Below are 71778 nucleotides of genomic sequence, written 5' to 3' on the forward strand. Positions count from 1 at the left end.
GCGCAGTATCTGTCACACGAGTTTGTGGACACCTGAACCGCGCAGTAAGGGAAGGGAGGAAGGTGGGAGTTAAAGTGTAAAGAGAGAAAGAGGAGCCGTAGTGGAGGGCTACGGAGTAATTTCGACCACTTGGGGATCTTTAACGTGCGCTGACATCGCACAGCACACGGACGCCTCTTCGTTTCGCCTCCATCGAAACGCAGCCGCCGAGGTCGGGTTCGAACCCGGGTATACAATAGCCGGGCGTCTTACCACTGTACCACCCCGGCGGGGCATGACCGCGTAGAAAAACTGATTTATTTTTTATAGGAAGGGAAAGGCGCGGTAACTGTCTCACTTGTTTTCTGTGGACACCGCAACCAAACCGTAAGGGAAGGAAGGAAGGCGAGAGTGAAAGTGGAAAGAGAGAAAGAGGAGTCGTAGTGGAGGGCTACGGAGTAATTTCGACCACCTGGGGATCTTTAACGTGCGCTGACATCGCACAGCACACGGACGCCTCTTCTATCCCGTTCCTCTCGCTCGTAACGCGTCCCACGGCTGTGACAACCTCGCGAGGCACTTGTATAGATCTCGTCTTTGAGAATCAAGCATTGGTGTACCAAGTCGAACATATATCAGTCTATTTCTCCGACCACAAAGCTTCCTTCATGACTGTCAAGAACTGTCAGTGGAGTCTTTGTTAAAGGAAGACGTGTGAAAAATAAAAAAAAATAAAAAACTCTGTGATAGCGCATACATGTGTTGCTCGATTTCTTTGCCTCAATCTATCGAAAAGGAGAAACAGCTTATTTGCTGTGTTCAAATTTCGCATTAGGAAGTAACGTAATCGTCGGTAATTTTTTTCACTCACAGACACGTCCCCTCGAAAGTTTAGACTTGGTGGGGAAGGAGGAATCCGCTGTGGCGGTGTAGAGGGCAGCACACGAGGAGCTCGCTGCCGGCGTCGCATAGTCTGAGACACACCTGTGTCGCACGAACCACCGCGCGCCGCCGGCAAGACGAAGCGGAGAAGCGTGCGCCTCATGGTCTGGGCACAAACGTCTCTGTCGCAAGGGCCACCGCGCGCTGTCGGCCAGACGAAGGGGATGACCGCGTGGTTAGTTCGAAACCCACCGCCGGACACCCATCGGTAAAAATGGGTACAAGCGTCCCCCGGCATGGCGCTCGGCTTTTCTAGGGGTGTGCGTTTGGGAGAAGCTCCGTAAACCCCGCTGCGCGCCCCTCCTCCGCAGTGGGCCCAAACCCAGTTTCGAACCTCGCAGCCTGCAAAGGTGGTTTAGTTTGTCTTGCAAAGGTACTTCCTTTGAGCCTCACCTGAAGTGCTCCCTTAAAGCCTCAGCTGCAGCAGTCCATGCGGCGTCTTCCGCCCGTGCGCTATCACCCTCATTACGATATCAAGAGTCAGAACAGATGCTGGGAGAGTTTTGCCAATGTACGTGAAAGCTGCATTGGGTGCATTTCCTTGCTTGGTTTCTGCACTTGAAAATAATCGCTATGCAGTTTCTGCTTAATTTTCGCGGATATAAAGGCTGGTTCGCACTGGCAACTCGCAGTGGTCGGGCGGTACGATTCGTCACGGAGGGAGAGACCCGTATGAGGGAGTCGCTTGCTCGCTAACTTTTGTTTTGATGAGGCGGCGTCTGTCCTGCCCCCTTTCCCACTTTCCGACCGCTAACTCTAAAATCAGAATTTTATGAACGCTCAAATTTTAGGACGTTAAAAATGTAGACTGTGCTGTAAATGAACTAGCAGAGACTGCCGCCAGTTGAAAGCTTTTAGAGCGCAGCTCTTTGGTGCCCGTTCCTGGGTTTCGCGTCGGTGTCGTAGCTAGGTGGTGGTGGTGAAAACGTTTATTGACTCTTGAACCTTACTCTGCCTCCTTTCAGTACCTCAGCTCAGCATCCCTCTTCCTGAGTGGCGCCGACCGTGCGTGTTATCTGATTGCTGCGCGCGCTCCCCAGTTCACCGTTTCCTCCCCCCCCCCCCCCCCACTTAGTTTCTTCACTTTAAATAAAAAGAGGTATAAATGCTATATATTTAGTTAAACTGAACAAGCACATATATCCACGCACCGGTCTGTTAGGATCTTACGTCTTGCGAAATCAACGCCTGTTTTAAGAACGGCAACGGTAATACTGTGCTTCCGAGGAGCGAATCTAAGGCGAATCTAACGCTGCCGTCGTTCCGTCTCCCGATGCCGCATTGGAAAGTCGTAGAATTTTGTTCCATCAGGCTAATTCATGTAAGTATTGCTGCAGCCTACAGCACTGTGGGCGCCGTCGTCTGCTATATCCTTCTTGATAGGGACGCGCTTGCCGCCACGAGTGGTGCGCATGTCGCTCCGGAGCTAGATGTGCAGGTTTCATGCCTCTCCAGTATTTATCATCCTCCCGCCATTCCACTCCGTACCACCCATGTTAAAGTGAGCTAGAATTGGGTAGTGGGCTCACTCCTCAGCCGGCGCCATACATTGCGATGACGCCGCCTATGTCAGCAGATTCTAGTTCTGCGCGCCTCCGCAGGGGGCCGCCACCGCCGCCTTCAATGTAGCAGCGCGCAGCAGCGCGCGGCACCGCGCCGTTTGCCTTTGTCTGCCTTCCCCTTCGCTGCTGTATTCTTGCCATTGCGGAGGTTTTGTTTTGCGGTGGGCGATGTGACTTCTGATACGAAGAAGCCACCCCGATGACAAAACCATTGTGCTAGGCTGCCGGACATGTTTACGGGAAAGGCGCCACGAATCGAAAGATGTGTGGCCCTTGGAAAATAATGGGGGCGAATATAAATACTCCCTAAAGGATATAAATACACGATGACCTGATCACATCAATGACACGTACACCAGCCTAGTTTTTCAGTTGTATTTCATTCTATGGCCTTGTGAAAACAATAAGCCAGGGGAAGGGCAAGCAGGGCCAGCTAGCCGGATTGTCGACATGCTGCATCAAGGAAGCACAAAGCTAGACACGAATGTGAACAAAAAGGAGGACCAGTAGTTAGGAAACAACTTTATTCAACGCATTACTAAGCGTCAAGAATACGCTGGAATATCTGTTGACCACAGCCAGCATATTATAGCCGAAGCGCGTGATTATAGGCTAATATTTCACACTACTGGGTATATGTTGCTAAATAGAGTCTAATGAAATTGAATTGCGAAGCTTGTACAAGCCTGCTAACCGCTTACTCGGCGCAAACTTCCGCGACAATGGCAGCTATTGTAAGTTCAGCTTTTGCTTCTTGAGCAAGCTCGAAAAATGACGGCCTGTGGGGCGATCATTCATGACTTGAAAACCACTGTACACGGCGCAAAGACGACAACACAAGAAATAAAAGAACGCCATGTGAGCATGTGCTGTCCTTTTCTTTCTTGTGTTGTCTTCTTAAATTTGCGCCGTAGTGGTTTTCGAAAATATATGTTCACGGAGTTTTTTTTTTTTTTTTCGTGCCATAAACTTTATTCGGGCAGCAAATTAATTGATGCACTCGGAGTAGTAAAAGACACGCTCCCGCTAGAAATCGGATGCTTACAACATATACGCGCCTCGCCTCTCTCATCAGTTATGATTAACCCGGGTGTACTTTTTGTCAAGGAAGCTTGCAGTGGAGCCGCCGTTAATCAGCCCGAGATGCCTACTAAATGCTTGTTTTCCCACTCCTAGAGCTCCTGTCAGGTCCTTCCCTATCGATCAGAACACTGTCTACACGAATATGGCTAATTCGCAATTCGCAATTGTGCAGTTATCTGAAAATTTTCAGATTAAACTGCTGATAATGGACGGGGGATGCTCAACTGCAAGCTTTTAAGATGCGTTCAATAATGACTTGTGGCAATTTTTATGCACCTTTCTTTCATAAACAGCGTCGACAGTAAATTAAAATTCACGATCCAGAAGGCAGGCGCGACAAAATGGTGCTGACAGCTGCGGCCTATTAAGTACGGATACAGCTTTACACGTTACACACGTAAACCTACGTGCCTCTGTACTCTATCATCGCGGCCGTGAATCACAAACCTCAGAAAATTGAGCAATCGAGCGCCGCAGTCATTTTCATACAAGCGCCTTAATTCACTTTTCGCCAAGGACTCCGGAGAGAAATCGGACACGCGTTTGCAGTTAGAAACCTCTTAGTTCATCTTATAGCACCAGTAGTAGCACAACTTGCTAATATATCCAACCTCTGCATAGCTGCCACATGCAAATCTAGAAAGTGTGGACGAAGACGGTGCGTTTTTCTAAAGCGAGAAGGCCGCGGTCGCACGAACGCAACCCCTCAACCAGCACAGCGCTACATTGAAGTCTGCGGTGGCGCCACCTAGTGCATGTGACACAGACTGCGTCAGGGAAGGAGCCCCAGTGAGCCCACTACCCCATTCTAGCTCACTTTACCCATGTGGCACCCCACCACTAAATACATGGAGGAACTCCATGGCCGCGGGTTAGTTCCAGTTCGCTGTGGAGTTCTGCGACTTGCTGAGTCGCAAGAAATCGGTCAGCCAGCAACATACTCCCTCATTTGAATCTCTCCCTCCGTGACAAATCGTACCGCACGACTGCCGCGAGCTCGTGTGAACCAGCCTTCAGATCCGCGAAAATTAAGTATAAACACTAAACAAGCAAATGCACCAGTTGTAGCTTTCACGCACATTGGCGAACCTCTGCCAGCATCTGTTCTGATTTTTGATATCGTAATGAGGGGGATAGCGCGAACGCAGTCCCCCACTACCAAAAATTGCATGCCCCATCTGCCCCAGTTTGGGGTAGTGGCAGGGGTCAGCACAAGCGCAGTGCAATGCTCGCGCCTCTCCCTGGGGGCACCGCCTAGCTGATCACGGTGACCCCGGCACCAGGTAAGTATGCCGAGGAAACGTTCAGACGCCCGTACCCACCTCGAGCGGGCATCAAAGCGACGCCGGTTACAGGTGGGAAGAACCTTCACTTTTGACGGCGAGAGATAAAGCTAACGTGAACATTACTCGCACTTGAGCCATTATCGCCATCTTCGCCAAGAAACTGTATTCTGAAGCAATGTTGATGCCTGTACAGGGCAAGATAAAACAAAAAAAGACTGCACGTTATGGTGCACTGCGCGCCGCCAAGGGCCATGGCAGACTGTTTACTCTCACAGCCGACTGGTGGCGCCAGTGTCGATAATGACCCCACGTGCGCATCGCTTCCAAATGAATGCTCTTGCTGTGACCCCGACAGAAAAAAAAACAAAAAACGTCTGGTTCAAACACTTGCAAAGCAAAATCGAAAACTATTGCAACACATAGTCATTAGCCATTAGCAGCCATTATTAGCCTCCTTCTGAACCGGCCATCATCATCACGTTTTTTTGTTGCCTTTTTTATGCCTTTTTTTTTCCCCCCTCAATTTTGGCGCAAGTGGTAGATTTGGAAGCAGCAAGGCTACCTTGGCCGTTTGGAAATTAGGTTAGTAATTTTAAAAGGCACTCTGCGATTTGTTTAAATGCGCTCTGATTGCTCGGGGTTTTCTTTCTCGCAGAACAAACCTAAGCTGCTGCCACAGCAGTTTATCTGGTTTAGCCGCTTAAGTGCCAGGTTCTTTTGGGCGTAATAATTTGTTCCGTTACAAATTCAGAAGGACGATAACGCCTCAGTGCGAAACCCAACCTAGTTGCATGTTTGTGAATTCACTGCTTTATAATAAGACAATCATCTATTGGTTTTGCATTAAGGGCAAGGGATTGAGCGCGGAGATTCAATATTGCAATTATGCGTTCCGTCCTGTCCCGAGTTCAAGTACTAACCATCAATTAGCTCGCCTTTCCCTGTTATTTTTTTGTCTATCGTGACTCGCGATCTAATGCTTGTTCCTAGTGGTGATGCTGCTGATGTCTAAGCATGGTTTAATTGTCTGGCCTTTCTCATTTTGGCCCCGTGTTTTGCTGCTCCTGCTCTGATAGTTTTGCAAATGGCATCGCCTAGAATACCGCCGACATGGCCTGTCGGCTGGGCTGCGTCCTTCAATACACCAAGGAAACTTGGTGTCCTCTGATGCTTCACAGCAATGGTTCTTTTGTTGTTCCAGTGATTGGATGTGCTGAGCAATCGGCGTGATCGTTTGCCATCGCGGTGCGCAATAGTTGCGAGGAGAATAGAAGTTTGAATTTACATCTGTAATGCATCTAACAAGGAAGGAGTGATTAGACCAGCGAATAAGGGAGTGGAGAAATCTGGTTGGTCTTCAGCCCTTGCTGACCCTCTGAAAGTGATGAACCGCCATCATGATGACTGCACTTGGGCACCTTGGAGTTTTTGAGATGTTGGTGCTTGGTGCCACCACAGACTCCTCCCTAGCTCTCATACCAAAGCTGTCGTCCATACCATGGCAATAAGTTTAAAGGCTTGTCTATCTTTACTGTTCAGCATGTCGAGTAAAGCTGACTTTCCTTCACTTCAGCTGAGCCGCTGATTGGTTTCCAGTTTGGGACCAGCAGTCTCGAAGCAGAAAAATCAGCAGGACTCGAACGGCCAATGCAACCTTTTGTGACAGTCTTTCCAACAAAAGGGCACATATTCTGAAGTGGTGACACAGGGACCACTAGCGTCTTACTGACATTACAGGTCTATTCAGAAAAATGGTACCCACAGCTCTGTGCCTTTAAGAAACAAACCTTGGCCCACAGCTTACAAACATCTTTAAAAATATAACTTTCCGAAAAGAACGAGTCCAGGCTAGCAGGCTTTCAGGGGGATGGGGGGGGGGGGTTGCAGTGATAACACAAAAGCGATGCCCCTGCCAGAGTAATACCCCTGAAAACGAACCTTCAGGCAGCAGCTGTAAACATCATAGGCCATAAAACAATAACAATATGCTCTATGTACATGCCACCACATTTTGCAGTTACCATCCATGGTTTAGAAGACCTTGTTGAACAGTTACAAGAGTCATATGTGATAGTTGGGGATCCTAATGCTCACTCTTCCTTTTGGGGAAGCAAGCATACATGCTCAAGAGGTCAAACTGTGGGAGGTTTTATACTGTCAAATGACTTATTTTTAATGAACACAGCAAAAACTAAATATTGCTGTCCTAGCTCAGGAAAAATGAGCTGCCTTGACTTAGCTTTTAGATCACCATCTATTTTTAATGATTTTAATTGGAATGTGTTAGAGGACCCCAGGGGGAGTGATCATTTGCCTACAGTTTTAATAATATCATCCTTCCCATGAGGCCCCGGCACTGGAAAATTCACCTCGCCGATTGGCCAGTTTTTAGCACGAATGCTATTTTGGAAGAATATTCTGAAGACCTCAGCATAGAAGAATTATACGAAAAATTCACAGCATGTATAATAACAGCCATCCCGCAAACAGAACACTCGAGAAAAAAACACAAAGGTTGGTGGACAAACAATTGTCAATTGGCCAAAAAGCGCCAAAACAAAGTTTGGGGAACCTTTCGCAGGTACTCCAACGCAGAAAACTTAGTTATTTTTAAAAGAGCTAGAGCCAGAGCACAGCACATCAGGTGCACTATTGAAAAAACTTTGTGGCAGCAGTATGTGTCCTCCATAAACTGTTCCACAGGGGATTTAACTCCTTTCACATTTCCAGTGCTCACAGGACCCGGCATATAAACAACATTAGAAGAACAGGCCGACATTTTGGGCGAGCATTTTTTCAAAGTGTCAAGCTCGTCCAAAAACACACACTTATTCCTAAAGCGCAAAGCTACAGCAGAAAAACAAAAACTTCCTTTCAGATAAGGCATGCATGAAGATTACAATCAACTTATAACTTTACAGGAGCTAATTAGACTATTATCTTCTGAAAAAAAAAAAAAAAAAAAATGCAGCACCGGGCTTAGACAATGCACACTATGCTATGCTTGCCCACCTTTCTGAAGTCGCCATAGAAGCACTGCTGAAATTCATTAACAAAATATGGATAACCTGAAAGATACCTGAGGCATGGAAAAAAAAATGCAGTTGTAGTACTCTTCCTCAAACCTGGCAAACCATCAAATAGCCTAACAGTTACAGGTCAATAGCACTTACTAGTTGCGTAGCAAAATTATTCGAAAGTGATAACTTAAGACTTAACTTGATACTTGAATCCCGGCGACATCTAGACATACATCAGTATGGATATAAAAAAAGCCTGTTAAACTACAGATCACCTTGTACCAACACTGTAAAGGAGTCTCTTTCGACATGGAGAGGGCTTATGATACTATATGAAGGTTTGGTGTTTTCCATTACCTAGCAGAACATTAGGTACCTGCGGCGGAATGCTGAGCTTTTTGTGCGACTTTCTGGATAACCGCATATTTCGAGTCCACCTAGGTGCAACCTTCTCCAACACTTTTATTCAAGATAACAGTTTACCCTAGGGGTGCATTGTCAGCACAACCTTCATTATCAAAATGGACTCTGCAGCAAGAGTAATCCCAAAATCCATAATGTACTCGGTTTACTTAGATGACCTGCAAATAGCATGCACCTCTTCCAGCTTATCTACTTGTGAGGGACAGAGGCAAATGACAATAAACTGACGACCTGGGCACATAAAAACGGATTCAGGCTTTCTCCCGAGAAAACAGTAGTGGTTTCGTTCTCTTTAAAATGAGGACAACAGGCCGATCCCACACTATATCTTAACCAAACCAAACTACCACTTAAACAAGAACAAATCCTTAGGCGTCACTTTTGATAAAAAAAAAAAAAAAACTACTAGATACTATAAACAACCTAAAGAAAAAAGCTTCTCAGACCCTCACTGTCCTGAAACGCTGTTACAAAAACGTTGGGGATCTGACAAGGCATGCCTGCTACATATCAATTATTATTCCCTTGTTCGCTTCAAGTTAAACTATGGTTGCATGGTATACAGCTCAGCAAGACTGTTCTGCATAAAATGACTGGATCCTGACCATAATCTTTGTCTACGGTTTTCATCCAGTGCTTACAGTGTCCTGTAAGCAATGTAAGCACTTCCCTAAAAGTGAAGCCTTCATGTGAATGCTAATGAGCTTACCTTAGATGATCGAAGAAAGCACTAACATGCATATATGTCCTTAAAATCCGTTCTCAGCCAAAACTCCTTTGTTATTCCATAGCCATAAAGTGCGCATCCAGAAAAACCTTCCAGAACAAGTCCCGTGCCATAAAGTAGCTACTCTTGTGTTTTGAAGAAGTATGCCAGGATTTGCATATAATGAATGAAATGCCCAGTATTACTGCAGGACATGAACCACTCCCTCCGTGGTACACTCGCCCTGCAGTTTTTTACCTCACCCTAACACGATCTCGAAAAATCTCACTCCACATGAGCACATTATACAAGAATACCTAGCACTGAAAGAAAAGATTAGAATTTTATTGTGTTTTACACAGGTGGCTCAAAAACTAACGGCTATAGAAGTGGGATAGTATAAGACAAAACGAAAGAAACATTACGACTGCCTCAGTGTGCATCAGTTTTTACTGCAGAATGTTGTGTGTGTGCTGCTGTGGAGGAAATAAGGTATGAAAACAAATAAATAGCAACATCTACACAGATTCTTTAAGCGTTCTCACCGTGTTAAACTCTAAAAATGCAGTTGACAATGGGGCGCAGCACAACCAGCCGAGAGTATAAGAAGGCAGACCGCAGCACGCCCGCGGCAGTGCGCTCTGAGGAGATGCAGCCTTCCGGGCCACTCTCGCGGCCGCTCGCTCTGGGAAAGCATCTTATTTTTCACCGAGCCCGCGATTAACTCATCGTTTCTCCCCTTGTACGGCTGCCGCTACCGATCAACTCTGTGACTTTGAAGCCTCATCTTACAAGAAAGCCGTGAGAATTCATTTTGCCACAGGCAGTTTATTGAATATTGTTTTCGTCTTTGTTTAAACCTTGATCTGTCTTAATCTGTCTTAGTATTTTTACGCTGTGTTTTCTGTGTAACTCTTGTCTGTACTTACTATATCTGGAATTGTACTTGCTTTGTTATTGTATAGTCTTCTTTTATCACAGTGTTTGTTCATTGTTGGCTTTCCCTTTTGTCATTTACCGAGGCTATCACTGTCGTGTCGTGGCATGTTTTTGTTCAAACATTATGCAGTGTAATTTGGACTACTAGCTGTAAATATCCAATTGTTTGTAAAAAAAGAAGTGACTTCCTTGAACTTATTCCTCAATCACACACCGACGCACATGTTTCACGGGTTGACCGACCTAACTTTTAACTGTGTCCTCAAACCTCATAGAGGAACGGCCGATAACCGTAGAGGGGATCCCACGCCTTTGTTGACTGTAAAGGTGGGGGTTTGTGACAAACTGCTGATAGGAAGTGTAATATGTAAAATACTATAGTAATAGTTATGACACAAAAACATTCTATAAAATTCTGCTGGGTCTGTAGTCGTGTTTGGATTAGGGGCAATGAGAGAGCAGACACATGCACTGCAGAAGCCAGATCCATGAAAACAGACATGTGAACATACCACACAGGGATTACATAAAGTTGGTGCGCAACAGACTAATAGCTAGGTGGCAGGCTGCTTGCGAAAATGAAGCAAACAGCAAACTGCACTCAGTAAAGTCCATTTTTAGAGAATGGAAATCATGCTGACATAAGATTGTGTTTTTGAAGTTGTTTTATGTTGTCTACACATAGGACATAAACACACACCACCCAGCTAGCTGCTGAAAAAGAAAAAGACAAACCTGTGTGTGAAATGTGTGACAAAGCTCACAGTTATCGCATATCAGTTTCTTGCTCGCAACTCGAGGAACTTAGGAAAAAATATTTTACTATATTTTACAATGGACACATTCCATTTCATCCTGCATTGCTTTTAGGCAAATAAGCATTCTTCGATTTTTCTTATTCTTGCGTTTCTGAAGAAAGCCAATGCTTTAGGTATCTTATTATCTAGGCACTTAACATATTGGAACATGTAACCTTGTGTTTGGCACATGATAGACATTATTGCTTATGCACCATATAACCCCATATAACTAACTGCACTTCCTGTGCATTATTGATTTGTCTTTCATTGCAACATCTGGAGCACAATTTTTTGCCTACAATATAAAGCTTTTTATTTTTACTGCTTTGTCGAATTACTATGTTTAAAAAGGTATTCACTCAAGAATTTTTAAGCTAGGTTCAATGACACTCAAGATATTGGCGATTGAAAATGACACTCCTCTGCTATAAATAAAGAAAACAAGTTGCGACAGTGCCTCATCCTGCACTTGTCACTTGGGAGCATCCAGTGAGTAGGTGCACCCAGGAAGCCCCATTGATAGCATAGGGGAGGGAATGCAGGGAGACGTTGCCCTAATCGGTTGTGAGCAACCTTCAGGAGCACTTAAAAATTATTTGTAAATTATAGGCTTCACGCAGGGCTTTTATATTTTATTCAAATACTCACAAACACTACCTGTATGGATTTCTTGCATTAGAATATTACCGCTGTTAACTTTGCGGGGCCGCTTTAAGCAGCCCAAGGTTGCATTTCGTGCATAACTATTTATCTTCATGTAAGTTGTATCAGCTATTCATGTAAGTTGTATCAGCTATGCATAGGTTTCAACAGTTCTTACAAGGTTTTTTATTTAAAAAGGTTCTTAAACAGCTTGAATAGCAGTCATTGATTGGCTCGTTTTGATTTTTGTGTGAGTAAAGAAGGATTTTTTTTTTTCTTTCTCAAGTATGGCGGTGCCATCTGCTGCTCTGCAGCCAAAACTTCCTCCCAGCTTTGCTACAGCTCTCGTGTTGCATTCACAGAGAGAGCATAACACTTTTACATTGTGAGATGGAAAATTAATTTTACTTTGACATGACTGCTGTGACATGTAGTTTGAATTTATTCCAGCCATAGCAGATACCCCCTTGATATATATGTATAAATGAAACTGCCAAACTTCACCTTTTTGTGAAAATTCAGCCTGGATATATTCCAGTGGTTTAGCAGGACAAAGTGTTTATATACGCAGCATGAGCACCCAAGCAGTACACTGCGTTCCATTCTTAGCATCCATGTGAAAAAATCTGGCCACAAGGAAGATTTGGATCTGTAGTAGCTTTTGCATGGTCACTGAGAAAATTTTGAAAAGTAGTGAGATGTTTAATGTCGACGATAACACTTTCAGTGTTATTAAAGAGGTAATTGCTAAGCTAGCAGCCACATTTGTGACACCAACATAACTGCTGTTGTTGCACAGTAACTGTATAAAAAATGAAAAAGGAAGAATGGGAAGCGATGTTTTATGTATTTTAAGTTTTATGCTTTTACCCTTTTACAGATATGGGATCGTTCACATGCACTGTCACCATAGCATTATCCAATTCTTGGATGCCAGAGTGTTTGCTAGAGGTGCTTGCTTCCTGGGTGTCATCAGAAGTGCACTGGAACATTCATGTTTTACCAGTGCTCGAACTACAGAAGAGGTAGGTATTGTAGCTTTGTTCTTCAGCATGTGTGGCCTTATGTCGTTCATTCTAATAGTATACATTACTTGGGCTTTTAAGACCATAAAAATACACATATCAGTTTTGGATGGGCTTGGTTGTTTCTGTTTAACTCAAACAACTACATACTTGTTCGGACTACAGGAAAACCTGCATTTTTACGCACTACACTGAGCTTCCTGAAAATCTCAGGAAGTACACGTGTTTATCCTTTGAGGCACGGACAGAGTTACTACTCACATTATCAGTGTGAGATCAGTTCTGCCTAAGCTTCACCCCACTACTGCCTCCGCCATTCTCCTTCTGTGTGAGCAAATTCTTCAAGCAGTACAGGCATCTTGTGTTGTCTTCTCTATAGAGGGTATTCACGTGACGTCAGAGCTGACGTCAGCGCGCAGCCGACACAATCTCTTCATCCTGTTCTGACTGGTGCAGTCGGCGGCTCAGCTGCTCTTATGTGTCAGTTTTCTCTGTCACTCTACCTCATGCAAGCACTGACATAATGAAAACTAAATCGGAATCATGAGAGTTCAAACTATCTGGAAAGTGCACGATGCAGACAGAGACCGATGCATCAGAAAATGGAACTGTATGGCACTGACCTGCGTTTGCCGTTGATGTGTGCAATTGCACGGTAAGTGTCGACTTGTGGCTGCCCGTACATAAATATGTTTGACATTCTTGAGTTTCTTGTGCTCCGGGCTGGCTTGATCGCAAGGAACGAACTGAGAGCTGGCAGATCACTCGAAGGACACAACTCATTACAAGTGGCTGGTTTAATGATCTGTGGCTGAAGCAGACAAACCTGCGTGTTATGCGATTACACAAGTGTCGTAAAATGCTTTCCCAGCTATACTTCTGAATCCTTGCAGCTCAAATTTTACATAGAAATGGCATTTTTATTTTTTTATACCAAACATGCTTGGGGTGCTTGCCTGATTCGATCAAAAGAAGTCGGATGTTTGCATCGTCTGTAGCAGCAACAAAGCAAAAGAAGCTGGGATGGCACTGGTGTCGCCACCTCATTGCGTTGCGGGCTCAAAATTATTTTTTGCGATGCATAAACAAAACTCTCCAAATTTACTGCAGTTTTGACCAAACTAAGTTTTGTTTGTTATTATTAATAAAGAAGTTTATAAAGGTATAAAACTTTCTGCAAAACAGCTCTACCCATCTACATTCCTTCACCTAATCTGTATGTTCTTGTTCCTTTAAACAGCATAAGATGGTGCCACAGGTGCCATCGCTAAGACAGCGGCCTGCTTTGTTTCGCAGCCGACACAGACAATGCAAACACCCGACGTCTTCTGATCGAATGAGGCAAGTACCCCAAACAAATTTGGTATAAAAAAGTTTTCACTACCAGATGCCATTTATGCGCAAAGTTTCAGCTACAAGGATTCCGCAGTTTAATTGAGAGAAGCACAACATATGTTATTTGTGGATTAGTTAAACCCACTGCTAATTAACTTTAGTGCACACACAAGTCAATCACCCTCGGTGTTGGTTGAGCCCACCTTTCAAGGCTTCGATTGCCTCAAAACATGACGGGAATGTGTTGGTGGTGCGCTGCATGTGCATGGCTGATAATGGGGAATCATTGCCACTCCGTTCTTTGACCTGATATATGGCACGCAAATGCATGAAGAGCAGTCATGCATAGATCATGGCAACACTGGCCGCCCAGGCACATCCAGAAGATTTCAGCCGAGCCCATTTCTGACATAGATTTCCCATCTTCCATGATACCCTCGTGGTTGAGCCATCCCACCCATGTGTGGCGTCACATCTAGGAGAACTGTTTTGTTTGGCCGGAGTCGTTCATGTATATTTTCGGAACCTTAAAAAAGCCGAGGTTCTTCGCGCAGTTCTTCAGCTACTGTTGGTCTGTGTACGGCTATTACAGTCTACGACAGCGCAATAACCCATGGCTGCGGATGCCACTGCTTGCGGAACTGCACGTTAAGTCAGCGCTTGTCTCTCTTGTGTCTCGTTGTTGTTGCGCTGTTTTTTCACTAATGGATAACCAACACGCTCAAGCAGTCGTTGTTGCACGACAGCACTTGATACAGTCGAACCTCGTTATAACGAACACGGATACAGCGAATTATCAGATATAACGAAGTAAAAGCAAAGTTTGGTTGGCTGTGCTTTATTTCCATGGGAGTTCTATCTGTATAACGAAATGAAAAACTGAAAATTTGACACTAAATCGATTATGACGAAGCATATTTCGTATTCACACGACTCAAAATCCGCAAAGAAGCAAAAAAAAAAAATTTTTTTTCAAAACGCTAAATTTCGGTTTTATCAATCGCCTCCACCTAAAATGTGTTTGAATCACCCGCGCTTTCGCACGCCACGCCATCTAGGGACCGCAAATGAATCTAGCATCAACGGCTGCCTGGCATGTGACCGGCACGTGATCGAACCACCGCCCGCGTCGCCTCCACCTAAAATGTGTTTGAATCACCCCCCGCTTTCGCACGCCACGCCATCTAGGGACCGCGAGTGAATCTAGCATCAACGGCTGCCTGGCATGTGACCTGCACGTGATCGAACCACCGCCCGCGTGCCCCTGCCCCTACTTTTTGCCGACCCGCGCGTGTGCTCACTTTCCTCGAGGTCGTGCCGTCGTCTTGCAGCATGGCGGCGCCGAAACGCAAAGTAGTTTCTCTTGAAACGAAGATAAAAATATTCAGGGCGGTCGACAGCGGGCGCAAGAAGAAAGAGATTGCCGCAGACTTCGGCGTTGGGCCTAGCACTCTGTCAACCCTACTGAGTGCAAGGCAGAAGATAGAAAACGTGCACTCTGCAGACGCCGTGAAGAATGACTGGAAGCGCGTCAGGTATTGTCACCACCAGAATGTTGAAGATGCCTTGTTCGCGTGGTTCAAGGACGTTAGAGCGCGCAACCTGGCTGTGTCTGGTGCCGTGCTTCAAATGAAGGCAAGAAGTCTCGCTTGCGTCTTAGGCCACGATGACTTCTATGCAAGCAGTGGCTGGCTGCAGCGATTTAAAGACCTCCACCAGATTGTTTGCCACACCTTGTCGGGCGAAGAAGCAGCCGTCGATGTAGAAAACTGCGAGAAGTTGGCAGAAAGTTTCCGCATGCAACTGGATGGCTACGAGATGCGCGATGTCTACAACGTGGACGAGACTGCGCTTCTTTTTAAGCTGCTCCCAGAAAGGTCACTCGTTGCAACGAACTGTGCCGAGGAGGCAAGAAAAGCAAAGACCGCGTCACCGTTGTTGTTTGTGTCAACATGGATGGGTCAGATAAAAGGCGGCTAACTGTTATTGGTAAATCTGCTCGCCCCAGGTGCCTGCGCAACGCCCGGAATGTCCAAGCGGACTATCGCTCGAACAAAAAGGCGTGGATGACGTCGTCACTCTTTGAAGCATGGCTGAAGGCCTTCGACAAAGACATGGCAGAGCAGTGCAGGAAAGTGCTCCTTATATTGGACAACTGCTCTGCCCATAAGGTGTCTGTACCACTTGAAGCGGTCCGCTTAGTTTTTTTGCCGCCAAACTCAACCTCAGTGCTGCAGCCATTAGACAGGGGCATCATTCGCTCACTAAAATGCTACTACCAAAAGCAATTGGTTACGCAGCTCGTATTTGACATAGACAGGGGCATATCAACGGCCATAAACCTCAAAACTACGCTGGACATGCTGTACGGTGCATGGAACGAAGTGGCACAGTCGACAATAAGAAATTGCTTTGTTGATGCTGGCCTAGCCCCATCCACCAGCGAGACTGAGCCCAACGACGCCCACGATTCTGAAGGTGAAGCGGACAATTTCGACGAGACGACACGGCGTCAACTGGCGGTTCCGAATGTTACGTTCGAGGACTTTATTGCTGCCGATGACAACTTGGCTGTGGCACCCAAATTGACCGACCAAGAAATTGTCGATCAGCTGCTTCCTACAGATGATGCTACGAGCAGCGATGAGAGTGAAGAAGGCGAAGAGCGAGCTCTCAGCAGCACCGAGGCCGCCGATATGGCGAGGAAATTGAGAAGGTACCTTGAGAACCTACCTGTGGCCAAATCAGCTGACATTGGGAAAGCGCTGCACAGTGTCGATTTCATTGAGCAATTTATTCTATCGAATAGTGTGAAGTGCCGCCAAATGAAGATTACGTCGTGTTTTAAATAAATCAGTTCTGCGTGGCCTAAATCCCGATTTGTGTGCTCATTTTTGCTTGGCAGTGCAAAATGAAAGGTAAGGTTTCGCGTGCTTATACCACGCTTTAAAGTTTTTTTTTTCAGCTCTGTGCTTTCCATTTTAGGGTAGCCTTTACTTGGGTTTATGAACAGAATTTTTTTTTGTAGGAATTTGTGTGTACTTTTACAACGAATATCGGATATAACGAACGAATTTCCACACAAAATGAGACTTCGTTATAACGAGGTTTGACTGTACCTAAATTCACCCTGTTCTTTCGGGTGGCACAAAAATGGCCAACTATGCCACAATTACCCACAATGCACCGCGCACGGCACGTTAGTGAATACCCCCTGTTGACTCCGTTTATGGATTTAAGTATACCAAAAAAGCAGAGACAAACATTGATAGTGATCTCATTGATGAGACACTGCTCACATAAGAATTCACGATACAGCCTTGTTTGAGTACATAAATTGTTCTGCACTGTGTAGTGTCTTTTTTTGTTGACTGTTTTTTATTGTGCATCATGAACCAACTGGATCAAAAACAACTCCTTCGTACAAGGAGATGTTTCTTTCTAAACTGAAGCAGATACATTTCTTTTCTGCCACTTTCTGAATCAAACTTGGGTTTTTATTCCTCCATGTCTGAGGAGGTACCTTGAAGGTTCATTTTTGGCGCTTCAAGTAAATATGTACCGAACAACCTCCGTTTGACAAACATTGCTTTGTTTTTCTTTTGCTGGTATATAAATAATTTTCGGCCAGACTTCTAATTTTCTTTGCTGCACCTCCATGAACAGTTTTTTTGCTGCAACGCTATATGAATTATATAAGAATTATAGGAGCACTAGGATGTGCTCAGCCTGTCTTTGGCAAGAAAAGAATATTTCTTCCATTTTTGTCACTAGCTAGTGTTGATGAATTTTGCCTTCCCTGTATTTTTTTTTTCTTTTTTTTTTTTTTTTTTGGCTTCCTAAGAAAAGTTGTGTGTCTCCTGTACTCCCTGGATTTTCGGCATCATGGCTTACCCTCTAGTTTTTCATTATCTGCAGCGAAAGCAAAGTAGGGCACACAGACACTTAACACGAAAGCAGACAGTTTATCTAAATCGAGATAACAGAACTGATCTTGTCAGCATGGGTCGTGTGCAGACATGATTGAGACATGATTGAGACTAGCAGTGAGATTTGATTCAGTATATAGTACTAATAAATGCCTCTGTTTCTATTTTAGTCACAACAGCCACATTTGGTCTCCCTAAAGACTTACTTTGCTCTTCTTTGCATATAACAGGGCTGGCGGTGACGACAGGGATAATAGTGACTTTCTAACGAGACGTTCTTTCATTCACTTTGAATGAGCTGTAGGTGTCGGTTTAAATTTTTATTGTTTAATTACGGCTATAAATTTTGCACGTGGCATGGTGTCTATCGTACTTCCAGGTCTGGCCACTCATTTAAATATTAGTGCAGACCTTCAACACTCATCATGCTTAAATTTATAAGCCTTTTGAGTGGCTTCACTTGCAGTATATAATGGATAGAAACTATTGTTTCAACTGCATGTCTTCATGCAGTTTTTAGACATCCGTGTGTATCAGCTTCGTCTAAGTAGTTGTGGCTAAACCATTACTTTTTGTTGCTTTTTGCACAGGTCATTGATCTCCAGGGCTTTGACTCATAAACATGCCTGGACATCAGCCACAGCTTCCTGTTCCTGCGGGTAACTGATCAAGTGGAGGTGCGTACAAGAATGACTTATGTTACCAGAGTAGTATAAAGGACAAGTATAAAGTAAAACACATTCAAATTCTCCCACAATGAATGTAGCTTCTGCAAACTTTTGCAATGTGGAATTTTTATTTCCATGCCATGCACATCAGCAGCAGTGACCACTTTTCAATAAAGGCGAAAACCATCACACCCATGCATTGCACGATGTTAGTCAGTGCATGTGTTCGAAGTTTCCAGAGCCCTCATCTACAGCATCCCTCATAGCCTGAGTCACTTTGGAGCATTAAACCCTGTATACCAGAACACGAAGGGTGAATTGCATGACGCAATTTTGAGAGCACTGTATTGACATTATGCTCAAGAAGCGACTGCTCTTTACTGCCAAATGAGGCGGCCATGAATATGTGTAGCGCCTGTACTTTTACGTTTCTTTGGAGTTTTCGTGACTGGCAGCTCGTATAATTGTCGAAAATGAATTTCAGTGTCATGGCCATGGTGTTCTGCACATCTCGTGATGGCAACGGCAAGCGCAGCATGTACACATGGGGCGAATGGTTCGGATAAGTGCATGGCACCTTTGTATGCAGAATACTGTGGCTGTGACTGCGGCTGTTAACGAAACGGCACTTCATCATAGCTTCAGCTCAGTTTACTTAATGATAATTCCTTCTTTTGCCCTGCTAAAACAAAAATGGAGACATCAGGAAATCAGCACAAATACAATGTGTTTACTCACGTTTGCTGCATGCCTCCTGTTTGTGAGACATTCTGTGAAGGTAAAATATATTGTGTACTTCAAGGGTTTTGCTACTACATGGTATAATATTGGGCGTACAAATCAAATGAGAAAAATCACATCCGCAGTATTTTTGCTTGCAAAGGTACCATCCACTTACGTGAACAATCCTCTCTATTTGTGGATGCTGTGTTTCCTCCTGCCATCGCGAGATGTGCTGAACTGTCTTTCTGTGAGGCTGAAATTCATCATCCAGGATTTTGTGAGCAGCCATTTGAGAAAACTTCAAAGAAACTTAAAGTGCGAGCACTACGTATACCCGTGGCTGTATTTAATAATTAAAGTTCTAGTCTCTCACTCACTTGGCAGTCCAGAGCGGTTGTTTCGCATTAGCACCGATGGATAGCACTGCAGCACTCTAAAAATGGCGGCGCTCAATTTACCCTCCATGTTCTGGTCTATAAACCAAACCAAGCATCTTCCGTTTACATTTTGTTATGCCGCTATCTTGATATGGGCTATTCATTGGGGGGAAAATTGGGGGGACACTTAAGCTCTGTCTTCAAGGTTTTGACACAGTAGCGTTAATGGTGCCTGCCTGCAGCTCCCTTTGCAGATACCTGTTAGTGTATATGTAGTTTACTGCTCATTTAATCACGAATTTCTTAATTTGTTATCTCACATACAATCACTAATCCCTCTGTTATTATGCACATATTAATTATGATACAGTTGCAAGCTGTTCTGTTGTGTCAAAGTTCATGCAACATATATTTATAGCTGCTGAGATTACTGATTTTTTCGCTCACAATGCTGGCAGTGCTAGAGTTTCTGCAGATTGGGATGTTTTGCTCTATCATGTTAATTTGCAGCAGAACGAAGATGTCACCGGCACACGGGAACACGCTGCTTCTGTTGCTATTTTAAGCAATAGCATTATGTTTACGTGGGAAGAAAAACCCTATGGTGTCAGGAAATTCCTTGATTGGTTGGGAAAGTGGTGGCATTGTCGCAAGGTCATGGGGATATATGGCTGAGCACTGATTGATTGGAGGCATATGTGACGTCACGAGGCCACATGACGTGGATGAGTCGACTGGGCAGGTGTCATGGCCAAGCACTGATTGGCCACTGGGTTGTGTGATGTCACAAGGTCATGTGATGTGGCAGAGTTTACAACTGAGCTGTAGCTTGCAGTTGGGAGATTCACTGTTCACGTGATATGGTCTAGAGTGATAGCAGGCTTGGCAGCAGTTACCAGCTGCGCTCGGTTGTGTGTAGACGTGTCTATGTAGCTTCGCATATTAGGTTTTAGTCGAGCCAGGATTGACACTGCCTGTGTCTCCTTTAATGTATAAACAACCCAAAGTTGCTGGGTTGTGTAGGCAACCTGCTATAAGGACTAAAAAATTACGATGACGAAAAATGCAACATTGACCATTTTGGGCTGCAATGAGAGAAGCAGCGTTGCTTCCAATGCTGTTGCAATTCACTCTTAAGGTATTAAGGTAACTTATGTGTTCCCATAACAGTTTAGAGTTTAGCGCCTCTGCGGAGGCAGAGGCGCTGTAGTGTACTGCCTTGCACATGTTGTTTTCTCTCTACTGCAAGAACTCGTGCGGTAGAATATAAGAAGATAATTTTAGTTCCTTAAGGTTTGTGTGGCTGAAGAAACTGCAAGGGATTTATGCAAGAAATTGTGCTAGGCGTGGCTGAATGCACACAAAAGGACAATATGCAGGTAAAGCTTGTACGAAGGGGAACAAAGTCTGTATACAAAAATTCCGTCATGTGTTTTTGGTCTTGTGACTAGTTTGGCATGATTCCCTCCATAGTGAACAACCAACTAGTCCCCATTTTTGCTTTGTTCCAAGGTGATAAAAAAATCCTCGAATATCAAGGGCACAGGCAAGCCTTGCCTACGCATTATTACGTTGCACCGTTATTGTGGCAGTTTATAGTGTTTGATTGAAATACCTTGCTCAAAGTGTGCTATGGAGTTTTGTGACAGCTGTGCACATTTTTTATTCTCCTCCTTGGTACCATGCGACTGGGGCTATCAGGTCAGAGCTACAGCCTGCACTCATAGTACCACCTGCTGCAGTGCCCCAAACCATTGTCCCCAAGCATTTCACACATTAAAGGAAGCTTACCATCTGAAAATGGTAATTTCATCAAGAGCTTATGCCTTGGGAGTCACATACAGAAAAAAATAAAGCTCGCAAATGGGATTTTGACGAGGAAGGGGTTGAATACAACCAGGCCTTGCATGAGGCCATTAATTTTTTTAATGCCTTTAATTTTTAAAAAGTAAAATATAAAAATGATTTAGAGAATGCTTAAATTTTAATGCATTTCTGAAATTTATTGAAAAATTCAGATTAATCTGGCTGATCTCTAAAAGCCTAGGCGACATGTTGACCAAGAGTGCCGCTCAGAGGGAACAGTGAAAGATAATGAGCTGATAGACAATAGCAGCCGCATCCGGCCAGACCAGGATCGCTAATCGCCTACTTTTTCACTCTCTTTCTAACAGGCCATAACTTCAAGAAATGATTCCTGCTCTTCTTCCCATTTTCGTATTTTTCCTGCGCGTACACCTTTCTTCTTCAGTTGTTGAGTAGAGCCCTGTATAATTTGGTTCTATGTGAGCTGTCGTGCAGTTTCATCCAACAACTGTGCAACGTTACCAGCTGTTTTTAGGCTTCGTAGACCTTTGAGAAGCAAGTTTACAGCCCGTTTGTGACAGTGCTCACAACGCTGCTGGAGCTGTCAGCTACTCCTACATTCCTGGCGATGACGTGCGCTTTTGTTAGTGGTATGGACATTGCACCAAAGTTAGAGGCATAGGTTGTCTTTTAACGCTGATATATTTATCTTGGCAGCAACTAAGTAGCTTTTCAGTTTCAGACTACTGCCTGATACCAGTGGAGACTGCTGTGCCACAGGTCATCCCTGCTGATGATGTTCCCATCAATGAAGAAGGTAAGAGCACTGGATTGGGATCTGCTTCATATTACTGCTTTGGGTGCTGCCAAAGCTGTCATGCTACCCCTAGATTCCTGACAATGGCATGTTTGCTGCTAACAGCGTGCCTGTCACACCAAAGTTAGATTATTTGTTTTCCTTGGGAGTAACTAAGTAGGTAGGGGCACTGGGTTGAGGTCTGTTTTATATTACCGCTTTAGGTAGAAGGCAACTTGTGGCTACAATTGAAATACAGTGGACACCTTTAAACAGAACTCAGTGAAACAAAAATTATGTGAGAATGAAATTAAGTAGGGTTAGTATATAGTTGGTTCGCTATGTCTGCAGTAGTAAAATTCTTCGGTTTATTGAAATACTGCTTATTTGTTGCCCTTTGCTAAATGGCATGAAAGCTGAACGTTTGGATTTCACCTGTGCATATTTGTGCTCGCACATGCCAAAGACAGTCTCACAGTCGTGAACAAATTTCCGCCCAAATATAGTAGTCGTCCATAGGCCTGTCGATCGTTTTCGCTGCCGCTGTTGCTCTGCATTAGATCTACCTGCGATTGGTGTTTCGGCATGATGGGGAGCATCCAGAAATGGCGGCGTAACACCCTCTTGCTTAAAAGAAAAAGTGCAGGTTTTGTTGGAGCTTGAGCAGTGTGGCCTGTCTAAAACAATTTGCGAAGAAGTTCTACATCCCGAAGCTAACACTGTCGGGAATCTTGGAAAACAAAGCCGCCATTCAAGGGGATGTCAAGAATGGAGCCTTCACTTCAAATCGAATGCAAATGAGAACACATGTGGTATGAAGAACAGGAAAATATTCTTTTTCTGTGGTTTAAGCTTGCATACCATGCCAATTTTCCAATAAGTGGTCTCATTTTAGAGCAGAAGAAGCTTAAGGAAGCAGTGCAGATGTAAGTAAACAATTTTAGCATCAGTGATGGATGGCTGAGCCAATTTAAGAAACACCATGGCCTAATCTTCAAGACCGTCTCTGGTGAAAGTGCTGCAGTGAACAGACACAGTGCCAGCTGGCAACAGGGGTTGCTGCAGGAGATTTTGAGAAGCTAAGAGCCATGAGACATTGTCAGTGTTGACGAGCTATGCCTTTGCTTATAAGGTGCTTTTATCGAACACTCACCTACAAAGGCAAATCCTATAGAGGTGGGAAGCGCAGGAAGAAGCAAATTACAGTATTGGTGGACTCAAACATGGCAGAAGAAGAAAAGTTGAAGCTACTGATGGTAGGGAAGCCGATGCACCCTTGTCGCTTCAAGGGCATTCCGGACCTTCCTTTGACCTACCATACTAATGGAAGAGCATGGATGATGGCAGGTTTTGATAATTGGCTGTGGGAGGAAGACGCAAGGCTTACTGGGCAGTGGGCAGGAAGGAAAGTTGTCTTCATCGTGGAAAACCACGACCAGCTGGAAGGACTGAAGTTAATCCGTCTCAAATTCCTGCATGCCAATGCCATAGCTGTCATCCAGTGCATCAAGAAGTAGCTCAGTATGTCAAGGTCCTCTACTGACTGTGAACGCTTCTAAGCATGCAAACCTATACCGCATGAAGAGGTTTGTCCAGCATTCTCTTTTGCCAATGGGAAGTTTCTGAGGATTTTACTTTTTGTTTAAAGGTGATTTTTTTATCGTATTCTTCCCCATGACATTTGTGTTTATTTACAAGCCATCTATATATAGTTCTTTGCCTCCATGTCATGTCAATACTGCACCACTACAGGTACCTTAAAATCTTTGCAGCCCAGCTCTTCTCATTCATTTGCCTCAACTGTTCTTCTTAGTGCACCTTACTGTTTGCCTCCCGTTCTTTGAACGTCAGCCGTCCCATATCATCTTGAACTGCCTCATTAGGAGTGGCTCCATGTGCCCCAAAGCAAGTCTGCCGAGTGCCGACTGTCCCCTGCTTTATTTCAAGCGCCCAAACACAACACAGCGTTTGTAAACGTCAAGCCTGGTACCATTGTGCCTTTCCAGATTTCTCGAATAGCTTCATATTTGTTATATTCCCAGAGCCCGCGACTTTTCATAACAGCAGCGTTTCTTTTTGCTTTCTTTACAATTTCCTCTGTGATCCCGCAAGTAGTATGTGCCATCGTTTATCCAAATACTAATGTACTTGTATGCTTTAACTCTAGGCAGCTGTAAGTTTTGTAACGTGATTGTGCTGGGCTCATCACTAAAAACCATGCCTGATTTTTCTGCGCTAAATTTTAATCTCAGAATATCTGCCTCTGTCTGCGAAGTCTACAGACCTTTCTGGCTATCTGCTAGAAAAACAATATCACCTGCATATATCAATCCCGGTAAGCAGCTAGTTTCCAATTCACCCCCCTTCTGCCATGACATCATAAAACCAAGTCCAAAATTTCCTTCGCGGCGCCCTGACAACTATTTGCCGTCGAGATGAATTATCGATGTTACATCCAGTGTTTTGCATTCCAAATCATTGAAAACTATACCCAAAATACGATAGCCGCAGCGACCACAGCAGCATGATGTGACGCCACTCGCTACGACTAAAGAGCGCACAAATCTGAAGCAAAAGAATTTGAGGGAAGAGACTGCAAGCTGAAAGGTTGGCACAAGCGCATGCAGAATTCTCTGCACAGTACAGGTTTCCCACTACAAAGCACTGACCCACCCATTTCAGTTGTAGCCGCGGTCCATTTTATTTTATCCGCGATTGTATACCCTGGTTTTCACTGCCAGGCTATGTGACAAGGAATGTTTAAACGGATAGAAACTCGATTTAGCCCGATTATGGTAAATATTTTTTAAAGCCAGACGAGATTGTGAAATTCAGCATCCTCTTTTTGTGCAGTGGAAAACTCCACCTATATTTGGTATCAACTTGTATGGGGTTGTTTAGAGCACATGGCGCAACTATACTGTTTCATTAATGATTTTGTGGACTCTGCAGGCTCACACTTCAGAGGCACCTGAGGTTCCAAGAATGAGCGAGGATCAGCCCTACACAGTTGATATGAGGTATGCTGCAAGATTGGGCGCAGATAGCAAAATTGCATTTGATAGGTTAACACGGGAACACCGTTTTCTTTACTGTCTAGTACGAGTGGGGTGTGTGATAGTTGTGCAATTGGTCAGGAGAGGCATTTACTTTTTGAAGCGAAACACTGGAAATATTTATGTACATGGGTGGAAAGATTGCGATCAGCATTGAGAATTAGTGATATTAGAAATAAATCTGGTAGTCCTAACTGGTCGTTCGGTTTGACATCTCAAAGCGACTGCGATACTGGGGGACAGCATATAGGTTTTGGTAATTTATTCAGCTGAGAGATAAGGACAAAAATAAGAGGAGAACGTAATGGGGTTGCCTATATTTATTGGTGGATTCAGATAAGGGCGGTAATCGAGGTCCCAAGACCATTTTTTGTTTTACAATAAAGTTTTTATGTATGGTGGGCTAAAGTCTCGACGCAAAGGAATGAACCTTAGTTTTGAATGATATGCTGTAGTTTTCTGGGGAAAAAAGCGCATATCACTACAGGTGGGAAACGCTATTTTTGCCTTTTCAAAAAGTGACAAGTTTGGAGCCCTGCTGCTTGCACACTAAAATGTTCTGCGTTATTGTTTACTCAATAAATATATGCAACTTTTACTTTAAGGAAAGTTATTAAAAGAAGTTTTTCTTGCCGAACTTCTTTTAGTAAAAAAATTGCAAAGGGTTTCTCCAGGAGCAAAGCGCTGTGAAAAAGTCGAATTTTAGTCCTACATTGTGACACGAAGAACTGAGCTGTTGTCACTAAAATTTCTTGACTGGATTATGGACATCGTATTTTTAATTTTAGGCAAAATTTGAGGCTCTAGACTAATTCAAATTCAAAAAAAAAAAATGTTCTTATAACATTCCTTAAAGTAAATGTGTATATTTATTCAGTAAAAAATAATGCACGGTAAAATTTTTGTGTTAAGCAGCAGGGCTCCAAAATTGCAATTTCTTGAAATGGCAAAAATGCTGCTTTCCACATCTAGTGATAACTGATTCTTTTTTTTAGAAAACAACTGCATATCTTTGCAAAACAGGTTCATTCCTTTGTGTCGAGACATTTGCCCACCACATATAAATATTTCATTGAAAACAAAACATGGTCATTCGACCGCGATTACCTTTCTTATCTGAGCCCATTCATATATATATATATATATATATATATATATATATATATATAGACATGGTTTGCTTGTGGCTAATGAGCCAGAGTTACATTCATATACATATATATATAGTTTATTTACTGTTTAAACTCCCTAGCTGAGAACTCATTAGTAAATTTAACACGCAAACATTTTGGTTACTATTTTTGAAGGGCTCAAAACTGGCCTCTTGTTCCTGAAGTAGGCGCTGCTTGGATATTGTTGCCCATTTATTTTGCTCTTACTGGCTGGTTTTCTTATGTTCTCTTAGTGGAGATGATGATGATGGGACTATGCTCAACCTTCCGGACCTTGGATTTTTGAATGCGGCATTGACGGGAAACCAGACAAAAGGAACTTGCGTCACTACAAGGATAGTTGACTTGGTATTTCAAGAAATGCCTGCGCATACATTGTAAGTAAACTTTCATTCTATCATTGTCATATTTCAGTTTTTTCGTCAGCGATGAATTCAATAAGAATATATTAAAACAAATTTTTTGCAGCTACCCCTCAGGAAAGCTCTACCAAAATGTGGGATGCACTGTTGTGGCGCGTTACCCGCAGCTAGCGGACACCTGTGGAAGTGGGTATCTGAGCATCTTGAAAACCTGAATTTTTGTTGTACTAAATAAGGACATAGTAACTGAGTGCATTTTTCTTGGCAGTCGTATACACTCCTTGGAGAAAATGGAGAATGCTTTTGACAGAAGTCTCCCTAAATGTAATTTTCCTGTTTTTATGGTATCGAGGATTTGCACTTGTCAGACAATTGTACTACGTTGAGAGTTGCAAGGACCATGGTCACCTATTGACAATTTTCACGAAACTGTTGCCATCATAAAAAAAGTGGTTTTATTGAAAATAAATAATGAAGGCAACGAACGATTTGTGACAACCGCCATATCTGCCATCGCTCTCGGATGCACTGAGCTTCGATGGGGGGTAACAAAAAACAGTGAGTAGAGAGTAAGAAATTAAAAATGGGAGCTATACGGAGCCAGGACAGGATAGGGGTATGCTAAAAAATAGTCAGCGCAAGAGCACGACGCGCGCCCACCATTGTCTCGTCACTATGGGTTGGCGTCCACTGGTCGCATGGTGCACACAACTTCGGCTATGCGGGCAAAAAGACGTCGCATCCCCCTCTTTTGTCATTGTGAAGACGGCGCTTACTCTTACAATGCCTTATAATTATGTGCTTGCATATATGCGTCCCGTAATAGCCTGCTTACTTAGTTAATCTCATGCTTCAATATTTCAGGACTTTGGGTCATGTTCCTATGACAAAAATTTAAAAATGAACGCAGGAAACTTGAAACTGAAAGGGTTACTCTCAATCGGCTTAAGTTCGGGAATGCTGCAAAAAGATCTCGAGTCGATGCTACCAGTGACTCTGACCAACTTCCCGTACTTCTGACCAAATGTGACCCACTCAGCGAGGCTGAGTGGGTCACATTTTGGTAAGTGCTTCATATTTTAGTTTTGAGTTATTATTTTGAAGCCTTACCAAAATGCTTTCAATCTTTTCTTTTACACAGGCGCTCAGCTTGCCATCATGTGCTGAAGACAGCACTAGCCTTGCCCAATATGAGGCTTGGTTATGCCAAGAATCAAGGAGACCAAATGCACAGATCGACCAGCTACGCTGCCGACCGGAAGTGACGCACCAACCTAAAGTGCAGGACTTGTGCCAAATGCCTGTGGCCACAGCACTTATCAAATATCCCTACATGGCAATATCTGAGTTGGTAAGTGCATAACCTTGTTGTTTCGTGCTATGTCAGTTTATTATTTTGCGATTTTAAACAGACAGTCCATTTTCTTGTGCAAGTCATGCATGGTAGTACTAAATTATACAAATCTGCCGATATCAGCAAACCCCGCCTCCCTCCCCCCCCTCCCCCCCCCCCCCTCAGCAAGACCATATGATAAACTTACGCTATTAGATAAACAAATATATCAAGCCAATAATATTAGTAAACTTATACTAGGCCTTCCAAATCAAAAACTTCGACTACAGATCTCAGTAGTGGGTACTGGGTATACTGCAGCACATTGCCATTGATAGCTTATATATCATCAAGCTTTCTCACTGGCTAGTTGCATAAAAGAATCTTTAAATAACCAAAGCATGCCCGGTGATGGATGCGGAAATGGGACTGGTTTACGTCAAATTATCCTTCATCTTATTGCTGCTTAACAAGAACTTCACCAATCAAGAATGCAGAGGCAAACTAAAAAGCTTGAAATCTTGAAGTTTGAAGTAAAAGAGCATGACAGACTGTGGAAAAAAATGGAAGCCATGGAACTACCAATAATGGAACTGCCAATAATAATTGGTAGTTATTTGTGCAGCTATCAGCATTTATGTTATAATGGCCAAACATACTTTTGTACTTTGCATCCCGACGCAGTGGCTTAGTTGCTGCGTGTTCAAGGAGGCGGGTTCAATTCTGGTCACTGCGACCGCTTTTCGATCAAAGTGAAAAACAAGATGTGCGATTAGTGTGCGATTCATGCAGGTTGAAGAACTCCCCATGACCAAAATTTCCTGAATGCAAAACTCCAGTGTCCCTCACAGCGCAAGCCGCTTCGAGCGTTAAACCCTATAAATTAGTACTTAAGCTGCACTTAGCATCTGTCATTGTTGCACATAGTGATTAGCCCCAGAAATTTTTTGCTGTTGTACATCATGTATTTGCATGAACTATTTCGATGTTAGTTTCTCGAGGACTTCAATATATTGATAAAAAGAAATGGACTGCAAGCCATCGAGAAAGGCATTCAGGCTGTGATGAGCCTGGTTCTGAACGACAACCTGCCAGGAGGCAAAAAAAAGACATGCTGCTAATCATTGAAGCCAGTGACGCTGCTGCCAGCATAGGCGTCAGAAACGTTAGTCTTTAATTATGGGTCAAGCCTATATATGGTTGTATAGTGTTTTGGCCTGCCAAAAAACGCAAAGGAAATTTGCAGCATGAGCAAGTGGTTGTGCCAATGACTTGTTCATTTCACTCTTTTGTAATTTCTACTTAAAAACCTGAGCCGAAACTGGGGTACTGCTGTGGCCTTTCCACCAAACGAGTTGGATTCGTACGCTGTTGTGTACGAGACGTTGAGCAGCAGAAATAAAAAGTCACTAGCAGCTGTGGGATTCGAACCCACGCCTCCTGAGAGACTGGTGCCTAAAACCAGCGCCTTAGACCTCTCGGCCACGCTTGGCAGCACAAACACAAAATGGATTTACATCACCGCATTATCCCAACTGATGCCTTATTTTTGGACTTTGAGAAAGCATTTGATAAAGTACCCCATTCCCGCCTCTTACTCAAACTGTCAGTTTTAAATCTTCACCCGCTTGTCTTCAACTGGATCCGAAGCTTTTTAACAGACCGCATGCAATTCGTTTTCGCTAACGGCTTCTCATCTACTTACTCGCATGTTCTTTCAGGAGTACCTCAAGGCACAGTCCTGGGCCCATTATTTTCTTAATATACATTAACGACTTGCCTTCCACAGTAATGTCTACCATACGCCTTTTCGCGGACGATTGTGTAATATACCGCCCTATAACTAACACCGACGACACTGCTGTCCTTCAAAATGACCTTACTAGCATACACCAATGGTGCTCAACGTGGCTAATGTCTCTAAACACTGCAAAGACAGTACTACTTTCTTTCCATCGCCGCCGAAATTATACTCCGCATGCTTTAAAATTAATGATTCTGCCGTTACTTCCACTAACTCTTTTAAATACCTTGGTATTAACCTCACTAGCGATTTATCATGGACGTACCACGTCAACTACATAATAAATTCATCTAACCGAACAATTGGCTACCTTCGTCATAATCTACACATGGCTCCTTCTTCCTTAAAACTGTTAACTTACAAAACACTTGTGCGACCTAAACTTGAATACACTAGTGCTATCTTTGATCCTCATCAAACTAACCTTATCACAGCTCTTGAATCTGTACAGAACTGTGCTACTCGCTTTATCCTATCAAACTACTCAAGATATTCTAGCATATCTGCATTAAAGCTTCAACTTCCTTCTCTCGCTTCCCGTCGCCAAATTTCACGCCTCTGCCTTTATCACAAGTTCTTTCATAGTTCACCTCATGGCGGCCAGCTCATCCAACCTGTACGTCGAACATCCCGCACAGGCCATTCTAACAGCGTCATCCCGCATTGTGCCCACACTACTACATTCCAGAAGTCTTTTTTTCGTGTACACAGCTCGCGACTGGAATGACCTTCCCAGCAGCCTTGCCCTAATCTCCGACCCTGCTCATTTCAAGACTGCCATCGAAGAAGCCTCATCATCTTTGTAATCACTTCACAAAAACCATTGTTAACCGCCGTTCAAGTGCCCACCCCTCATGTAATGTCCCATCTGGGGGCCCTTGAGGTTCTAATAAATAAATAAAAAAAAATAAAAATAAAAAAGCAACAATCACTACCGTGCCCTTTTTTCTTTCTTTATTTCCTGTCAACAATGAAACATACAATGTGGCAAAAGTGTCAGAGTATATAATACCACGAAGAGCGATAGCGAAAAGTAAGGCTTCACAAAGTTTCAAAAACGCTTTATGTTAGCCAGCTCGGTCAAACTGGCATCCATTCAGGTTTTCACTTTGGGCATTATAAATGGCGTTCAGGTTACATATTTCGTTATTTCCTTGCTTTTATCACCTGCGCTTAGCTGATTTAAATTTTTGTCACATGTTCATTTAAGACATATGTTTCCTTCAAATTGTCCCCCCCCCCCCCCTCCCCTGCAATAATGCCCTTAAGTGCTGCAGGTACTTGTATAAATAAATAAATAAAATTTAAACTTTCGTTCAATCCCTCTGATGTTAACCATGAATAGAAGGGGTGATAAACGGCCTCTGTCTATGTCCCCTTTTAACCGCAACTCTTTTTGCACCACCCAATGCCTGCCACTTCACTGCTACGGTATTCTCCTTGCAAATCTCTTTCATTACCCTCTTTTTTCAGAATTTGCCACATCAGAGCGTGTTTACATTATCGTAAGCCTCTTTGATATCTAAAAACGCCATCCATAGTGGTTGTTCTTGTTACGCAATTTCAATACAATGTGTGACTGCGAACAAATTATCGTCTATATTACGACCATGCCTGAAGCCGTTCTGCAGTTCTCCTAGTACTTCCGCCTCCTTAGTCCACCCTTGTAATTTATCTTTAATCAATTACAAGGGTGCCTGCCTTGTTATTCTGCAATACCGATGTCACTGCTGACGGCATATAAGACTTGTGATCGTTTTCACCTTGGCTGTCTCTACTCTCTCCCAGCTTGCTGGGATATCTTTATTCTTCAGTGCGTTATTTCGAGCAGCATACAAGGTCATGTTTGTTACTTTACGTAGCACTGCAATTAGTTTCATTGGCATTTCGTCCAAACCTGTTACTGTATGCAAAGGCGCCTTCTCCGCTCTTTCCCAATCCAATTTGTCAATTGTGATGTTAAAGACTTCCTCTTTGTAATGACCAGCATTAAATTTAATAACACTGTCGTTGTCATACTCTTTAAAAGCCTCTTCTAACTGTTCGCAAATTAATTGCATGGCCTCTTCATCTTGCAGTGCATTATCGTCCTTGTTCTTTGCATGGCGGCCCGTCTCTTCTGATTTCTCACTAAGTGCCTTCAGATGGTTCCAGAACTTTCTAGGTGCCTGCTTATTTGTCACAAACCCCCGCCTTTACGGTCAACAGAGGCGCGGGATCCCCTTTACGATTACCTGTCGTCCCTCTATGAGGTTTGTGAACACATTTAAAAGTTAGGCCGGTCAACCCAAGGGAAAGAGCAGCCACCAGCTTTTTATTGCTGACAGCGTTCTTCAGAGTAAATATGTCGCTGAGTCCGGCAGGGAGTACACTCAAGTTGTGCCCCAAAAGTACAGATCAGCTATTCTCAAGTTGGCACATGATGGGTTGATGGGAGGCGACCAAGGCGCGAAGAAAACCCTACTGAAGCTTCAGACGGAATTCTTCTGGCCCGCAATGCAGGCTGACGCTAAGCAGTTCGTTGCCTCTTGCGATCTACGCCAACGCACAACTCCGAAGTGTCACACCACACGGAGCACCTTTGGTCCGAGTGCTCGTCATTGAGACCCTTTTTCAGAGGGTGGCGATTGATATTGTTGGCCCACTCAACGTCCGCTCAAGGCATTCGGTACATCCTGACCATGGTGAACTATGCCACTCGGTACACTGATGCAGTCGCACTTCCTAGCATTGAGACCAAAAGGGTAGCCAAAGCTTTTGTCGAAATGCTTTCCCGTGTAGGAGTGCCCAGAGAGGTCCTCAGTGACAAGGGCACTGTAATTTTACGTCCGAAGTAATGAAAGAGGTTAGCCGTTTGTTGTCGTGGACCTCTGGCTGTAGTTAGAGAGCTTTGGACTAATGTAACCATCCCTGACGAGTTGTGAACTACGTACGAGTACGTCCTTGCTCTACGGGACAGGCTGGAGAATACCTGTAAACTTTCCCACGAAGAGCTGGAGTGCGCAGGAGAGTGTTACAGTCGCTACAATGACATCAAGAGCCGCAAACACTCATTCAAACTGGGAAAGAAGGTTCTTATTATCCTTCCCACAGAGCACAATAAGCTGCTCATGCAATGGAAGGGGCCTTTCTCGGTCATCAGCCACAGGGGCGGTGTCGACTATGAATTGGATTTGGGCCATGCCACAAAAATATTTCATATCAACATGCTAAAGAAACACCAGCAAAGGAAAGACGACACCATCGTGGCAGCTGTCGGTGCAGTAATGTCGGCAGAAGAAGACACATAGACGCTGGAGAGGTAGAGCTTCCTAAGCCATCCCAGACGCAGTCTATCGAGGATGTACACATTTCCGAGAGACTGACCAATGTAGAGCAGAACGAAGCCAAGAAACTTCTGCAACAGTACAAAGGTATGTTTTCGGACCTTCTGGGAAAGACCATGCTGATCGAGTGCCAACTGAAGTTACAGAGCGACAGGCCGATAAATGTAAAACAATATCTGCTACCGTATGCTTTGAGACAGGCAATTGCATCAGAAGTGGACGACTTGCTTCGATTAGACATCATTGAGCCATCAGAGTTGCCCTACAACTCCTCTGTGATCGCTGTACGCAAGCCTGATGGGACGCATCGGCTATGCATTGACTTCCGGAAACTAAATGAAGTCATCGCCGACGACGCTGAGCCCTTACCTCGTTTGGACGACCTTATCCCCTCGTTAGGGCGTGAGAAATTCTTTTCTATGCTGGACTTACCTAAGGAATATCGGCAAGCGCCGTTGTCACCCGATTCAAAGGCGATGACTGCTTTCACGGTTGGCACGGGGCGCTTTCAATTCCGATATATGCCCTTTGGTATATATTAAGATGGCGCCAGCCATTTTTACGAAGCTGATGCGGAACATCTTGATCGATATTCTCGACGTGGCGTACGACGATGTACTCATTGCAAGTGCGACATGGGAACAGCATCGCCAAACATTGTACAAGGTCTTTGCCCGAATCGAAGCGGCTGGTCTCACCAATAAACTGCTCAAATGCGAGATCGGAATAGAAACTGTTGTGTTCCTCGGCCACCAAATTGCGTCCGAAGAATTGTCGCCCCTCACCAAGACCCTACAAAAAATAAAAGAAGTTGTCCGATAACAAAGAAACAAGTCCGATCCTTCTTGGGACTCGCGGGTTACTACCGAGATTTCATTCCGAACTATGCTGACCTGACCTGTCCTCTGTCAGATCTAACACGGAAGGGTCAGCCTTCAGTTGTGAGCTGGGGCCCCGAGCAAGAACGGGCTTTCAAGCTTGCGGAAAAAACTGGCAGAGGCACCGATTCTGAAACTTCCAGATTTTGACAGGGAATTCGTCCTGCGAACGGATGCTTCTGATAGAGATGTTGGGGTTGTTCTGCTTCAATCGCAGGACGAAATCCTGCACCCAGTTGCTTATGCGAGCCACAAGTTGCTCCCTCGAAAGGTAGCCTATTCAACCATTGAGAAAGAGGCTTTAATACTGGTTTGGGAATCGAGAAATTTCAAGTCTTCCTTTACGGGAGAAGGTTTCTCGTTCAGACGGACCACCGGCCTTTGAAGTTCATAAAAGAAACAAAATCTGCAAACAGCCGCATTCTTTGCTGGAGTATTAAGCTTCAGGAATACAACTTCCGTGTTGAGTATATTAAAGGCAGCGAGAACGTGGGAGCAGATTTCATGAGCCGGCTGGAATTGTTGTTCAGCTTGCACTACTGCCTAGCTGCATTGTGTTGATTGTGTAATGAAAATCGCACATGATGTGCCTGTATATTTGTGCTTGCTTGATTGTCATCAATGATCAGTGACTTGTGACATGTGCTCAGGACATGACTGACGAACTAGATAAAGTGTTGTGTGCTGTGTGGATTCTGATCAGTGCATATATGGTGCGCGTCATGAACCGTACTGAGTGACGAGTGATCTTCACTGCATTGAACGGACCCAATCTACTGCACCCCTATGCGGGGCGTAATAATGTCGTTCTTGAAGTTTGTGGATGTCTAGAATATTCCGAGACAATATTCTTCAGTGGGGGGCAGTGTCACAAGCTACCTCACCTATACATATTATATTATGGTGAAACTACCAAAAAAAAAATATAATATAATATGCCTCTGCCCGTACCTCACCTGTACAGCAGAAGTTGCGGAATCTTCTGTCTCAGATATACAGCGAAACTCATGGGACCTTGCCGCTCCTCTGAGCAGGCTTCGACATGACGGTGGGGCAGCGACCGCGCGTCCTTGACGCCGGCACTGCGTAGCCAGCCGAGAATATAAAAACGCATACAGCAGCACGCCCGCGGCAGTGCGCTCTGGGAAGATTCAGTTTTCCGGGCCTTTCTCACGACCGCTCTGGGAAAAGCGTCTTGTGTTTCACCGGGCCCGCGATTGACGCATTGTTCTCCTCATCTGTACGGCCGCCGCTACCGATCAACTCGGCCTTCGACGCCTCAACTAACAAGAAAGCCATGAGAATTCCTTTTTGCCACAGACTGTTGTTTAATCGAACATTGTTTTCGCCTTGGTTTAACCTTACTCTGACTTAGTATTTTATGCTGTTTTCTATGTGACTTTTGCCCATACTTATTATATCTGGAATACTTGCTTTGTTATCTTTATAGTCTTCTTTTTTTATCCCAATTCTTGTTCATTTTCGGGTTTTCCTCTTGTCATTTAACTAGTCGTCTTTTATCAATATCTTTTCGTGGCGTTTTATTTTTTATTGTACTCTATTATTATGCAGTGTAATTCGGGCTACTATCTAAAAATATTCAATTGTTTATAAAAGAAAGTGACTTTCTTAAATTTATTCCTCAATCACACGACACACATACTTCACGGGTTGACCGGCCTAACTTTTCAATGTGTTCTCAAACCTCATAGAAGGACGACGTAAAGGGAATCCCGCGCCTCTGTTGACCGTAAAGGCGGGCATGTCAGCCCATGCAAGCTGACATCTTGCATGGGCTATGATTGCTTCTGCGGTCCTGCCTGGAAGTGCTGTGACCTTGACGTGCACTTACATCGTCTTTCAGTTGTCCCTTTATAACTGCTTCACATCTGCGCATATTGGAATCGCCTATGACAATGATCATGACCAACAATGGTCATTTGCGGTCTTCTGACCTAGTTCCTGTGAGTCATCCTCCTTTAGGTGCTTTCCTTTCTTTCCTTTATTTCGTGGGTTATCACCCTCATTCTGGCTTGTCCTCTTGACTACTGCGTAGCTTTTCAGCTCGCTCTCCTTATCGCCTTGCCCTGTTTGTTCAGGCTTGTCGAGGGCAGGAAATTTGCTGTCCTGCTTCGAATTTCCTCCATTTTGGAACCGAACAGCATATCCGGCTAGCCCGGGCTCCACTTTCTTTAACCTCAGTTCAACTGTAGCTCTATGGTACCTAGCTCTCATTTTTCTCAGTTTGCAGTTGTTTTCCCAGCTACCAGACGTGTTCCGACATCTTGTACTGGCTCAGTATTAAGTCCAGTTTCCTCTCCATTTCACACTGCTTACAGACATATTTGCCCTCTCCTCTCGGTCGTCAGCCTGGCTCTTGATCTTAAAATCTCCACCACACTCTTCACACTTCACCTTAGTCATTTCCCTGCCATTGTCAGCTCACGCATAAGTTCAATTGTTCAGAATTAACCACGCAGTGCAAAAGTAAAAAAACAAAAAACGAAACTTATTACTTGTGGTTGAACACGTCACACGCTACACCACGTAGACAAAATCAACCAACCCCAAAGAAAAAAAGCGCTAACGAAACAGCAAAACTGTAAAATGAGGCTAAAGAATACCTTTTGCGATAGAAAATTAGGCTGACAGAAGCGGGACCTTGACAAATAGCATAGTAAATAGGAAAAAAAAAAAAAAAAACGTCACCACCTGTTATACGTGGTTGAACAAGCCCATTCTCTGCTGGTGCAACCCTGTAATCTAGAGTGATTCGAAAATTTCAAGAGTACCGCATTCTTTCTCCGCGCGCCACCGGTCTGCCTGCTGGCTAATGTGGGTCACGTGGCCTCTCGTCGACAAATCAGCCAAGCGCACGCGTCGAATTGTCAAAGGGAAGGGGTGATGGCTGCTGCTGGGTCCCACACTAGGGGCCCTTGTGGGGGTTCACCCGCCACCGGTTGGTGTACCTGTTGTAAGCCGTCATTGCACCCCCACCGTTTCGGTGGCAGACGACGGCTGTTGCAACGCGCGTCTCTCTCTTTCCCTATTCTTTTCCTTTCTTTCTTTCTAAAATTACCTTGTCCGTTATTCTCTCTCTGTTTGTCCCAAGTAGCCGCGCTGTTTTTTGATCTTGCAGCAGCGCTTGTCCGTTATTCTCCTCTCTGTTTGTCCCAAGTAGCCGCGCTGTTTTTTGATCTTGCAATGCACCAACTAGCTCAGATTTCCGTTCTTCTCAAATTACCTTTCTCTACACGAGGCAGCAGATGTGGCTCAGCTATAGAGCCAGTAACAGGTCTGTGCGCTTTCTTTTCCTTTTTTCTGCCGTCACAGCAGCGAAACAATTCTTTTCTTGTGACTATAGTGTAATCGACATACGGGATCCTCACCTGCGGCCACTCCCTGAAAACATCTCATTATTCTAGAGTACTATACTAACAGTAGGTCACTGCGGGATCAGACGCAGATGAGTGTAATCCGTATTGGTCTGCAAACAATTTCGCTGCACACACGCGCACACATGTTCCCGTGAGCATAGCAGACTGCGCATGTGACGCGCATGCGAGTGCGCAGCTTGCCGCCGCGGCGCTGGCAGTCGATGAAGGATAGGACACTTCAATGTAGCGTGCCGCCGTATAGGTTACGCGCTACATCGAGGCACCCTAGTGAAATTAGAAGCGCTGACGGGGCAGTGGGTGCGTCTGTACCAATTAAGGTGGTTACTTGGTCTGTACAGAACCGTGGTCTGTATAGCTGCCATCTCGAGGTGTGGCAATTCCCATTGGCTTGTTCATGCAGTGCACGACCTAACAGAGAATCCTATCATATGGATTCTGTGACACCATTTCGACTCTGAGGACTCTATAGTATATACCGTGTATGTATCCATCTCGGATCCTTGGCATTTTGCATTTCAAAGATGTTTCTCGCGACATAGTTTTTTTGTGCAGTGGTACTCGTCATGATCGAAAGTAAAAAAACTGAGTGGTCTGATATCATTTTACAGCTTTGGAAGCTCAAATAATGCTAACACGGATACATACACAGATGCTCCTATTGATGTTCATGTTGGTAGTTCATTTTTTTGGGTGCAGCGGTCGCCTGACATGACCAAGGCGAGCTTGGCACCAGCTATCAGCCACGCTTGATTTTCCTGTGCATACCTTTCTAGACGGCTCCGCGTACCAGGTGGAATTGAACCAAAGTCAATCTGAAGGCGAAGCATGTGTGGCAAGCAGCAGTATGTGTGTGTGGCAAGTATGTGTGGCAAGCAGCAGTGACGAAGGAAAAGTAGGCCGAGCAATCTTCAGACTTTTATACTTTTGCATTCTCTATGTGTGATGTAATAAGGCAGGTTTTGAATACGGCTGCAGCAAGTAAAGATTGCACTAATCACTTCTTGCTACACCCTTTGCTCTTACAGCATTGGCGTTCTGCATATGTGCACTAACGCCCCGCTATATTGATTCACCTTCTCTAGATCTGGCTATTACCCTAAATATTCCTTAGCCCTTTATATGGCTTACCCATTCTCCACAATAAATACCGAACTCGTGCGGGTGTAGAGAGTCCAGCTACATAATACGATGGCACGCAATTAAGCCCTTTTTCCTTTATATCACTGATGGCTGTAACAAAACAGTGGCTATAAGTGTGCATGAGGACTCTCGTTTTGGTTTGGTTTATGGGGTCAACGTCCCAAAGCAACTCGGGTTATGAGAGACACTTTAGTGGAGCGCTCCGAAAATTTCGACCACATGGGGTCTTCTGATTTTGTTGCATGTTGTAAAGCCAAGTCTGCATTGTGAGACGAGAGGTGTAGAATGACGGCTGTTCAGTTTAAACTAAGAAATGGGGTTCAATCGTGCAATCGAGGAATGCACCAAGACTCATCATTAGACAGTCTTTCTTATGGTTGGCATCGTGGGTTGTCTGCGGCACCACCTCTATTCTGCAAAAATCACCAATATGTGGCCCCTGTTATGCCCCCAAGAGTAGTCAGGGAAAAGGTAGACAAAACGAGAACAAAGGGTAGGTCATTTGGGCAGATGCATCGCAGATGTTTACTGGCTGTGGGCAGGTCACAAATGATGGCAAGTTCACTTTTTTCCCTTCATGTAGGTAACCTGGTTACTATCAGTTTAGTCACATATATGACTCACCATGCTTACTGGAGGCCTCTCTGCTGTACTGCTCCGATTGGCACTTGCCGTCATTATGCCATCACTTGCCGAGTGATATGCCTTTTTTTTCGTTGTCGTCCTTCGCAAGACTGAATGTAGTTTGTATTCTCGTGTATTGTATTCTTCTGTACCCCCCACTCCTGCCTAAAGCCTGACATTCAGGCTGGCAGTATGCAATAAATAAATAAAGTTCTGTGATGCATTCCACTTTAGAGGCGGATTTTGCTAGAAACAGTTAGCCAGCAAATTATCAAGACGTGTGCTATGTCAGCCATTACATGTGCACAGACAGCCAACCACACTCGAAATTTGTATGAAGCACCAAGCAGTGTAGTAGGAAGAAATGAGACATGTGGACTGCACAGCAATGTGGCTTTTTATTGAAATCACAGACCTGCCATTGTCGTCTGGCTTTTCTGTCGTATGTACACATGTTAAGAATCCAAGGATGCGCAGCTGACTGTGTACACGCACACGCACAGCTTCGAGCAACTGCCATATTACAGGCAAAGAAAAAAAGTGAAGACAAAGAAAATGTGAACAAGTAGTAAGCACGCAGGTCACAACTGCCGTAACCTGTCATGCACACACACGTACACACATGTGCACTGCGCCAGTCTTCACAATCTCACATGAGCAAAGGCGCAAGCGCCCTCTCAAAGCATGTTGCAAATGTCACAAACAGGTGCCTCTTTTCTCTTTGTACAAAACATGGGGTCTCAAACCAACACGGGCACGGCGGCAGGCAAGAAAGGAGAAGAAGAAAAAGTGAAGCACTCTGTGTCCCGGAAAGTTTGTGTCCCATTGCTCTCCAGGATAAAAGGGGTCCTACAAAAATACTGTTAAGTTGGACAGCCGTGGGATAATCACGCATTATTGTATTACACAATCTACAGCAGTGTGGGCCAGTCACGCCTACATCTTCCTCTCTCTCATTCTGTAACCACGCCAGGAAAGAAAGCAAAGAAGACAAGGAGAGGGGCGGTGAGGAGAAAGTGGCACACGCAAGGCATGAAACACCCCGACACATCCCAACATGCGTGCCAGCACGTCGCCCCAAAATGAACACTACTATTCACAGTTTCTCTTTGCCTGAAACGACACTCGATGAAAATATTGCGACCAACTTAGTAAAACAGAGTGCTACAGGACTCTGCAGAGTGCCCCTTTCCTTATCACACTAGAACATACATGCCAAAGGAGGACTTGCCCTCCTCCCCTCCTTTCATATAGTGACCTATGCGTTGTAGACAGAGTGAGAAAGAATAAATTAAAGTGGAAAGAAAATAAGAGGGGAGGGGGGCCACGGGTAATAAAAAAAATGGATATGCAGCATAACACCATGGTATCTACGTAAATATACACGTGACAACAAACAAAAGAAAGAATGCACAGGTGTGGAAGAACTGCGGAATGCAAACTTTTCTTCCCCCCCTTTGAACAGCAGCATGGGAACACACATGTTCTGCACGGTAACGGTTTCACTTTCTTGTCAACTTCAAACGAACGCGAAGCTTCCAACTTGATCATTGGCAGCACAGGCCACAGAAGTGTACTTTCAATGAAAAACAGCGTGACAACAGCAACAGCAGATGCCATAATATTAACAACAGTAAAAAAGAAGCCACAGGTGATAAGTGTTAATGACCACAGTGGCCAGCTGTGCGGTTCGTGAGGCTACCAGCAGAAGTCCTCAATTACACCAGTTACGAAGCTCCTTGCTGCTGGCATGTTTTGAAACATAGCACGTTGATTGGTCCAAAGTTAGAGTTCTACAAGATGTCATGCCGCCTGTAGCATTTAAGCAAATTGTTAAAAACTCCTAATAAGTCCTAGGACACTGCTAAACCAGACTAACAGTTGTGCTCATATGTACCTCTTCCATCTGTCAGCACCTGAAAGCTGCCTACATGGAATACCTGGATTTTGGATGACATCTTCATATTTGGTATAATTGAGTTCTTGCTGTCGGCGTTGCAGGATGCGTGGCATTACTCTTCATGGCTCAAGAGTAAAAAAACCTAGCCATTTTGGTTTTGAGTCGTTCGAATTTTATGACCAGCAAAAGGTATTTGCTTCTTTTCAAGTGTGCTAATAACCAGTCAATAATACTCAAGGCATATGACGAGTACTTTTACTTGCAAAACAAATCAACTGCACTTCCTACTCCAGTGGTTAAAAATTAAGTGGTGAGATTACTATATTTACTAACAAGTAGAATAGCGTGTAACAACCCAATATAGATAAGGTAACTACTTAGTGGACAGTCACGGTTTTTCCTCCAGGCACACTGTCGTCGCCACTGCATCAAAAAAGCTTATCACGTACGCTGGCACAAAATGTGAGATGGAAGAATACAGCTCAGTTTTAAAATATGCCAGTGCATGAATATCCGCAACCTCTGCCTGGCGCCTCATCTCGAGCACACAAAATCAAAAAATGATAGCATTAAAATGAGGAAAACGGGCATAATCAAGTTGCTTTTGAAAAATCTCAGATCAAGTTTCCTTTCACTTTGTTCACTAAAAAAGATGAATATACATTCTAAAGCACATGGTTCAGTTGCCCCACTGGCATCAAGTAAGAATGCAGAGTACAAGTAAAATTCTGGGTGAAGCAAAAGGAACAGAATGACGAGGCAACATACATCAACATCTGCTGCCATTAAACAGTGCTACAATTCACAAAAACGAGAATGACTTTGCAGTAATGCACACACATAAAAAAGAAAGGATTGAAGCAAACTTATTGCGGAACCTCATGGGACCACTTCGAGGAACAGAGGACGACTGCTGAGAGTAGCTGGGACAAGAAGAACGGGGGTGGGGGAGAGGGGGCTTGAAAAACTTGATATGGCACTAGGAGGGCAGTCCAAAAATGAGTCACTGGAGCACTCAGGCACCTCACAAACCGAGTCACAGTCATCCTCCCGGTACTCTTCGCTGACCGGGGACAGCGTGTGGGGTTAAAAGACCACGGTGCGATTTCACAGTGCTGGGTGCTGCTGTCGTCGCTGGATGTTGGCCACAGTGCTCTCATCAGACGATGCCTCAGGGAGCGCTAGGGTGACTTATGTACACAAGGTGGCAGAGTATCCCGAGGCTGAAGACGGTAAGGGCACTCATGGCTTGTCCAGTCATTGATAACACTCTTTCCTTGTTTTGTCAATACCATACACAAACTTTATGAAAATAGTTCATTCAGTTGCTGAAAGCTTAACCACCACTTTTTACTTTGTTCCAATTGTGATGGCGACTATACACGTGCCATTCAATCACCATTTATTTCATGAACTCGGTCTCTTTTAAACATACAAAACAATATCAGGCCAGCAGAGCCCACGAAAGCTGAGGCATGCTAGGAAACACAGCCTGCCTACACTGAATAACAGTTTACTTGATGATGCATTTGTTTAAGATGTATCGTGTTCACTGCTATTCACTCCTTGTTCCTTTTCACTGTAGACACATAAAAAAAAGTGCCATCAGTCAGACCTTCCTTAGAACCATTTATCAGAGCAGGGAAAGTAAGAGTGCCTATGTAGATTCAGCATCTCCTTCCAGTCATCACAAACTTTCCAGCCCACCTATGACCTTGACGCTTCAGCCTCGAGATTTACAGCCTGGCTAGCGTGGCCGTCCCACATGTTAGAAGTGTTGTCCTCCGACAGCCCTAGGATGATGCCAGCGACCTCCAGGAGGCGGCAGTGCTGACCACCGCGCCCGCCCTGAGCGCAGCTAGTTGCTCTTCACCAAGCCGGATCTTGTCGTCGATCTCGCGCGCGTCCACAAGCAGCTTAGACTTCATGCGCACGAAATGGTCGTAATCAGCATACTCCTGTGGCGTCAGGTACTTTCGCAGAAACTGGGCCACCTGCCGACTACGCCTGTCAATGCTCTCCTTGAGCCGACGCGCCTCTTCGTGCTGGCTGCTCAGCTTGTCCCTCTTGGCCTCAAGGGCTCTCTGCAAGCAAGGAATATGTCACAACATAGTCAGATGATACAGTGGTTTCTCTCTATACATAGTGGTCAGATGACATAGTGGTCTGACTCTGCAGTTGTTTAGTCATTGTAGTGATGGTTACATTGCACGGGTTATAGTAATTAATAAAGCTCCATACTTGTCAGCATACAAAAGGACATAGCCAAAAGAAGAGAACAGATGTCAGAAAGGCAGCTGAAAGCTAAAGCTGTATCCGTTATTTCAGCCAATATATTCACACGTCCAGTGATCATAATCAGAACAAGGTCTCTTATTCCTTCCGAAATTTACGGAATCGCGCAATAATTCTCAAATATTGAAGAGAGAGTTTGACTGTACTTTTCCATGCTAGGGACCATTGCAAAATGTTGTCGATTGCATCATTGAAAAAAAAACTATAAAGAGACACACTTTAATGGTTTCGTCTATGGGGTTTAACACCCCAAAGCGACTCAGGCTACGAGGGAGGGACGCCCTAGTGGAGGGCTCTGGAAGTTTTGACCACATGAGGTTCTTTAATGCACTGATACTGCGCATAACACGAGCACCTAGGTTTTCATTTTCATTGAAAAGCGGCTTCCATGGCTGGGATTTGATCCAGCATTCTCGAGTTCAGCAGTTGAGGGCCATAACCACTGAGCCCCCACGGTGGGCAGACATATAATATTATTAAAGGAGGTGTTTAACTGGTAGTCAACTTGGCACGCAACTTTGGCACGCAAAAAAAAAAAAAAATATTGGGGCACTTGACCATCATTGCACAATGCCACTGCATTAGCCTTAGGTACCATCTTTACTTTTAATGGCCCTTATTTTTTTATTTTGCCATTATTACTAGCCATTCTCATTTTGATGGGTCATTCTCAGAACATTCATTTTTGGGTTCTTTCTAGAGCAGCCCCCTTCTCCCTACAAAGCAGAGAGAAAATTTCCATCTCTCCTTGTGTTACCTGCCACAGTTGCAGGTGGCACTGTGCTGGCTTTTCTTCAGAACAGAGCTTCCAATACAAACATTTTAAGAAGACATACATCAGCCTCTGTTCAGGCAGGCATCAATATCTAATAAACAAGCAAACAGCACATCAAATCCGAAGTTTTACAATGTATACATAGGAATAGCAGCTAAAAAAGATGTTTGAGGTCGGTTACGATATTCCTCAATGCGAAATTTCAGCGCAGCTCTCTAGCTTTGGCAGCACGAACAGCAGAATGCTCTCGGAGGCAGTGCCTGCTGCTCCGGCGGCGATGAGCTTCTTCATGCAGCTCATTTATCAGCAGCAACATACAAAGCATTTCCACCGGTTGCATCGCTCATTCTTCGGGAAGAAATGGCTGGGACTGTTTTTAATTGGAAGGCAATGCTGTGAGCGGCGTGGCCAAAGCGTACAAACTATAGCGTGGGGCAGCTTTCGCCTTCATGTATGTGTCTCGAGTTTTTAGCAAGAGCAAGACTACGCTAGTCAGAGCAGAGCCCAGTTTCGCGTTGTCAGGTGGAGCAAAACTGTGCATGCGCCGTCAACATGGCAACCAGCTTCGTCGCTGCGCGGGGGCTTCATGGGTGAGGAGGATGAGGAGGAAATAACTTTATTTAACGCACTATTGAGCATGAACAATGTCCTGGGCCAGGGTCACCAAGACCAAGTGGTCTTTCAGCTGGTCAGAAGGTGAGCGCATGTACTGCGCGCAGCATACTTGCTGGCTGCGAGAAGCTGCTTCGGACGCGTTTGCGCTACGGTAAGGGTTCTCTTGCTAAACAATGGATTCTCATTTACAGCGTTAGCCACCCCAGGCGAAAATCGTAACTGGTTAAATGATTTAAGGAACAATTCCCAGTTGATACCAGTTAGATTCCAGTTGGATCTAACTGGTATCAGTTAAATACCAGTTGGATCCAACTGGTATTCAACTGGGATCTACTGGTATCAACTGGGAATGGTTCCTTAAATCATTTAGAACAGTTACGATTTTCGCCGTTGATACCAGTTAGATCCCAGTTGGATCTAACTGGTGTCAGTTGAATACTATTGGATCCAACTGGTATTCAATTGGGATCTAACTGGTATCAACTGGGAATTGTTCCTTAAACCATTTAGACCAGTTAGGATTTTCGCCTGGGACGGATATCGGCAACCTCCGATGCCGCCCGGTTCACCGGTGTTCAACGATGTCGCGCCTACCGGTAGCTCTCGCTGCGTATATCCTGGCCTGGCTGAGTTAAGCCACTGCCTTTTTTTTTTTTTTTTTTTTTTTTCACGAAGCGCAAGGAAAGTGAGAGGAGAGCACGGAAACAAGGAGTCAGGAGAAAGCGTCTAGGGCGCGTGTGTCGATTTGGCCTGTGAGACCCGCACTCACGCCCGGCGAGTCGTCTTCAGGGTGTCGACCAGCCAGCGACGCCCATTCGCGCGCGTCTTTTACATTCTCTTTCACGCGGTAACACCGCGGCAGCAGCGACACCGTTCAACCGGCGAACATTCGCATAAGAGCGGCGCTCTAAAATCCTTCCAGAGTCCAGACTTCTCGCTCTTCTTCAGGCGAGAAAGTCACACGGAGAGCTTTATTGCTATCCCCCCTCCTCCTTTCGTTCTATATGCAATCCTGCTCCCATGCACACATGGATCATAGGACGTATTCGCATTCTCGAGACCACCTGTCCTCTAGTTCGCAATCATGGATGAAAATCCTGTTGGACGGAAACAAAGCATACGGCCGCGGCTATAGCGGCGCCGCGTTAAGAGAAAAAGACAAGCATTTTCTACAGATATTGCTTTTAGGAGGTAAAACGGGCCCGGCATGAGTCAGGCTAGGCGACTGACCCTCTCCTGGGTGGTGGGCTCGTCGGCGCCTGCCAGTCCAGCCAGCGCGTTGTGGACGCGCGCCAGGCGGCCGGAGAGGGACAGGATGAGGCTGACGATCTTGTCCAGCTCATCCACGTGCAGTCGGTACTTGTCGTGCTCGGCGGGCCGCGCCAGCTGCTCGACGCGGCTGCCCAGGGCACGACCCAACTGCTCGTTCTGCGCGGCCTCCTCGCGCAGACCCAGCCGCGCCGACCGCAGCACGTCCAGTTTTCGGGCAATGCTGGCCATCAGCTCGTCCTGTAAGCAGCCGCCAGAAAGAGCTATCAGCCACGCGATGCCGTAGCAGCAGCGGCACAAGGCCAGAGAAGTTAATTCACGTAATGGGGGAACTTGGTACGCTTATGTATAAGTAATTAATTAGGCGTTCAATTAAGTAGATCGAGACACAAGGCCAGAGAAGTTAATTCACGTAATGGGGGAACTTGGTACGCTTATGTATAAGTAATTAATTAGGCGTTCAATTAAATAGGTCGAGAACATGGTCAGAGAAGCTAATTCAGGCAATGGGGGAACTTGGTACGCTTATATATAAGTAATTAGGTGTTCAATTAAATAGGTCGACAGCGTGGCCAGAGGAAAGAGGCTACATTTTAGTCCTGCTTTTCACATAAAATAAGCAATGTAGACAGACGGACAAACAGGAGAGCTTTTGTTGGGCAGTTGTTCTTTGAATCTCAATATCTCTAGCAGAATGTGGGAAACACTTTTAGGAAAACAGCGAACGTAGCACACACACACACAAAAAAAAAAAAAAAAAAAAAAACGTGAAGAGACAGGAGCATTGGAAGAGCTGTACTGACCTTTTTGGCGGCCAGCTCGCTGTCGGAGCTCCACTCCTGCTTGCCAATGTCCGATCCGAACCTGGTCAGGAACTTGGCCTTGGACTCGGATGTGGTGTAGTAGGCACTATTCGCGGGGAGGTTCTCGTCCCTGCGAGCCAGGCGAAGTTGGACACGATCAGTGGATGGCAAGCTCGTCCTGTAGTCCTCCTAACAACTATCGGTGTTGATGCCGACGACTATATACTTTTAACACCAAAGCCGCGTTCATAAAGAACTCCTAATGGCAGCCAACGTGAGGAAGATAGAGTACCAAGTGAACGAACAGTTTACACCGGCTTAGTCGCAGCAGCTTAATCCGCCCGCATCCTTTTAAGACAATACGTACCCGCAGTACTTCAGCTGCTGAAAGCTATCGTCAAGGAAACTCATTTGATTTTTTTGTATTATTGCGGTGACTGGGTGCTCCCGTCTTCAAGCTCACTCCGTGATCAGAAGCAACGACTAATAGTTCAGCCATCAGCAAAGAGCAGCTGGTCTCTGCCAGCGATCATATCGTTTACTGTAATCTCAGCCTCGACCACAAGGGACGTTGATTAGACGACAAGGAGGAGGACACAGCACCCAGAAGCTCAGAGGGATAAAGGCATGACTCAGGCGCGATACACAGCACGATCGCCGCTGTGCTCGGTATGCATGTGGTACCTGAGCGCGTTGTTCCCTGTGGCGGGGAGGAGATATGGTGAAGCCGCGGGCGGCGAAGGCTGCGGCGACGTGGCCACCGAGCTACGCCGCCTGGGCAGGGAGTCCAGCTGGCCGTTCTGACAGGCGTCCACGTCGAACAGGCCTTCCAGGTAGTCGGACGTCGTCCTTTGGTTCGGGCTGGGCACTGCGCACAAAGACAAGCGAAGCGTGTAAGGGCGCTGAAGAACTTGATTTATTAAAGCGAAAGAGCCCCATTACGCGCAAATCCGGTCGCCAGCGTGGACTCGATGGCACCCCAAAATGACTTCAGGTAGAAACAGGGAACAAGTGGGACAGATACTGCGCCTTTCTGGGCTGAAAATCTCGCGTCGGTGAGATTTGTCCGCGAGATGTGTCAGCGAGATTCTGTGAGTTACAGATATTGCGCCTTTCTTTTCCTCTAAACCAATTATAGAACGCCGGTCAACTTTGATGCGTTCAACGGCACGCTGGTTGTGTTCGAAAAAGGGCGCGCGATGTACCGTGTGCAGCAGCAATGACCAGGCTTTCGCATTTCTCCACTGCACAGTGCTCTCGAAACTTTTTGGAATATCACGGAAGAGAAAAACTCTGAGATCGTCGCATGCACTCAGCTGCATTTAAGGCAATTTGCATGTGATGCTGCAAATTGCTAACAATGACTAAGTGCCTCCATTGTTGAAGCATTTTTGCGGGTCATTTTGCCACATGACTTTGGTATGACGTCATTTGGTAACAATTGAAACTTTTTGCGTAATTGTGACATGACTGGTATGATGGCATCTTGTCCCGTGTTGTAACCGCTAATTATAAACTGATTAGAATGTCGTAATAATTTCATGATTAATTAATTAGTGTTATTATTAACAATAACTGTGTAAATTATCATTTACTAATTAGCGATGCTGAGCGTGACGTCTGTAAAACATAATCTACCACTCCCTTTTTTATTACTTAGTATACATTTCACTCATAGAGATTGAACTTCGACACGTGACGTCACACACGGTACCATTTCCAGTGGACACATTTTGCGAACAAGACTCAGTGGCGAGGTTCACGTCATACGAGCTATATAAGGCATATGAGTGCAGTTGGGAAAAGAGACAGGCGAGATCATAAATTCGAGGACATGGAGGGTGTACGTGGTAGAGAAGGTTATAAACTATTCAAAGAGAATATTCTAGTAAGCGCATGCAGAACTAGAAGCAAATAAACACGAGTAAAAAGTGACTATACACTCATAACCATCCTGCCACACTCCTGTACTCGAGTTAGCTCTCTGCCGCGCAGGCTGAGTTCTCCGATCGTGCAAGCAAAACAAATCAGCTTTATTTACACACATGTTGGTGTCTGTACAAAACCTGAGGGAACAGCGGCATCCCTATAGCGGTTTCATTTTTAGGTAACCTAATTAGTCCACAGAACGGGCAGCAAGAAACTGGCACAAGAAAACAGTTTATTGGTCGGCTGAGGGCTCACTTTTTTTTTTTTTACTTTGTATGTTTATGCCTTGTGCATCACATCCAGCATGCCAGATGAGCGCTGACGGCAGCCTCGAGTTTATTGCCCGCATGTCCGTACATATAGGGCCTCGGATGTCACAGCTCTCGCATCCAGTTCACCGGCCACTGTGACTGAGAACGAGTGGAGCGAGCGACGTGAAATGCTGAATTATGCCCCAAGGAAACGCCGCATAAAAAAAGTCTATGGCGATGCAGTCATGCAACCCACAGCTGCCGTTACCGGTGCCTGGAAGGAGCTTATTGCGCGACCATAAACTGCGCACGGGGATAACGTTTATTGCGGGTGCTGCCAACGCGGAAACTGCGTTTTACGATGCTGCAGTTGCATACCCACCTCGTAGCACGGAACACGATCGAAGAACAGATAGGTGGAAGGCTAGATATAGATCGGCGGAAGTTACTAGCGTGCTTTGTTAGCTGAACCTGTATGGAAGCCATCTTAAGCCAAGTGAAATAAACCGAAGTCCTAGTCCCTTACGAATGACTTATGAATTGTTTTCACTTGACAAAGCATCACTATAGAATAAAGTGGGGTGAAATGATATCATGCGATCTTGGGCGTGGCGGCAACATTCCGGCGCAGATATGGGCGATTCAAGGTGTCCTGAAGTAATCCCGTACGTTCGAATACGGCATACCGCCCGTAATTAACTGTGTACCATATCTACAGGCCTGAATCGAAATTTCAAGGCCACGGTGACGGGTTCAACTGCCGTCTCACGCTCCACATTCGAAGGAGCTACCAGAGTTCCGACATGTCATGTGATCACGTGACGTCACACAACCCGCCGACAAATGATTCGCCGGCCATGTAACCTGCAAACTACCACCCGCAAAGATCGTGACGGAGCCTTTACGGCTTTCGCGCTAAAAGCCCTCATTCTACCTTTAATAAAGGGCTATCAATCATGCTATCATTTCTGTCCCCTGCTGTCAGTGTGAAGAGACAGCGCGCCCCATTTAAAGTTATGTACCCTAAGCGCGTCACCTAGCACAACGGGTTCTACAACCACGTACTTGCTGCCACCTTAGTAGGACACTGTTAGAGTTAACCTGCTGCACTTTTACCGAAAATACCGCGAAAGCACTGTTCGAGTTACCTGCGCCAGGGTACTGACTGTGACACCACGATCTGGCAGGCCAATCAGGAGTTAAGCACAACGACGGTTAACAAGATACTTTCTCGGCTCTGGTATCCGTATGAGCTAGTGCTTTTGCATTTATTACTCTAAGCATTGGTGTACTCGGTATCGAAGTGTCACGCATTTGATGGCACAAGCGCGATAGATCTCGAGCAAACAGGAGCAGCCAAAAGCTTAGGGAACTTCTAAGTATCCTTAACAGTTGATGCGACAGCATCGCCGTATGTGTGGACATCATGTGCTGTTGCTTAGTAGCAATCTTAGCTAGTGATGCTTATAAGTAGTTCTGATTAGTGGCCTCAATTTCTACTAAGTGTTCTAATATAATGTGCGCTTGCTGTGCACTCCGAGGTATGAGGTAGTAGCAATTAAAAGGCCTCTAAACTACTAGGATGATCGAACTCTACACAGTGGTGTAGAGGTAGCGCGCCAGACTTGCCATCTCCGGAAGGCAAGCGGTTCGATTTCCGCGCCACCACTCTCTCGTTTCCACAAGAGTATTTCTATTTGAGAGTTTTAGCGTAGCGCTATTCGCGATCTGTTATCGTGATCCGTCACCGCGGGGCTTCACTGCGCATGCGCCAGTACCGCGGTAGCTTGAGAACGAAATATAGGTAGTAAATTTCCGCTCGCTACATTAAGGCAAATAATTACGGAGACGCTCGTGGGCTATAGCGTCATTCATGGCTTTCGACTCAACACGCGCCAATGCAATTTATTTGCGCAGACTTTTTGTGCCTGTTCGTTCGTGATACGCAGCCTGTATATACTTCGGTTGACGAGCGACGAATGTTCTTTTCCTGTTTCACCTTCAGTCGCAATGGCTTGGTACAGCGTGTTCAATGGTGTGGTTTTATTGGAAGCTTTGACATGGCCACAGGTTGAGGGGATTTTCTTTCTCCGGGCGGAGACTGCGCTCCCCACGAAAACTGTGCACCGACGTTGCGTCGCCGATTATGGGCTCATGATCAAGGTGCCTCATAGCAACCACTCAACGTTTAAAAAGTGGCTCCACTTAGGGAAAATAGACTTAAGTGACCTTGCAAGTGGACTCCTCATAACGGAGATCGTGCGAAGTGCACAGAGTGTGCCGAGGACAAGGGGCGCTGTTGTGCATGACACTGCGTCGCCTGGTAGTCAGATGGGAAAATTGAGGAAACTCTTCAATTAGCAGCAGGCACCATCTTAGCTCAAGCGCTATCCATTGGGCTCGAATGCTATCCTTCTAAAACCACGATCCTGCTATTGAGAGCGAAATCCGCCGCTAACTCACCCACTCATATCGCCTTACAAGGACCCCCTATTCCCACCACCCACACCCTCCGCATCCATGGTCTCTGCCTGCAGGATTTTAGACGCAATGATCAATCTTACCCTTATAACTCTCAGGGGCCCAACGCAATCCGTACTGCAGCTTCTACGCCGCGTATCCTCCATGCATAAGGGCTCAGATGAGGCGGACAACATGAAAGTGGTCCACGCTTGTACGCTCAGCCGCATCCAATACGCTACCCCAAAGCTAAAGCTTAACCGCACGGAAACCGAGCACGTGAACGCCATAATCCGCCTTGCAACTAAAGCAGCCCTAAACCTATATCGCAGCACTAGCACAGCCAAACTCGTTGCACATAGGCATGCATAACACCCTCCAGGAACTAGTTGAAGCGCACATTCAGACCCTTCATTGTTAAGCCTCTTCCCCGAAACGTCCATCCGCGGCATCACATTCCCCTCCACGTACTCGCGCTAAAGCCCTTCACAAGTATTACGGACAAGCCCAGGACTCCATCTCGGTAGACGCCACATGTACAAAGCATGAAGCCGTAGGAATTTGTTACAATTTAACCCTATCCCACCCCTTAACACATCGTCTTCCACCGGGCTCTGCACGTACGTTCGAGGAGGCAGAGCAGACCGCCATCGCCCTAGCCCTAGCTTCCACATTCGGATACCCGCAATACATCCAAGTGATTCAAAGACAGCTTTGTACAACTTTCCCAGAGGCAGGATTCACACTCCTCTCTGGCCCTTGCTGAACACTTCACCTAACATTTTCCACGCAGGGTAGAGCTCCTGTGGGTGGCGGCTCACACTGGTAACCCCGAAAACGACTCGAGCAAGTATTCGGTCAGCACGCCTCGGTCATCTTCAGCGCGGTGTCCAAAGTAATGGCTCATATCGGATATGACTTTGACACCTCCTGGCAGATTTTACCACACACTACAGCGGCTCAACATTATTAGCTTGTAACTCTTCTCCAGGGTGAGAATGCGGTTTATCGTTTCAAAAATTGTCACTGCCCTTTTATTTTGCATGAGAAGACGAGTGTGTTAGAAATTTGGTTCCGCCTAGTCTTTCCAGGCTGTGAATGCGAAAGGGGTCCCATTAAAGCGGTGGTATGGTTTTATTAATGTCACTGCTCAGAGGTTCTGCCGTCCATCCACTGATCAGCTAGAAAACTTCTCATAAACGTCAACATGGTCAAAGCTATCAAGCCACAAACGCACTAACCTGCCGACTAAATGGCCCGTTTGCTGTGCCGCGCCTTGTTTCAGGTAAACTCAGCAACTATTCCAAAGTTATATTGCATTTATTGTATAGTATGTTAACAACAGTTATGCCACATTTATGTCTGGTAGGATGGTTGTTATTCAACTGGTAAGTAGGCTGGTGAGTAGCAAAAATTAAAAAAAAAAAAGAAAAACGTGAAGACGTGTCTAAGAAAAGGAACCAGGAGAACGTAGAAGCCATACAAGTGACACGATAAGAGTAGAGAGACGGAAAGAGCAGAGAGCAGGCAGAAGTTGGGCGCAGGAGAGAGTGCATGCGTGGTCGCGATAAAGTTTGTAGCGCAGGCGTGCGCCCACATGCGCGCTTATAACCACGTCGATGCGCTTTTACGCGGCGAGCTATACGAGAGCGCCACACGTTCGTTATAGTCACTGGCATCGCTGCGGGCCTGCTGCAGAAGCTGTCACCCCGCTTGCCATCCGGCGTGCTGCTGTCGAAGAGGCCGGGAAGCGAAAAGGGAATAGAGGCAGGAGAAGCGCGGGGATACGCACCGAGCAGGAGGGACCCCTTCTCTTCCGCACTGGGACCGCAAAACGAGAGCGACCCGTGATGGATGGCGGAAGCCCGTCACGTCCCCTTTCGCGGAAGCCAATGCGAGCCCCCTTTTCTCGTCGCCCGAATCGATACGGCCGCGGTCGGAACACCCATCTCCCTGGAGCCTTACACACGTGCCGCTCGGGCCAAAAGGTACGAGCGCAGGTACGCGCGCACCGAAAAGAGAGATATGCGCATAGCTATATAAGGGGCGCGCCGCGGTTATAGGCGGCTTCTCTTCCAGTACAGCGAACAATTCCGCGATCGCAAACCTCTTGCACGGGAGGACCGAGTCATTCAAAATGAAATAGAGTGTACCGTACACTCGCAAGAAAGCACTGAGTAGCGCGCAAGGTTATTTTGCTTTCTTTGTCGTTCGCTCAACTATTTCGCTTGGTTTGAAGGAGCAATAGCGATACTGCAGACGTACAGCCCGAGCGCAAGACTCTTACGTCTCGCCATTCTTACGGGTGAGGGCGCTTGGCAGCGCGACGCATGGAGTATCATGGAGACGTCCACTCGACTAAGACACCGGCCGTGGGCTTCATCATGACATGGCTAAACCAGCGCCATATAACGCTCGGCGAAAAAATTCAGAGGACTGATGCGGAGAAATCGTGCACTGATATTTCCCTTTCCCTCGCAAGTCTATTCCAAATTCTGATTCGATTGTCTCTCGGTCACCAATACAGTTCAATTACGACTCCATTCCAGTTCTCTTTCTAATATTGTTCCACTTCTGTTATGAATTTTATTTTATTAATTTTTGCTGAGTTACCATTAGTCGTATTCAATTTTGCCGAGTTATTCACAGCCTCGCCCCTCCCTTCTCTCCCCTGCAAGTAGGGAAAACAATTTCCCTCTCTCCATCCACTGCCATCCAACAGTGGCAGATGGCCTAAACACCACCCGGCACGGTTGCCAGGTGAGTGACTCGCACAGGCGCCGACGCTGAACAGTTTTCGCTTTCATCACTCTTCGGATGACAACGCAAAAAGCGGAGGTAAAACGACAGAACGGAGGGGGCCGGCTGGGGGGAAAGATTACGCACTTTTCTGCTTGGCTGCTGCACACCTTGCTGCAGGAGCAGTATCAGACGATGTAGCTGTGTTCCGCGAGAGAGCGATGCACATTATCAACACTCGCACGCGCGGGCGCGTGCGGGCGTTTCTGTGGACGACATGCACGGTACCCTCCCAAATGAGATTAGAAGCAAGTCGGCTTTTCCTGCGTGCATATGGCGGAGGTTTTCTCCAAACCCGCTTCCGTGTAGCGCGCCCTTGCTCGTCGCTGCCGCCTAACGCCTTTGGGAGGACTGAATCAACGGCCTCGTTGCTTTCTTGCCGTTTTTTTTTTTTTTTCCTCTTGTTCCCCATCTTCTTTTAAGCCAAATATCGAATGCAGAGATCCTCTGCGGCACTAGCCTCTTCCGATGAAAGCGCGGGCCGCACGGTTGCGGAAAGAATCTGAAGAGGTTGGGACGGCGGTGAATCAATTTAGTTGCGAAACGACACGGCCGTGCACAAGCGTTCATCCTTCCGGATAACACTATAGCGTGCCGTGAGGTCTACATACACAAGGCGCAGCATAGCGGGAGAAAAAGTTCCAAATGAAAGATAGGAGAAGAAAAAAAAAAAAGAATGCAGGAAATTATTGGGTCACGGTGGAGTCGGCACATTACGAAACAAGGACTGAGCGAAAAAGACAGTAGTAGATAGGTTCTCTTTCATCAAATGACGCCCGCTCCTCTTCGAAAATAAGACAACAGGGCGCGACCTTGTCAAGGGCGCGGATGTCGATGGCATATGCACATCTTTCGCTCCACGATTCATGTATTTAGTTTAGGAAAGGTAGAAGCAAAAAGCCAGCAAACCCGATGACCAAGAGGACTGAGACAAAACACGGGGAAGGAAGCACTTGCTTGTTCTTTTCTGCTCCATTTGTCGTTTCTTTCTCTTCAATTTTCTTGTTTTGCTCAAATCTTTCCTCCCTGGGTCTGAGTACGTCTGAGCAGCTATTCTCCCCAGCGAGGATCAATGCACGCTCGATCAAATTCGCGCGGCCTTCCGTCGGAGCCGTCCGTCGCATAACCACTCGCGGTCGTGCCTCGAGCGATGGCTTGCTTCGCACCGTGTCTCCGGCACGGCGGTCACTGAGGATCCGCTGGGGAAGTAAGCCGTAGATTGACTGGGAAAATGAGGAACTGTCATCTTTCAAGCAGAGATATACACGTGTGATTGACGCCCAGCTTCCATATCTTCCGCTTTCACTCCAAAAAGCGAGCATTTCGGTTCTCTTCTTTGTTCTTACGCGGAGTGTGTACAGCACGTTCGGTCGAAAAGCCATCGGCGTCGTAGGCACCACGCGTCGAAAGCATTCGCATAGAAAATTCCTGATTGGGCGACAGGGTTATGACGTCACAACCACACGACCTCGTGTGGGAAGAATTTCAAACACACCGAATTCAAAATAAAACAATACAGCGAACTCGAGAAGGGTCCAAATGAAACCAACATTAGCGAGGTGGTTCCTCTTGATTGAGGTATTTCAGAAATTATAAGTAATTCAACGAAACAAAATTTGTCACCTTTCCGGTTCGAACCCAGCTCCTCTGCATGCCAGACGGGCACGCAACGCAAAGGCGGCTGTTTGTTCCTTTATTTACATTGGCCACGAAGGGTCATTGACACTTGTCTACCTAGTGAACGCGTGGTGGTGCGTACGACTTACTAACATGTGTTTGGGATATGCACCCCGTCATGGTGATTTAGTGGCTAGGGCTCTCGACTGTTGTGTCCAAGGATGTGGGATCGAATTCCGGCTGTGGCAGCCGCTTTTCGATGGCAGCGAAAAAAAAGGCACCCCTGTGCTGTGCGATGTCAGAGCAGGCTAAGAAACCCCAGGTGGTCCAAAATTTCCGGAGCCCTCCACTACGGCGTCTCTCATAGCCTGAGTCGCTTTGGAGCGTTAAATCCCACAAACCAAACCAATTAAAACTGAAAGGATTTAAACAAGAAAATAAAAATAAAATCGCGCGACAAAGAGCCGGTGTTAGAGGCGCTCGTGTCTACTCTTAAGACGAAGCCTAAGCGTCCCCTATTTTTTTTTTTTTTTTAATGCGTTAGCATCAGAGAAGCCCCAGCATGACGAAAAATTGTACAGCGTATAGTATTGGTTACGATTTGCTACCTGCCAACAGTGGCAGGGGCAGAGGAAGATCCCTCTCCGCTGGTAGGGGAGCGGAGGCAGAGGCCGGATAGCTTGGCCGCCACTGAGAGTAATCCAAAGACGAAAATGACCAGGAGTGCATGTTTCAGCAAACATGAGAATAACTCAGCAAAAAAGAAATGGCAATTAAAAGCACGGAAGAAACAATATGGTAATGCTTTTCTATAGCATGATGATAATTAAGCGCCGTTGTAATTACCTCCGCAGCGAGAGCTGTCACGCAGGATTGGTCTAGCCATATAGGTAGCCCTATATTTTACCGCGGAGTGTACAACGTCATCCGGGAAGGGTACTCCCTTGACGGGGATGGGACAGGTTGGTCACCGTCGCTTGCGGCAGGGGCTAGCCTGCCACCGAATTTTTATCTGTTGTAGGCCGTCATTGCACCCGCCACCGCTTCGGTGGTAGACGACGGCTGTTGTTGCGGCGCGCGTCTTTTTCTCCCTCTTCCTTTTTTTTTCTTCTCTATTTTCTCTTCTGTCCGCACGAGGCAGCGCAGGTGGCTCAGCTGCAGAGCCAGTAGCAGGCCCGCGCATTTTCTTCTCCTTCTTCCTGCAGACACAACAACGTCATCCGGAAGACTTTGATTACTTGGAGAATTCATATAATTTCAGCCTGCCTTGAACGCCACGTGGTAAAATGAAGAAGAAAGGGTGGAAGATGACAGGTTGTGAGGTTATTGCCAGAGCGGGTCGAGTAATGCGCAACCCGGGCTGTGTTAAAGTCTGCGACTATAACCAGAGGGTTGGTGCTTGCCTCTTTAATTGCTTTGTAAATATGGCGCGGCAGCAAACCTTTGTCTGTGAATGTGGTTGCCACGGCCGCGGCAACCACTGGATTCTTCCCGGGAAGAATCCGGTTACTTTGCGGATCGCCGTTCACGCACATGCTACTCTATTAATCTCTGATCCCTTAATTTGTGCCTCTATTATCTTACGCGTACTCATTAGCATTAACATACAGTCGTAGCCCTGTGTTCTAGGAAACGGTGATTTCACTGAATAAATTGCAATGATTGCACAATTATAATGAGCAAATCAAGATAGTTTTTGGAAGTTTAAAAGACGAGAAAACAAGAGAACACGCTCGTGGACTTAAATCGCCTTCTGATGTAGCACGCCCGATGAAAATTTTGCTGGTTTCATCGACAATCTTAGCTTTTCTAGAGATGATAGAATGTCTTTTGCTGAATGGCAGCTTGTGATTCTGCTGATTTTAAAACTGCTTCGGACAATGGGCTTTCTGCAACAGTGTGAAGATACTCCTTTACGAGCGGAAGTAAAAATATTTGACAGCTGTACTTTCTTACCTGGTGTGATATCTCCGGAAACTGTACGGTTAAACTGTCGTTGCCTTTTGAATTTAATCCGTTCCGAAGAATGCACATCGCACCCTTTTCCTTTTGCGGAAAAGATACCAAGAGATCGGATTGCAGACACTCGGCACGCTCGCACGATCCACTATCGTTATCTTTCTATTGTTTCCTTTCGCCACGCGCACGCGCGGCAACCTTCGTGAGAAACCTCGCTTTCGTCTCAAAACATCAACGAAACGTGGTCAGCGTTCACGTGATCACCACGCGTGAAAAACCTTTCTTTCTTCCTCACCAGCGGAGACAAGCCATTATCTGCGCGAGCTTGCATGTCCCAGATTCCACGCGTTCGTTTACACAAGAGACGCCAGCAGAGCGGAGGACGAGCCCGACCTCCTACGAGGCCACGGAGGGGCCAGCACGGCCGTGTGACACCGAGCCTCGCTATACGGCCGGCCAGCTTTATCGCGGCCCAAACTGGTATATAACAACGCGGACCGAAGAAGAGATTCGACAAAGCGCGATAGAAGAAGACATCGCGACGAAGACGACCCACTTTCGAGAGGCGGAGAACGACGCTCGCGGTGACATCCAGAGAAAGCGCCATGCACCCCCACTCCTTCCTTTCACCGCGGAGGAGACACGGACTGTTTCCTCCTGCGTGTACCAACACGGTGGACAACCAAGAGGGCCGAGCGGTACTTTTTTTTCTTTTTTCTTAAAGACACGCTCTATTTATACCGTCGACCGCCAGCGGCGCGACACTTATAGCGCAGTCTCGATAACGGTTTATTCTTTCTCCGTCTTCGCGACTTCGGCGGCGGGTGGGCATACGGCACATCGCGCAGCTGGCCCTCCACCTGTCTCCTCCTCCTCCATCGTCGTCACCGTCGGAATGCGTCCCGCAGAGATAAAAAGAGTGACGAAGCGAACGGCGCATGGGAACGGCTATTTCTCTGCCGATGCGGGACCGCGGAACGTTTCCATTAACGAACGCGCAACACCGCTTCGCTTTCCTACCAGCATCGCTGAGAGCTGGTTTCTCGCCTTGGCAGGACACCAGCATATACAACGAGCACGAAACAGCAGGCTTGTCTCGCCACCAAGTTTTTTTTTTTTTTTTTTTTTCTTCACGCACGTTTCGTTTCATACTGGCTGTTCACGCCTTAGCGGGACCGTGCGCGAATAGGTTGGGTCGGTACGTACGCGAATCCGAAACACGGAGTTTCCCCCGTACAGAGCTGCTAAAATATCTGCGTCGCGTGGCGAACGGTCTGCATTGAACACGGTGTGGTCTAACTTCGCTACAAGTATACAGGTGAATCGCGAGAGGATAAACTATGTTCAGCGTGCAGAGAACAAAAGCCAGAGCTTGACTAAAAGATCAAATTTCAAAATGGCGCAGCGTGAAGAGAGCGCTGAGAAAGATGCACTAAGAAGAAAGGAATTGAGCGTACAAATAGAAGCTTGCAAAGCACTGTTGTGATGGCGAAAAAAAAAAGAAGAAAAATGTTGATGAACGGATTGACTGCTCCAGTCAACGCAGTATCGTGCGAACGCGTCAGAGCCTCGACTGTCAATCCAAATTTGAGTGCTTTCCGACCTAATTATGAATATCGGGGGTGGGCCAAATTGTTTTTGAACAATGCGACAGCGGTGTGTTCTAGATCCATTGCGCACAGGTCGAAGTTGATGAACACCACGAGTCCACGACACGTAACCCACATCGTGAGAGTGCAGCGAAAACTACGAGGTTCCGTACGTGCTCACTTCCCACTAGAAATGGGTTCGGATCCGCCCGCATTTTCTGAGCACTGCAGAGGCTTCACACAGGATTTGCGGCTGGGTCTAACCGTGTTCAGCAGTGCTCGCTCACTAAAAGCAGCCACAAAAAACATCGTTACCACTTGAGATTTTTCATTAAAGAAAAGGACTCCGTGGGATCTGTAAAGATGGAATCTGTCTCCGCACTTCCGCACCGCGGTCGTCTTCCAACAACAGCGCGAAAACAACTTTCGAACAGGCAACGGATTCCCAAAGAGAGGCATGCACACTCACCGAGTAGGGAGCGTAGCGCGGCGTCTCCGTACCGCGAGGCGAAGTCCTGCGACAGGCGTTCGCACTCCAGCTCTTCCTGGCTTTTGGTGGCGCCACGCCTCAGCTGTACTACGCCCCACTCCTCGTCGGGACCAGTCTGCGTCGCCGAGTTTGTGCGCCGGCTTCCCGTCCCGGCGCTGGTTGCGGTGTTTGTCGCCGACGGCGGCGGGGGCCACTGGTCGTTGCAGCAGCCGTTACACGCCACGGGCGACGTCGACGACTGGTCGCCACTCGTTGTCGACGGCGACAGTGCGTTGTTGTTGTTATTGTTGTTGCTGAAGCTGTTGATGCTGACACTGCTGCCACCATTAGCCGTCGTGGTGCTGCTGTTGACACTACCGTTGTTGTTGTTGAGGGAGTCCGTCGGCTCGCACCGAGGTGGCGCGGTTTTCGGCGCGTCCTGACTAGCGGCCGTCGTCGTTACGGGCTGAGCGGGTCCACCAGGACTAGGCCACGTGTGCGGCGGGAAGCTGAGCGGCGACGAAGGACAGGAGGAAGAGGGCGACTCGGAGCTGGCCTCCTCCGAAGTGAGCTCGGAGCCCTGGTCCGAGCCGGGACACGAGTCCGGGCCCGAGTCGGCCGCCTCGCCTCCGCCCCCGTGGTAGCTGCGCCGATAGTTGCCCTGGAAGCCTTGGCGGCCGGGCTTCCGCTCGGTCCGATACCACATGTACGAGTTCTTGGGGTAAACCCTGCGTCCAGAAGAAGGAGCAAATAGGAATTTAGGTGGGGAAGCGCTTGTTCATGGACTTTAATGAAACGAAGCGCAGACAGCCTCGTCCACACTGACAAAGTCTAACTGTTTTAGGTTGGACATATATAGCGCACACTATATATATATATATATATATATATATATATATATATATATATATATATATATATATATATATATATATAGTCTTGAAGCCATAGGTAGCGTAAGAGGGTTCTGGCAGAGCTTTCGCCCTCGCTCTTGATCACGGTCTACGTGACGCAGGCGGTAACAAAGGACGTCCCACGTCCGCCGCTATGGCTGAGGGTGGCGCTGGTGAACACTCTTAAGGTTCGTATACAGACAACATAAATACCCAAGAAAGTAGCAGGGGGGGCAGCGGCCGATGTAGCTCAGTTGGAAGAGCACCGGACGCGTTATTCGGAGGTCGTGAGTTCGGATCCCACCATCGGCACGTTGTTTTTTCTTCTACTTTGTGTCTAATTATCTTTCCCCTAAACAGATTACATTACTAATTTCTGTGATTATCCAAGTAAACACTTCAAAAAAAAAAAAAAAGAAGACAAGGTACCATCCCCAACGCTTTCCTTGGCCTCGCCGACTGTTGGCTTCTTTCCTTCATATATATATATATATATATATATATATATATATATATATATATATATATATATATATATGACTCCGTCCGACATCTTTCATAGTACTTGTTAGCCAATATTACAGCGTCGAATACGCAAAGAAAATAATGTGCAAAGCTCAAACCTTGCTTCGGCCGAATCGCCACAGTGGCACAGGTAATACGGCACACGTGCTGATCGGAATTAATTAGGCATAAAACAAAAGAAATGCGTTTAAAACAAGACGTCTGCATGCCGGCATTATATGGCAGCTTCCACCGAACAGTCTTACAACAGCAGCGCCGAAATCTGCAACGCGTAACACTCCGCAGACAACCCACAGATGGCAGCCTATTCGGAAGGGTAGAGCTTGTCGCGATCGCGCACAGCAATGGAAGAATGCTTTTTCAACAGTCTCTATGGCCGTCGCGCAGGCACACAGATAAAAATAAAATAATAAAAAAGGTTATTAAGCGACCGAGAGCGGCAATGTCACGTCCGCAAAACCAGGCCCCCAATAACGTACGCTCGAACGAGCGAAACTGCGCTCTGTGATGCGGAAGCAGCGAGCTCATTCATTAGCGTGCACCCGTTTCGTGCTTGCCGCATGCGTCCCGAATGAGGATCAAGAAAATCTGGAGGAGCGCGGAATGCGATGGCGATCTCTGGCGTGATCCGCTTGCTGCGATGGTGGTGACACACAGCGACACGCATGGTCGAAAGAAGGGAAATAAAAGGTCATGTGTCAGGAGAGGAGACTGTGACGCGAGAAAATATACTGTCGACCAAAAACAGAGAGACGAAGTGGCTTTGATGAGTAATGGGATTCAAACAAATGCCCGCGAGGATGAACAAGCACAGCTCGTTTGAACGCTTGCGTTAATTTTTATGACATTTTAAACGTTTATTAGAAAACGTTTACGCGAACCTCAGTTGTTTGTTTCTCGCGCAAGAGAAGAAAAAAAGGCTCCCTCTCAGCAAAAAGAGGACTAACGAAGAGAAAACTCCGGTTGTTTAGATACGCGCTATCTTATGATTTAAACAAGCGAGCTATGAAAGTAATGACGTCAAACACTTCGCCCAAGCTTTACTACAGTCTGCCTCTATTACTTCTTTGCGAGATAAGAGTACGATGCTAGGATGTCAATCAAATTGCAGAGTGCTTTCTGATGCCACTTGAAGCCTAACGCAGCCTTCCCAATATACGCGATTCTGTACAAAATCACACTGTCCGTAAGGCGAATATCAAACAACGAAGAGATGGACAAAAGGTCCCTGTGCTTCAAAAAGCGCAGCACGAAATCAGCGAGAACTAATTTGCAAGCTCCTCCCACAAGAAACGGCATAGCGTAATACTCCGACAGCCATAGAAGACGAACAGGTACAGCAAGAATAAAGCTGTCGCAGAAGAAGAAAAATAACAGCTGTCGCCAGGCCGGAATATATTAGTGAAATGCCGAGACCCGAAAACGATGCGTGAGCAAATTAGTTTCGGGCAACGCCGCACCAAGGCGGGACCAGGCCTTTTGTTCGTTCAACAGGCGAATCCATCACAAAGGCTCTTTTCATCGCGCCGAAATTGTAGAGGGAGAGGGGGGATGGGGGGAAGGCGTGCGCTGTAATGAGAAGAATGTAGAGAATGCGACGCATGAATTCAAAGCAGCCGCGGAACATTTCGTGTCTAAAACTGCACGCGGCGTAAGGTCAGCGGTTTCTTTTTCGTCTCCTCCGAGTGTGAGGAAAGCTCAAAGGTTTATGGAAAGGAAAGTGAAAAAGGCAGAACAAAAGGAAGTAGACCGAAAAAAGTTTCCCTTTGGAAGCGCGAAAGGTGCCGTAGCGCCTTACAGCGGCCGAACCTGCGCTAATGTGTCCTGTGCAAGCAGACGCTGAGCGCTCCCGACAAAAGCGCGAAAAGACGAGAATCATTCGGCCATGTTAAATTATTCTTGGAACTACCCCACCGCGAGGACATGCACAGCTGTGGGATCCCCGTGTGCAGTCTTATTCTGCTACGTCTGCATCTCTTTGACGATACTGCAGCGCCAGCGACAAAATGCGTCGTATTAAAATCACAGGGGCCTTCGTGAATCCGACGTCTATTTGTCAGTATGTTATCGTTGTCAGTGTAAGAAATGATATTTGTGTGCAAAGGATATGAGAGCCCTGCTCCTGCTTCTTCACCGAGAGGCCAGATTAGGCATGTAGCTCAGATTTTCTTCTTGGAAACGGCTAAATGTAGATCTTGTAGAGGGGGAGAGAGCGGCGAGGTCAGCTTGTTTCTGAAGGAGGCGGTGCTGAACCGTCACCACCGAGATCTTGAAAAGGCTACAGCGAACCCCAGCAGCCTACGTCACGACTGCGGGCGAACGATAAAGAGGCAGCAAATGAAGCTGCTAGTGCGGACCTGAGCCGGGTCACGTGGTGTGCCCTGGCCACTTTACCCATGCCCGTGTGCGCAGATTCGTTTGCTGACCCTTTATCGCCTGTCCGCTGTCGTGACATTGGCTGCTGAGAGAGAAGATAGTGCACAGCTAGGGCTTATTACAGTCACAGTGGGGACGGCTAACCCCCCCTCCACAAACACACACACACCCCGCCCTTCTGGTTTTCTGGATATGTGCCTCGGCATATATATACGTTTTTTACCTACATTCGGCTTCGAAATACGCACGAAGATTCCGAGCGGTGAATCGTAAAACACAGAAGGTAATAAAAATGAGGTATCCAATACTGGACAATCTTAGGCATGCGGCCAAAGCAAAATAGGTATCTTAGAGAAAACAAGCGCTCCGGTTATGCATGCTGTCCGCGAGCATTAACAAAATAAAATAGAAAGAACACGTGGTTATACCTTTACCTTTGCTCAGTTTCCAGTTTAGTACAATGAAGCGTTTCAATAAGACAGCAGCGAACTATAAGCCCGGCACACACCCTCTCTATTAAACAATGTTTGCGAAGTACCACAGTTACCGGTATAAAGCACGCAAGGCCCAGTTTTGGATGAAAAAAATGTAAGTTTACTACGTAGATTCAACTATGGGTACAGTCCGCAAAACCCGAAACTTCAATCTTCATGTACAATCCGCACTTTTTACAGCATTATTTATGGCATATCACACGAAACGAAATCCTTCACTAGACGCAGCAAATTTTGTCAAACGACAGTTATACAGAAAGCGACGACAGAATACTAACGTCTGCTTACGTCAGATGTCACATTGCTCGAATCGCGGCCGGGTTATCGGCAGTTACAAGACCCCCTCGTCCGACTTCCCCTTTGCCGGGCAGACCAGTACACCGCGGTGGTCGCGTTCCAGCCTAGCAAACGGCGGCGCAAGGGAAAGACGAGGAGAGTTTGTTGACATGGCCATCCGGCTCGGCGGCGGCAGCCGGAGAATCTCCAGAGCTGCTTCGGCCAGAAGAGAATGCAAGTGGAAAAGATTGGATGGCGGGTGAGGGGGGTCTCGCGAGGATGGGTGCTTTCTGCCTATTCAGCCAGGTCGCTGGTTCGATGCCCGTGCATCGAGTTGTGGGTAGTCGTGGGCGTCTTATACATTGCGCGGGGCCATCTCATCTCCCAGCGGGAAGCCCTTCTCCAGACTCCGCTGCCACGCTAACCGCGCCAGCCGGCCGGCCGGGCGCGGCTTGGCCGAGGGCTTTTGCTGGGCCTTCTCTTCCGCCAACGGCGGCCGCTGCGCGCGCGAGAGAGAGAGAGAGAGCAAGACCAGCGCGCACTCCCCATTGCCCGCGGCAGAGCACCCCGTGCAATCTCTCTTTCTTTTGCCGAAAGCGTGAAGACATTCCAGTGTGGTCGGAGGGCCCTTCCGGTTTGGCCCCGGCACCCACGCGTGTACCGTGATGGCGGCGTCTTCTGAGTGCATGGCGGAAAGGCCAAAGCTGCTCCTAAACAAGGCTTGCCGAAATACGAATATGAAAAAAGAAAATACGCTATCCAAAATCATGTCCCAGCGCAGAGTACGTAGAGATTACGTAGAGTGGGTTGAGAAGCGTTTCTTCCGCGCAAGTTTCGCCGTAAGCTTGCGCGCACCAGGAGCACGGCGTATGGGCCTGCAAAGAGGGGATGGACGGAGCCACACTGAGGATACGCACATCTATTCTTTGGACGCATTCGTAGACGTGACGGTTATTTGGGAATGGAAGTGTCGTGCAAAGCGCGAATGTCATTCGTGCGGCTGTATCCGTCGATTGTATAAGGAGTATGCTGCTACGTCACAACGAAGGCGATTTTTTGGTGCATGTATAGCACGGCGAAAGGCTGCAAGCATATCTAATCTCCTTATCATCGCCTCCTCCGGCTTGCAGAGCTGAAGCTGCGCTATGCAACACAAAATGGCACTTGTGACATCGCTTGAATAACTCCTATAGGTGGGCGCACTAACGATTGGTTTGGTTGGTTTATGGGGTTTATCGCCCAAAAGCGACTCAAGCTATTTGAGTGTGTTCTACTGTCAGTCAAACACTGAGGCGAAGCCAATAGAGGCACAACAAACAGAACTGAAGTGAAACGAATAGAATGGCGAAAAACGAATATAATTTCACTGTAACTGTAATATCACCCCGGCATACATTCACTGAATCAAAACTTGTACTCGCTGAAAATTCCCAACCATGCGTTCACGAAAGGGCCATATCGGGCTTCGGCAGTTTTCTCTGCACCCTCATAATCCCCGCAGCGGAGTTTTGCGCGGCTAAAACTGAGGCCATGAATTATTTAGCAGCTGCATGAGCTCGAACAGCTTGCATTACGTAAGCGCAAAATTTCCAATCAATTTATTTTTTTTTTATGCTAAGCAGAAATCGAACAGTTGGGTGTGAGAAGCGTCCCGCCTAAACTTGACCATGCAACTAAAAAAAGGAAAGAAAAATATAAATTGCGCGGAGATGCAGCTGCCATTTTGGGCACCGACCAAGTTAATGCACGAGCAAAAATGATGAGATAAGCCAGCTCTTCTCTAAACGCTCGTTGGAGGTTCGGCGTGGGATACTAAATAGGTAAAGATTAAATGCCCATCAGTTGGGTAATCCCATTCGGCGGCGCCGCATCATCCGGTATTTACCCGGCAGTCACAGCGCGTATCCTTTATGCAAATACTCGGGGGCCATGCCGCGAATAAAAGCAGTCCTGACCCTTCCGGCTCATTGACAGCCGCGGGCAGTGGTGCACGGCGATTAGAAGCTGCTTGACACCCGCAAAGAGGATTATAGCGAATTACGCTCCTCGCGTATGCATAGTTAAGAGAGCCTCCGGTATAGAGCTCTCGACGACCGGAGCTCTAACCTTCTTGCCTGTATATTCTCCTCTGCCTACCTTCGCACTCCAGTCCCTTCCAATTTCGGAGATGGTAAGAAACTCGCGCAAGACAGCTTAATCGCATATAGAGAGAAGGAAGGATCGATAATGAAGTTGTTCGCCTTACGCTCGTAGCTTAACATATTTTTGTTATTAGAACTCTCGCGCTTAAAAAACATTACCCAGTTAGCAGCTGCGAATTTAGGTACAACACGCATCTTGTTTGCGTTCTTGCTTAATTGCTACCAGTTTTCTTCTTCTTCTTCTTTTTTTTTTTTTTTATAGGCTCGATGCTGGAACACCGCGAATATGTTTCGTACACAGGTTTCAAATAATAGACAGCTTCAATGATAGTTAAAAAGACGAAGTAAAGAAAAAGAAAAGGAGAGCAACGTCGTGAAACAGAAGGATGCGGTTTGTCTCTTGTAGATGTATAACCATAGATGCGCCAGGGCGTTGCTTCGGTTGCTGGGCAATAAAACTCATTTCTTCCGCTAAAGTACTTTCCTTTTGTCGTCTGCTCGACACAGCTGATCTGATTGGCCAATCAACGAGTGAAGTTGGTGACCGCAGAAGAATGGATCGACATGGTCACTGAACGCGAGGGTTTTCATGCATGCCGAAAATTCACCTAGCCGACCGTCAATACGCCAGATTAAGGCAGGTAAACAGTTTCCAATGACGATGTAAACCTGATACTTGATTTTCATCGAAATTGATGGCGGTTCTATTTCAGTGAGACAACCGCAAAATCCTAAACCGCCTTTCTCCCCGGAAGGGTTACTGGCGGTGACAGCCGACGAACCGTGAAGCGCGTGGGTCTTGCTCGCGGCTCAGAGATGGCCGAACGAATGATGCTTCACTTTTTTTTTTTTTTACGTTTCTTTATCCTTCTATTTTTCTTACCCACAGGCCTACGCAACTATTAAAACGCAGACACAAATTCTGCGCACGTTGAAACTGTGTGAAGGCTGACTAAAATCTCCAGAGCAGTCCAACAAACCACCAAGAGGTTTCAAGGAAGAAAAAAAAAAAAAGGCCGCCAATTTGAATAAGATTAGAAATCATATACACTGTTTCAGATGGCTAATTTGATTTTCACGCTATAATGCCGGCACCAAGGACAGCTCTCTGATGAACGCGTGGAATTAATCACGACTCGATGGCAGCCGTTACTGATGCCGGTCATTCTCCGCTCCAGAGATATCGCACAACCAATTCAATTCAATTGACAGCCAATTCAATTCACACTGAGATTCAGAGGTCCAAAGCAGAACACCATCAGTACGAAGCTTGGCGTGCCCTTTAATAATATACACGATTAAGAAAACCAGGATGCAGCTTCCTTGCTTAATATATATCAGTATTAATCTGTATTAAGCGCACGGAGAAAGAAAGCAAGAAAACGCACCCTGGTTTGCAGCCAACGCAGTGAAGTACGCACTGAGTCATAATAATTTTTGGCTTTGATATACTTTCCAACGATTCTGGAACACGGAATTTGGCCATGAAAGTTATTATTATTATCAGTAATGGATTTGCTTGCGTAATCTCAGAAAGGCACGTGGGTTGTCGAATAATTTCAACCATCTCAAATGCCAATCATAATGTTAGAGAACGAACGTTTTCGCATTTTGTCCTTACGAGTTGCGGTTGTCGCGATCGGGCTCGAACCTGCGACCTGACACCGAGTAGCATAACTACTGCCCGCGGCCCCTTTACCGGCGAGGCGAAGGAACAGTGTGCTTACATGCCTGTCCCCCGTGTTTTGCACAGAAAGAAAGAAGAAAAACATATCTATATAAAGCATATTCAGTACGCACGACTACCGCAGCGTCCCGCTTGCCTTCTGTTGCGCGCCTTTTTTTTTTTTTTTTTTCTGTTTCTGGCCGAGGAGTACACAGTTTCGTCCGAGGCGGCCGACGAAGCCAAGCCCGCCTGACCGATCTTCGTTCGCAAAAAGGCCTCGGGTCGCAATAATCGCCGCGCACGCCGGCTTTTCTCTCGGGGCGAGCGGGCAGCACTTCGTCCCTCCTTCCGTGGTCCTCCGCATTCCTGTGCGCGTCGCATCCTTCCGGGCGCCCGGGGGCGACACCACAGGGCCGCTACGACCACGTGTCGAAGCGTGATGCTCGTATGAGCGCTCACTGCGCCGCCCTGCTCGTGGGATTGCGTCCGCAGGGTGCGTGCGCCAGGCGGACAGGAAGCAGCCCGATGCAACATGTCGCCAGCTGCACGCGCGTGTCAAAGTCGTGCCGCACGGCAGGTGTGAAACCCCGACATTTCTCTGTCTCCGTCTCCGCTACGCCAACTGATGCGGGATTTGAAGCCGTCCTTGTGCGGCCACGTTGTGTAACAACCGTTGTCATCAGCAACACACCGAAAGCCACTGCAGGGCAACTCCCACATACCTCTAATTAAAGCTGTGCTGTGCCAGCTTTGGCCGCAGCATACTCGCAAACAATTCTATCACCTCATCCGCCTCCTTGCCCTCTACTATGTCTGCATTTCCTTGGAGTCCAGCATAGAAAGAACTCTTTTTTTTTTAAGCTTCCCGCGATTAACCATCGGGAGCTAGTTCAGCGTACGCAGGAATACGCAAGGTGAGAGCGTGCTAAAAGAGCATAGTTCGCGGTGAACAAAAGCGCCAAATAATCGTTGGTTAAGCTTAGGTTGATTTGTAGGGTGTGACGTTTCAAAGCAACCCAGGCTATGACGGACGATGTAGTGTAGGGCTCCAGAAATTTAGGCCATTAGGAGTTATTCAACGTGCACTGACATCGCACAGTAGATACAGGTGCCTTGCCAAACAATATTTGGGGCCAGGCCGCTTCATACAAGTGGGCGGAAGACGTTTGGCTATTAGATAGTTTTACTATTACAGAGCTTTATTATAACGTTTCCAAGTGCCGCTGGAGTGTACTGCTAGCGTCCGCCGCCAACCTTGTCCCGATGGGACAGATGCGGGACGGGCGCACTTGACGGATCGAGGGGCCAGGTGCGCCCCATTCGGTTAGTTTCCAGCTGTAGTAATTTTTAAGTAATTGGTATACTTCCCGTCGTAATATCGAGCTCTCTCATGATAGACTATATATCTTACGGCTCGGCTTCCAAGCTTTCGATCAATGCCGCCAGAGGGTGTTGACATGAAGTATGAATTATACCAATTAGCGCGCCAGAGAATGAGAAACAAAAGGGTGGCTTGAGAACCAGTACAATAATAAATAAATAAGAAAGATGGAGACGAAAGGCGAATGGTACCCTGTCCCGAATGTTGCACTCTTGCGAACGCTTGCATACGTCTGCAGAACCATCGTAATGTGACGTTTAATCAAAACTCCTATAGACAGCTAACCAGCAGGTCAACAACGCGAAGCGATAACTTTTATGACATCCGGGATAACGAAGCCTGCCAGACCTGTTTCTTAAAGCACGAATCGGAAAGGCTGCATTTACGCGCATACAGTAGTAAATTGCGAGTCCTGGCAGATATCGTGTAATAATGCTTTTTCACATAAACGTGGGCTCCATTTAATGCACAAGCTAAATGCACAGTTCTCAAGTCTTTAAGGATACCCGGCGTCGGCGTTACCATTTTGAGCAAAACATTACAATCGTGACTCTATCAGGTACTAGTTGGAAGGCGACATGCCCGGATCGACACTGATTGGTCGTCAATTTGTGTGACTCCACCAAACCACATGACATCGCGGACACAGGTGGTAGTTGGCAGGTGACATTGCCATGCACGGACCGGTCGACAAGAGCTATGAAGTCACGACACCACATGACGTCACAGAAGCACAGCTGCGCGTGTTCCTATAGGAAGAACGGCGTTCACGAGGCTTCGTAAACTTTAAACCCGTGACCTCAGGTCAGGCTAGCTAAGGTTAGCTTAGGTAGATTCAGTGAGTCGCAGGACTAGTTTGGCATACAAGAAACGCCGCAGGTTCTTCATCTATCGTTATTTCTTCGTCATATACCAGCTCTATCTATCCCCTTCATCCGCGTCATCACAGGCTGCCAACTGATGTAGCCTTCATTTGCTGATTAGCGAACGCATGAGGGACCATCTCAGTCTCGGCGCTTTTACGCCCAGGTCCGCCTCGGCTACACGGCCCCTGAGCAGAGATGCTCGCGCACTGTCCCGAAGTGGCATTCACGCGCGCGTCTTACTGCAGGCAAGACAACTGCAAGACGAGTCCGCGCCGAGCGCTCAATTATACGGGCTGTCGGAATGCGAAACGAGATTCCGCAGTTCGCGATAGCGTCTGGCGGCTCTTGGGAATGCCTCGGCTCCACTGCACCCAACTTCCGAGCTCGGCAAGCAGTGGGAGCGGCTCACCGCGCGACCCAAGCGCAATCTGCCGGACAGGTTCTTCTTCCGCTGCTCGCGGCCAAGAAGGACGGGTGTCCAGTAAACGCGCTGTGCCCCGGGGTTTCCCACCGTGTCACGGTCGCGTTTTCGTATCCAAATCAAAAAAGAAAAATCTTGCAGGGGCTTCGCGCAACGGCGCTTCGGCGTGCTCCTCGACGGGGAGGCATCAGGTGTGTGCGTGCAGCCTGAGTTTCTCAATGGCCATCATTCGGCCAGTTCTGGAGATCTGGATGCTCTTCGAACCCTGCAGTAAAGTGAACTAGAATATTTGACCTTATAGCACAGCTTGGAGTCGCAGCTACTGCGACGCAGCAATTATAACGAAGACGTCACGCGGAAGTAAGATGTTTTTTACCTCTAAGGTGACTGAGGCAGGCTACCATCACACACTATAGGTCAAGAGACATTGTCGTTTTACACCTTGGTACCTCAGACAGTTCGTATCTGAGGTGTATCGACGGTTTTGAGCTCTAATATCAGATAACAAGAGCAAACTGACATCGTGCACTGTGGGACCGCCAGTAGACTGCTCGTTGTGTTTATCGATGACCTCTATCGAGGACGTAGCTGTATTGTTACGAATGTGAGGCCGAATGCCATCTGAAACTACAGGGCAGCCAACGTCTCGCCTAACCTCTCCCTCCCTTTCTCCCCTCGCTGACTCTTGTAAACGGGTAGCCAACGAGATGGTAGAACGAAGACCAAGTCGGATAACCGCCTGCAATTGTAAGTCACAGCACGTCTCTTTCTTTTACCACGTAATAAAGCCATCCAGGGGTCGCCCTCGGATGTCGTCAGAGAGATAAAAGAAGACCTTTGCACCTCTGCGATTACAAGATGCGCTTTGCGTGGTC

At 46.4% G+C, this 71778-nt stretch overlaps 2 protein-coding genes and 1 non-coding gene across 10 annotated transcripts in view; 1 reads left to right on the plus strand and 2 right to left on the minus strand.

The window, feature by feature from the left end:
* Positions 1-4693: 4693 nt before the first annotated feature.
* Positions 4694-4857, minus strand: LOC146191501 (U1 spliceosomal RNA). Its single transcript, XR_014706914.1, has one exon. It is a non-coding gene; the product is annotated as a U1 spliceosomal RNA (small nuclear RNA).
* A 469-nt stretch (positions 4858-5326) lies between these two features.
* LOC146191502 (uncharacterized) lies at positions 5327-30682 on the plus strand. 7 transcript variants are annotated; one of them, XR_014706657.1, is made up of 9 exons: positions 5328-5434; positions 9570-9802; positions 12263-12407; positions 18262-18348; positions 21988-22062; positions 24994-25061; positions 26503-26646; positions 27773-27982; positions 29686-30682. XR_014706657.1 is itself a non-coding variant. In XM_084602013.1 (9 exons), the coding sequence occupies exons 5-9, from the start codon at positions 22039-22041 to the stop codon at positions 27796-27798; spliced, it is 342 nt and encodes a 113-aa protein (XP_084458139.1). In that variant the 5' UTR covers positions 5328-5434; positions 9570-9802; positions 12263-12407; positions 18262-18348; positions 21988-22038; the 3' UTR covers positions 27799-27977. The 7 variants fall into 7 exon arrangements, 2 of the variants coding, with proteins under 2 accessions (XP_084458139.1, XP_084458140.1); XR_014706656.1 differs by having other exon boundaries at positions 30480-30682; XR_014706659.1 differs by lacking the exon at positions 29686-30682 and adding an exon at positions 28957-29379 and having other exon boundaries at positions 21982-22062.
* A 9902-nt stretch (positions 30683-40584) lies between these two features.
* Shrm (shroom) overlaps positions 40585-71778 on the minus strand; it is a 483537-nt gene continuing 452343 nt past the window's right edge. For both annotated transcript variants that reach the window (XM_084602015.1, XM_084602016.1), the window contains 5 exons: positions 59865-60592; positions 47476-47659; positions 46792-46921; positions 45950-46228; positions 40585-43118 (listed from right to left, as the gene is read on the minus strand). In XM_084602015.1, the coding sequence (XP_084458141.1) occupies positions 42828-43118; positions 45950-46228; positions 46792-46921; positions 47476-47659; positions 59865-60592 (1612 nt within the window). In that variant the 3' untranslated portion in view covers positions 40585-42827. The remainder of the gene's footprint in view (positions 43119-45949; positions 46229-46791; positions 46922-47475; positions 47660-59864; positions 60593-71778) is intronic.

The sequence above is a fragment of the Amblyomma maculatum genome, chromosome 4, assembly GCF_055883805.1.
Source record: "Amblyomma maculatum isolate TAMU_Amacu chromosome 4, ASM5588380v1, whole genome shotgun sequence".
Lineage (NCBI taxonomy): Eukaryota > Metazoa > Arthropoda > Arachnida > Ixodida > Ixodidae > Amblyomma > Amblyomma maculatum.

Excerpts from the sequence above, each read along its gene's own strand:
- LOC146191502 (XM_084602013.1), top strand. The coding sequence starts at position 22,039 with ATGATGTTCCCATCAATGAAGAAG. Across the intron at positions 25,062-26,502 it reads CCCTACACAGTTGATATGAG|TGGAGATGATGATGATGGGA; the intron begins GTATGCTGCAAG and ends ATGTTCTCTTAG. Across the intron at positions 26,647-26,737 it reads GAAATGCCTGCGCATACATT|CTACCCCTCAGGAAAGCTCT; the intron begins GTAAGTAAACTT and ends AATTTTTTGCAG.